General features: G+C 42.1%; 5 protein-coding genes across 6 annotated transcripts; 3 read left to right on the forward strand and 2 right to left on the reverse strand.

The window, feature by feature from the left end:
• Positions 1-11,062: 11,062 nt before the first annotated feature.
• LOC146668788 (E3 SUMO-protein ligase CBX4-like) lies at positions 11,063-17,599 on the forward strand. The gene is made up of 5 exons (XM_085410797.1): positions 11,063-11,368; positions 11,568-11,611; positions 12,143-12,208; positions 14,056-14,122; positions 15,603-17,599. The coding sequence occupies exons 1-5, from the start codon at positions 11,078-11,080 to the stop codon at positions 17,076-17,078; spliced, it is 1,944 nt and encodes a 647-aa protein (XP_085266923.1). The 5' UTR covers positions 11,063-11,077; the 3' UTR covers positions 17,079-17,599.
• A 7,480-nt stretch (positions 17,600-25,079) lies between these two features.
• Positions 25,080-28,859, forward strand: cbx8b (chromobox homolog 8b). The gene is made up of 5 exons (XM_085410798.1): positions 25,080-25,273; positions 25,404-25,447; positions 25,658-25,723; positions 25,839-25,905; positions 27,313-28,859. Exons 1-5 carry the CDS (start codon positions 25,205-25,207, stop codon positions 28,150-28,152), a joined length of 1,086 nt encoding a protein of 361 aa, XP_085266924.1. The 5' UTR covers positions 25,080-25,204; the 3' UTR covers positions 28,153-28,859.
• Positions 28,860-30,516: 1,657 nt separating this feature from the next.
• lg6h17orf67 (linkage group 6 C17orf67 homolog) lies at positions 30,517-34,852 on the reverse strand. Of its 2 annotated transcripts, none has more exons than XM_085410802.1 (4): positions 34,831-34,852; positions 32,815-32,915; positions 31,445-31,564; positions 30,517-30,719 (listed from the first exon to the last, which is right to left on the reverse strand). In XM_085410802.1, exons 1-3 carry the CDS (start codon positions 34,835-34,837, stop codon positions 31,448-31,450), a joined length of 225 nt encoding a protein of 74 aa, XP_085266928.1. In that variant the 5' UTR covers positions 34,838-34,852; the 3' UTR covers positions 30,517-30,719; positions 31,445-31,447. The 2 variants fall into 2 exon arrangements, with proteins under 2 accessions (XP_085266928.1, XP_085266927.1); XM_085410801.1 differs by lacking the exon at positions 34,831-34,852 and adding an exon at positions 34,030-34,808.
• Positions 34,853-37,131: 2,279 nt separating this feature from the next.
• Positions 37,132-48,171, forward strand: dgke (diacylglycerol kinase, epsilon). Its single transcript, XM_085410800.1, has 11 exons — positions 37,132-37,835; positions 38,302-38,461; positions 38,554-38,673; positions 38,778-38,921; positions 39,012-39,169; positions 40,167-40,215; positions 40,334-40,447; positions 40,605-40,676; positions 42,155-42,282; positions 42,396-42,507; positions 44,500-48,171. The coding sequence occupies exons 1-11, from the start codon at positions 37,384-37,386 to the stop codon at positions 44,719-44,721; spliced, it is 1,731 nt and encodes a 576-aa protein (XP_085266926.1). The 5' UTR covers positions 37,132-37,383; the 3' UTR covers positions 44,722-48,171.
• Positions 48,172-49,256: 1,085 nt separating this feature from the next.
• Positions 49,257-56,915, reverse strand: LOC146668792 (E3 ubiquitin/ISG15 ligase TRIM25-like). The gene is made up of 11 exons (XM_085410799.1): positions 56,846-56,915; positions 55,868-56,654; positions 55,107-55,202; positions 54,780-55,013; positions 54,501-54,669; positions 54,378-54,407; positions 54,175-54,240; positions 53,534-53,728; positions 50,994-51,104; positions 50,283-50,399; positions 49,257-50,008 (listed from the first exon to the last, which is right to left on the reverse strand). The coding sequence occupies exons 2-11, from the start codon at positions 56,630-56,632 to the stop codon at positions 49,860-49,862; spliced, it is 1,932 nt and encodes a 643-aa protein (XP_085266925.1). The 5' UTR covers positions 56,633-56,654; positions 56,846-56,915; the 3' UTR covers positions 49,257-49,859.
• Between the last annotated feature and the right edge of the window lie 4,033 nt (positions 56,916-60,948).

Genomic DNA, 60,948 nt, shown 5'->3' on the forward strand with positions numbered 1-60,948 from the left:
GATACATAGAAGTTTGATAGAGATCTGAGGAAAGAGATCAAGATCTTTTTTTGTTTTGTTAATTTCCTCACGCCACTTTTGAAGAATGTTTGGGAGATAGCATGACTTGATATGCTTTTTTTTATGCTAATAAAGCAAACAGGCATCTGGGAATGTTATTTTCCTGAAAGGGTGTAACTGTTTTGCAACATTTTTGTAGATTGTACCTGTTGAGAGTAACAGCCACATGTCAGATACCAAGGTTCTCAAGAACTCTACTGTCTCTGGCAGTCTCGATGTAGTCTCTTTCCCAGGTAAACGGTGCACAAAATTCACTTCTTCTATTGCTCCACGGTCCAGTTCTGATTCTCACATGCGAACTTCATCCACCTCTAAAACTCACCACAACGTCTGCAGCTCTGCAGCCTCTGTATGCAGGAAGCTGCAATGCTGTGTGTTTTCTGGCATCGCTCTTCTGTGGAACTGGACAGTCGTCACTCCCAGCATTCATCTGTGAGCCTTGGGCAGCCATGCCTCTGTTGCCAGTTCACTGGTTATCCTTTAATAGATATAATGAACACTGGGAAAATCCCACCACAAGATGTTTTCAAGGATGCGCTCACCCCGATTAGCAAACTATCAATACATTGGTCCTTGTCGTTAACTTCATCTGGTTTTAATGCGGTGGCTGACTGGCCACAAAAATCCTTTTTCATCTATTTCTGTTCAAATCTCTGACCTGGGTTATCCAGCTCCTCTTTGGATTGCTCCTCACCAACCAGGTCTCCTATTGCCTGGTTTGCTGAGTTTTTTTCCTGACTAGAGACATTTCTTGAAGGGGTTTTGAAAGAATCTTTCTTGCAAACAAACTTTTCAAACCATTATCCTTTTGACTTCCAGAGCTTTCAGAGATTGTGAAGTTACAGCAGTTTTTATACCTTCTAGAAGTCTTTTCTGTTGAGCTCCTCAAGTCTGTTCACTTTATACTACAGTCTGTCATCGATCTTCTGCAGGCGTGCAGCTCCAGTCTTCTCCATTATGGCCTCCAACCTGCCATTCTCCCTCTCTGGGAGAAGAAAGGCCTTCAGGGAGATTAACTTTATTTTTCCTCCTTACTTTTCTGACAGTTTCTTAAACTCTGCAACTGTTTCTGGTTCAAAGACAAAGGTCATTTTCCTGAAAGTTGCACATTTGTTCGTCTCTCTCACCTCTCGTAGCGTTTACGTCGTGCCTCCAACTTTGAAACTTTGAAAGCCTGAAGAGCTTTTTCTGACGAGAATTCCTTACTTTTGCTGTTCAGCGTTTATGTCCTCCATAGTTTTTCAACACTCCTGATCAGAAATATTCACATTATAAATAATTTAAAAGGTGAACCTAAAACAATAAAAGATCCTGAGAATTTAATTTGATGTTTGTTCGTATTAACTATTTCAAATATATATTATATTTTCTCAGTAATTAGTTCTTAGTTCCGAATTTGTTAAAAAAAAATGTCAGCAGCTAAGAAGGAAACAAAAATGAATTAAATGAAGTATAATTGTGAAAAAAACATGTACACATCGTAATGCAATTAAACCCATGATTGGTCCATTTTGGCTCACTACCCACTTAGGGGTGGGGATAGGTTAGGTTTTAAAAGCATGTTGTGCACATGCAGAAAGTACTCCGTTTGGGCTGGGGTACAGAGGCGGCCCAAAGCGAGGGAGCTCAAAGCGAGGAATCTTATTCACAAACAATGAGAAAGGTGGAGCATGAGGTGGAAAGGCAGATTTGGTGTGGTTGGAAGTTGAAACTTTTGATTTGCTAGTTCTTCTACATTCCAACACTCACCTGTGGAAATGAGATATGAGTGTTTCCACTGTTGGGTGGCTAGACTCGCCATTAAGGGTGCCAAAAGATGCCAGCTGAGGTGGTTTGAGTCTGGTCAGAGTGCTTGCTGGCTGCCTACCTTTGGAGGTTATCTAGGCGTGCAAGCTGGAGAGAAGATCTCATCTGGCCTGAGAGCACCTTAAAGCATCGGTCCTCAACCTTTTTTGCACCACGGATCAGTTTAATGTCCAACAATATTTTCACAGACCGGCCTTAAGGTGTCGAAGATAAATACAACAAAATAAAATGATACGACCAAGACAAAAACTGTGGTGTTTTGTAAATATAATAATAAACGCAAATTCACTGTGTAATTGTGTAATTTTGTTAGCAGCGTCCTCCTGAAATGTGCCAACAACATTGAGAGTAACATCCTCCTCTCTGCCCCTTAATGCTCTCTGGTCGCTATGGTAACGTGTAAATATTTCTTTAAAAATAAGACACACAACTACAACAAGGCAAAGATCCAGGGAAACCGAGTTAACGATAAAAACCCTGAAAACCATAAATTTCACACCCGAGTCTCAACTCTCGTGGCCCGGTACCAAACGACTCACGGGAACTCGGGAGAAGAGTTCACCAGACAGAAGATTTCGATTTACCAAAAAGGTTAAAATACCATTTAAAAAACAAAAACAAAAAAAGAGTTAAACCTAACACTACAGGTTGATAGCAACGATAAAAGGCACCACTCATGCCTTCCACAATGGAAAAAGCTAATTAAATGTTATTATTCATTGACAATACCTGAGAACTACCAGTAAAACAAGACAATCCACTGGTATGAGAGACAATGAAAACTGATATTTCTAGTTTTTATAGAGTTTCACTCAAGCGTGACGTTCACTTTGAGGCTATAAATTAGTCAGCGTCTTGTTATGGCATGCATTAGCTGTGTTTTGTTTGGCACTTCACTGTATCCTCATATGCTTTTATTTTCCCAGGATGCCTGCCAGGGCAGTCCAGCAAATTCCCTGCCCCATTCTGACTAAGCACATGTGTGTTTGTATTAAACATGCCCACGTCTGCTCCTCTCATGACCTGCTGACCAGATCATCAAATGAAACCATGTGTCCACTACAAGGCCAGGCTCCAGATGATTGCACTCAGCTGCTGTCCCCGTCCCTCCTCCAGCCTCCCCGCCAACTACACACATGTCGGCTCCGCCGCTCCCTGCCAAATACATAATTATCCCGCTTTCCATTGGCATCAGCGGCATCAGGTGGAAGTGTGAAAGACAAAGAACCAGCAGGATGCCACTACACATCTCCTAGGAGGCAGTTTAACAGTTCAACTTGCTCTTATTTTTTTTGGCAGCTTCTTGCTTTCATTTGTTATACGAGGACATAAGGAGGTACACTGGAGCTGATTAGTCATAAACTGCACACTGAAGTCAATATTCGCATTTATGGACTTTTGAGTGAGTCAGGCAGGATGGAAGATGAACTCTGGACTGACTGGAAAATTTAAAGATTTGATAAAAAAGTTTCAGGCCCATGTGATGTTTGCGGGAGGCTCAGCTCACGTCACTATCCGCGCAACATCCATTATGTACACTTTGCTGCTGTGAGTCACTCGGCACAGTGGTCACTGCTCATGACTGGTACTTGCCTTTGACGCACAAACACACACATCTTTATCAATTACATGTCTAGATGGGAGGCTGAGTCACTGCGATGCCGGAGCACATCTTTCCTGCTTCCACTCTAAAATGCACAGGAGAGGCTCACAGCTTGCGTCGTGGGCAGGTTGCCGCTGCTGACGTAAGCATGAGGTCTCTTTAGAAAGCCTGAGCAAAGCCTCTCAAGAGACTCATTTAAGCCCTGAGTCACGCTCACCTATTAGCTTCCACATCATTACAATCCAGATAAAAATAACTTGCATATCAGGACGGAGTCTTGAGTCTCTAATTACATGCCAGTGATTTATGCACGAGGCTCGATTTCTGCATCTCTGAATCCTTTTGAATTATGCTCAGAAGAAGAGACAACACGTGCGACTCCATGAATCCCGTCGAATTGACTCTGTCGCCTCAGCAGGTTAAAAACATTTGTCACACGCTAACACGCGCTGGGAAATCAGATTCTTTAGAAGAGGCTCTCAGGATTTCATTTCGCTTTCATACAGTAACTCCCACAGAGACAAATCTCTGAAGACAGGCGTTTATGACAGGGTTGCTGTTTCTCTCCATCTTTAAAATCACAGCACATCAATAAGTGGCTTTGACGCTCTTTATTAGAGTTTTTCCACTTTATTCTAGAAGAAAATAAAGTACTTTTTTACTGGGTTACATTTCTTTAAAAGCTATAATTAATTTTCATTTTAAAGGGACAGTTCACTCCAAAATCAAACGGTCATGTTTTTCCTCTCGCCTTGAGTGCTGCTTATCAATTTAGGTAGTGTGGTTTGCGCACTTCTGGAAATATCCACTGCAGAGTTGTCTCCCTCCTCTTGAATATCATGGATCTGACTGACACTCACTTTTTGGTGCTCAAAACTTTAAAACGAGCAGTGGTTTCTGGCACAACTTCAGCTACTTCTAAGGTGCATATTAGATGAGTACAAAGTCTGAAGAGGATAAGGTTCCAGCAAAACAATAAAGAGCAACTTTATTGTTTGACCAACATATTTTAGTCCAAAGAGCATCTGCCTTCCGTGGCTTTAATCCCGCAGAGGCATTAAGGACCACCTCATTTCTTATTTCTGCACCAAATGATGTTTTGCAGTAACTGTCTGAATATATGAGAAAATAAGAGATGTTACATTTTCTTAAGCCACCTTCTTTGCACAAGGATAATCCAGAATCCAACTCTGCTTGGAACAGTGTTCTCAACAAATACTCCTTTGCACCATACAACACCTCAGTGAAATCAGAGATGTCTGAAAAGACAAATTTCTGAAAGATGAAAATGATTATGAGAAGGACTACACCTCTCCAGCTAACACACAACCGGCATACAGTTTAGTTTAAAAACTCAAAGCACCAGTGCCTCTTTCTAGAAATCATCCTCCTGTATCCAGCTATTTTCTCCAAACTACACCCTACCAAGTGTATCATGCTGCAGAAGGAAGGGTCCATGCACACATCTGGAGACACTTGTGCAAAGAACTTCAAAATGCTCAAGAACACCCACTCTCTGGACTTCTGGTTTCATGGCGGGCGCTCGTGAGATGAATGAATGGGGCCATATGAGGCTAAAGGGTTCATTTTCAAAGGGGAAAAAAATAATAAATATAGCTCTACTTCTAGTTTTGAAGGGTTCAGTAAAATCTCTTTCTGTGAGCATTACAGATACCATGAGCTACTTTTTATGGCATGAAGTGAGCAGTATGCTGATAGCACTCAGCTTCACCAACACGTTTAAGCTTGTGCTGCGATTTAGCTGCACTTCTAATATCTCCTTTAGTAATCATTTGTAAGTGGGGCTCATCAAGAGAGCAGGTCAGTGTCAGCATGTATTACCTGAATGCCGGTATTTTATTTGCAAAGTCATCATCACTGTAAAAAGAACAAGAAAAAACAAACCAGAGATGTTGTTTTATATTATTTCAGATTTATCCTCAATACTGCTTTTGTCAAGGTTTAGCTGCCTTCAGTGAGGACTACCTGGGCCTGGGTTCCTGCTTGTAAAAACTGCTGTTTTACAATACAATACAACTTTATTTATATAGCACATTTAAAACCGAAGGTACACCAAACTGCTTCACAACAAGGTTAAAACATAAGATATAAGATAAAAGGCTATAACAGAGTACAAGCCCCCCCCCCCAAAAAAGTACCGGCAAAATAAGAAATAAGTTTTTTTCTTTTTTTCTTCATTTTTTAGTTGTGATTTCTGGGTAAAAACACGGCAGCTGGAATTTCCAAATCTACTTCTGGCACCCGGTCACCACTGGGCGAGAGCCATTTAGAGCTATTACATTCAATAGAAGGCAGACATGTCTATACCCGATATCTCCAAAACTGGGCAACTCACACTAAAACGACCAAGGTGAATAAAGAAACTCCAGGGGAAATATATGTAAATCTGACTTTTTGGGCTGAACTGGCCCTTTAACCTTTAGATGATTAAAAAAAAAAGACATGATGGGTTATTAAAATAAAGCATTAAACCAACAATTTTCTGGTTGGGCTCCCCAGAGTTTATACCAGTTCCACTAAACATTCCTGTCTCCTCTAAACGTCTTAGATGATTTCATTTCATGAAATCCAAAGCAGTAAAATATATTAATTAATTACTTCAGACTCAAACATCAAACACCTGAGTCGCTTAATGAATTAAAACTGTCAGACACGTGTCGAGTGATTTAAAATACTACAAAGTTAATGTGCTATATTTACAAAATTATACATCAAACCAAATGTGAAAGTCTCTTTGAAGAAATCTTTGTTAACATATTGTACGCGCTATATTTATTAGGGATTGAACCATCAGTGTGTCCATTCACGTTAAAACATTATGAATCATGCTTTCTTTGTCTCCCTCCCACCAGCCGTCGCTGCCTACCAAAGACGGTAGAACATGTCACGAGCGCAGGCTGAGAATGGCATTAAAACCTGTCTGTAGTGCAGCGCTGACTCGTTCATTTGATCTGTGTGGTGAGAAAAAAGAAGCTGCGGTGAATCCCAGCTGAAAAGGAAACGCGCAGTGAAATAGAGAGATGACAGACTGGGCTGTTCGGCTGTGGGCAACAACAAAACTGCAGCAGTTTGTACCAATAATGCAGATTTCATTATACTCAACGTGTGTTGGTTTAAACGGTTTGGTTTCAGGTAACAGTTTAAAAAACAGAAGTATTTTTAAACTTTGTGAAAATCTGCACAATTCAAAAGTCTGGAATCATTTGGTGAATGAAGTCTGTCATCCTTTCTTTTTCTATAGCCAGTCTCAGCAGAGTCTGACGTCTGCTGCTTTTCTCCTACATTAAAGAAACCTTTCAATTGATTAAATAATTGTAAAGCTTTTAGTTCCAAGGCAGCACTTTTCTTTATGTGCTTAATATGTACTTAAAGGATGTCAGCCGTGGTGGTTGGCTGACCTTTCACCAGAAAATATTTTGATTTAAGATTACGACTTATTTATGGAAACTCCAGAAAACCTGAATCTCCCCTCCAAGTTCTTTCTTCAGAAGTCAAACAAACAGTAGTCGATTTGAAACTACACATCTGGATCTCAGCTTTCCTTTCACTGCCGTTAATCAAATCTTTTCTTCTGGACTTTAACGTCACCTCATCCCTCCATCTCCTGTTTTTCCTCTGCTGTTATTGGATCTGCAGCACTGCGCTGTGATGCAGGCAGAGCGTCATGTCTTCCTACGTGGAAATGTCATCTTAATCAGATGTTCCCACTCAGAGAAAGAGCGTCATCAAATGCTGGGGATTGGAGGATTTTTGTAAATGAATATGAGCTTTCGTGTCCACCTGCCGATTCACCTGCTGAATACTTCAAACTTACATTGGTTTCATATAAATCATGCATGTAAGACACTTATGTGATGCATGAGGAAGAATTTTCTCTTTTTTTTTCTTTGTTTTTCACTTCTTGTAACAGTAATGTCACTTCTTCCCCTCCACTCACCCTGTCACTAATGAATCCAGTTATTATTTTACTTCAACCCCCCTCCACCGTGTGACACAAAGACTTGCAATCATGCGCTTTAGTTTTTTAGCAGAGGGGAAGTACTCCTTCTAACTCATAAAAACAAGCAGATTTACTTAAAGTTTGCATCTATTAAGACTGAACAAGCAGCTCATTACAGGTGGAGAAGAGTGAAGGGTTGGGCAGGAGTGGGTTTAAACGTTCTCCTTTCAAAACTAAACTTCAAAATGAGCTAATTTCTCTGTAATTTCCTGTGGATTTCTCCTGTTAGTGCGCTCCCTTCATCCTGTCCTCTCACAAGCACTGATTTCATAGATCTGACTGGCACATGCACGTCGGGCTTTTCCATCTAAAGGACTTTCCTGTCCACACACATACGAAGGAAGACAGAAACGTTTTTCTTTCTTTCTTTTTTTTTTGTTAATGGGAATGTGGCAGAAACTTCCAACATATCCCTGCAGCATCCTGATGCATTTATTAGATTTTTTTTAAACAGAAAGTTGGCATGAGGATGAATTTAGAAGGAGATCGAGACAAAAGCGAATCCAATCACGCGAGACCAGTTTGTTCTCTCTCTGCGTCACTTTTTTTTCTCAGGTGGTTTTAAAATAAAACGGAGCCCGGGCTGTGGGAGGAATTAACGCCGAAATATTAAATAAACTGCGCTCGTGCAGCTGGAGAGAAACGGGCTTATTTGCGCTAAACTGCCGACGACTGCGCTGGTTTTCGTTCCTGCCGTTGGCGAATTTTAAAAGCGCAAATGCAGCCGCGCGGTGCTGCTCAGGTAAAGTTTCCGAGATACCGTTAATAACCAACACGCACGTGCGCCATCACATTACACCCACCCCTGGAGCACGTGCCCATGTTCCCAAAACACGAGACAAAAAAAAAAAAAACGAAAAGAAAAAAATATGTAGTATATCAACACTTGGCGCCAGCAGCCTTTTTTGCTCGAAGACAAATATGATACCTAGATACGATATTTGATCTTCAGCAGGTTTTGACATCAAAAGGTTTGAAGTGCAGACAGGTGACACGTGCACGGCCGCGCGGACGCTTGGTAGAAGCTCTCTGGCGAGCACGTTATGGCACTGGCACCTTCACCTTCACCCCCAGATTCTAATTTGCGACCTCGGCTCTTCTGCTCATCCTTAATTCAGGAGTGACGCAGATGAATTAGCAGACCGCACGAGCGGCGCTGCACGTGTGCGAGCGCCGAGGCTGCTATGCAGCCCAGCACAGAGGGGCCGACTTGATGAGTATTGAATGTTTTGTACATATGAAAAGCTTTTTGGGGGGGAAACAGAGAAGTGCGAGTGCGCTGCGTTCGTTCGTTTCAGGCGATATTTCACTGCCGATTTGCGCCCATTGCCTTATAAGGAAAGACCGCCATGCCTGCCTGCAATAGGCCCAGCGCAGCAGCCTGCGGGAACTCTACACTTTAACCCTTTCGCTGCTGAATTTTATTTAGTCCTGCCGTCTGAAACAATGCGGCCGGGGCTGCAGTGACATTTTTACGCTTTTGTTTTCGAATAGATGTTTATGAAATGACTTCCTCCCTCAGATTCGGATTAAATGTAAAGAATAACAGTGAACAGAGAGCTGCGTGTGCCAACAGCGGGAAAGAACAGCACATGTTATTTGTAACCTCCCTCTGTGTCCGTCTAATTATATCAAAATCCTCAACCTTCCCTCAGGTGTAAATAAGCGCAACCATTTCTAGCACAAACCGTCGGCTTTGGTGCTGCAGGTCCGTGTGCCCCCCTCAGCTTCAGGCACGAGCTGGTTCAGGCTGTCCACAGGCTGTCCGTGCCAATAATGGAACCGGCTGGTGCCTGTCTTGTCGGGGCTCAGTCAGAAATAACCCCTCCGGAGTTAAAACTGAGGGCTAGAGTAAGAGGATGACCTACATCGGCTGCCACTCAACCAGGAGCTATCTTCTAACAACGCGAAAATCCACCAGAAAATCCCCGCGACACGCTGCCATGCGAAATGTCATCTCTTTGTGTGACCTTGACTCAGGGAAGATATGGAAATCTATTCATTGTAATGCGCATTGCAGCGTAGGGGCTCTGTTCGCAATTTAACTTTACACAGGGTCACGATTCATGCCGCATTATCCACACTACAGGGCTTCGGATGGGAATGTGTTTTTCCCGTTTCACTGGCATTTGCCGTAATAGAGAAGGCCTTGTTATGGTGGCGGTGATAAATCAATGTCAGACGGGCTCTGGCCTTGACTTTGGTTGGGCCTGTTGTGTATTTTCAGGTGGATGGTTTCCATTTTGAGGCATACAATCTTAAGTTAACCACCTCATCGTGTGGCCCTCATAAAACACATTTTGGATAGCGCTTTAGGTGCTATTAAGTGCGAAGGCGCAAAGTTAAGAAAAAATATCTCGTATAAACTCGGACTGTTGATGTGCTGTGACTGCAAATACAACATTAATTGCAAGGCCTTGCTCAGATGCTGAATTCAGGCAGCACATTCGGGCCATCACGTTTCAGGATAAAACACTCACCATTCATAGCAGTCTCTTCCAGTTAGATCTGGCTTCGCGTTCAGCGACAAGGGAGGGAGGTGAGGCGTTCAGGCTCTTGTTTTGGCTCGTAACCTTTACTACCCCAGTCACGTTGTGTAGTGCACTTGTTTTTCTGATAGGCGTGTCACCCTCACGTTAGTTCTTTAGTCACAAACAGTCTAATTTGATCTCACGTGTGCCAATAAAAGGGTGGGATAATAATCCACTTTTGTTTCAGTATAAGGAGACTATTGCTCACGAACAGATAATAATCAGGCTACATCTTAAAGATAAGTGGAATGTCAACAATGCGTCTTCTGACAGGTGTATCACAAAGGTTCTGCAAGAACGCGAAACCTTCATACATAAAGTTTTATATGTATATATATATTTAAATAATCACATAATCACAGCATTTCACTATTCGTGTTTCCAGCAGTTTATCAAAATATAAGAAAAAAACGTTGTAATTATATAAATGTTTGGTTTTTTTATTTAGAAAGCAAATCAAAGATGGTAAAGACATCACTGTATTTCTCTCACTTGGATGTAAAGCCATCCTATATGGTAGTTTGTACCGTATCTGTTCCCCAGAGCCACATATTGAACACCCTTGCTTTAGGTAGAAAGTTTATTATTATCTGTCAAGGTGATTTTCCGCCCAGACAAACAGAAGAGCAGGTGATTTCACACACTGGCATCTCCCCACAGTCAGACATGGAGGACTTAATGATATTAGAACTTCCTACCAACAGGCCGGAGAGGTACAAGCTTAGACACTGTCATGTAGGCAAAATTAGTGTCATATTTTTGTTTTTCTACAGGAAAAAAGTAAACGCCATTCATGTCTGGTTGGTGTTAATATCCTGGCACAATAAACTAGCCCACAACAAAATTTCAGCTACCAGATTTTGCCTTGGTTTTCATCCCTCGCCAAATTTCTCAAAGACATCCTCTACATCAGCCACTTACAGCTTTTTTCATGTTGTTTACGCGCCGTTGAAGTCGTGATTACACTTTTTACGACAGCCTCCGAATGCAGCACGGGAACAACCCCCGCCCCCAATAACCTCCCCCTCATGTAACGTCACACCAACGGCTATTTGCATGAAGTGTTTTCTGGCTGCAGCTCGAGCTCGGCTGCAGAGCGAGATCCTCAGAGGGGGAAAGCGAGGGAAGCGGTGCAGTGAAAATAGGAGGAGGGGGAGTCTTGTGTTTCACATCAGAGGAGCGGCGAGGAAAAACGGGCTGAAAGCAAGGATAAGGTGTCCGATAACAAAAGCAGAGAGGGGGGGGAAAGCAGAAGAGCGGCTTCTCTTGTATCGGAAAATGGAGCTACCCGCCGCGGGAGAGCACGTCTTTGCGGTGGAGAGCATCGAGAAGAAGCGCAGCAGAAAGGTTTGTCACAAGAGCACCGAAGGACATTTTTGCACACATGCACTTGGAAAGGAGGCTGATTTTTCTTTTTCACTTCTGCTTTCAGCGGAGCATATGTTGTTTTATTATTACTATTATTGTTATTCGATATTTTAAGATGACTGTGCAGCGCGGAGTAAAGTAACGTTACGCTCATTATCCCGTTTCTCCTCCTTCACAGGGACGGGTTGAGTATTTGGTCAAGTGGCGTGGATGGTCTCCAAGGTGAGTGCACTTGATAACAGAAATACACTCAACGAGGACGCCACATCCAAAACAGAAAGTGTGCGCAAGTGTAAATGCCTGCATTTTTCTGTGCGTGGGCGCGCGTACGGGGGGTTGCGCGTTCTTGCTCTGGGCACTCGGCGCGTTTATTGGCCCCGATGATGGATGTGGTTTCCCAATGTATGCAATCCCCAGTGTGCCAATTAGAGGAAGACATGTCTATAATTGAACACTATGTTTAAGAAATGCCACGTATCGAGATTTGTGTGGAGGCCGGACCGTTGTTTCCTCCCCCTATTACCGTGCGTAAAAGTTACCCATGATTTATTACACGTGTATCCACAGGGAGGACAAGCGTCTCAGCATGTTGTTTACATGCACGCCCACAATTATGACTCTAGGGAGATTTTATAAGTGATAGATTGAATTAGGTCCTGTCACCTGGGTATCTTCAGCCAGTGCCTGTTATGGTGAGCCGTTTTTGACTGGCCAGGGTGCACTCACTGCTCTCTGTCTCTCCTCTGTGGACAGATACAACACATGGGAACCAGAGGAGAACATCCTGGACCCAAGACTACTTGATGCGTTTCAAGACAGGTACATTTGATAAAGAAGCTTCACAAGCTGCTGAAAAACATGATAGAACAGGTTTTAATCCACTGTATCTTACATTTCCAGTTTTTGTCACAGCACATAAAATATCTGTCACCCATCCCCAGAGAGTAAAGCAGGTTCCCCTGTAAGTTTTAGAAGTGTAGAGAGTTTGGTTAACAGAAAAGCCTTAATGTTTGTCTTTAGATTAAACCCTGTGTCATCAGAGTTGGATCAGGGTTAAGCTCAGGTTAGGGTTATCAGATCAAACTGAACCACTTTGTTGCGCATCTACTTTTTGTTACCTGATAGTTATTTGAGTGTCGGCATCATGTTATCCTGCTAAAGTGCTACCTGCTGTCCTGCCATCCACTCACCAGATGACCAGTGTCATTTTCCACAGCATGACTGTATAAGTGAATGATGATTGTTCAAAGGTTGTTTGATCCCTTTACTTTTTTGCAGGTTAGACTTTTTTCCCCTGGATTTTCTGATGTGCACCACTTTTAAGAACACAAATACAGAGGACACGAGACACCAATCACCAGTTTTTATAGATGAATAACACTTAGTATTCAGCTAAAAGATCTCCATTAAAAATCAATGAAGTCTAGTACTAGGATCAGTCCACATCTACGAGACAGAGTTATGATGTCACTTTATACTTCTTTAGTTGTATAGGTGTACTGCTTATTTAAAGTATCTGCATCTTTCACATTGTTTAAATTGCTTATGGATTTGCATTTATACAGTTTCTAGTGCTATAAATCCAGCTTGCCTGCACACATGTTAAAGTCAGACTTTCTGATGGCACAAAAAAGCCTCAGCAGACAAATGTGAAAATAATTTAGTCACATTCTGCACATTACATCATCGTGCATGGTAGAGTTTAAATATCTGTCTGAAGGAACATGAAGCAAAGTGTATTTTGGAGTCGAGGGGAAGTTTACATTATGGTTCACATCTTTAAGTAATCGGCTCATGATGTGATGACGGTGCAAAAGCAAAGCAAGATTGAAGGAACTACATAGTATCTTAGTAAACGTATATATCAGAAAAATTCAAATATTACCCTTTAGCGTTGGCTACCTTGGTGACTTTAGCTGTTTGGCTAAATACTAAATACTCTCCTGAGTGGCTGACCAGGCTGCTCCGTGTGAAGGGCAGTGTAATTGAATTTCCTAAATGCATGCTGTGTTAAACTGTCACTGGCTTCTCTCTCAGTCTCCTTCAGCTTTTGCCTACAGCAACCTTTCAGGCGCAGGTCACACGTTAAAGCAAAACATCGACTTCACTCTACGGCTGTTTTCGCAATTATCTCTCGCTTGCTCCAAAGAGGAGGGATTTTATTGAAACTAATTGCGTGCCTCTCGGGGGAGCCAAATCGTCTGAATGCCAGGCTATGAAAATACACTGAGTCGTCATTGTAATTAGATGTGAGGGGGGGAGGGTGGGGGAGGAATCTGACATCACTCCTGTCTGCGGTATTGAATTACTGTCTTGGAGGGACTTGGATGGAGACTGAGGAAAGTCAGAGAGGGGTTGGCCCTTATCTTCCACCGTGGATAGAGTTTGTTTACTGGATTATGAGTGTTAGTATAAACTGACTGTTTAGCTTTTGTAGCAGCTGAGGATAAATGTACATTTGATCCTGTTTAAACAAAGGCGAGGACAGGTAAATATATGATGAACAAATAACAATGTATGCTCACCTTACATCAGGAAGTGTAACACATGCTCAGCGTTTTCTAATAGAGCATGAGGAGGACACCCATGACGTCGTGTTGCCATGCAACTGCAACTCATCTCTGTGTCATGGTTCACTGATTGGCTGGTCTATTCCTCTCCCGCAGGGAACGTCAAGAGCAGATGATGGGGTATCGCAAGAGAGGACCCAAGCCAAAACATCTTCTGGTCCAGGTAAGAAAAAATATATATAACAAGGAAACAGGACTTCAGTTTTTCTGTTTTTTATTAACCAGAACACCAGAAAGGCAGCAGCTCAAATAGCATTGTTTACACACAGCGCATTCACACACTGAAATATACTTCAAAACATGATTCTAAATGCTAATCTTGATTATCAGTAATGATGAATGATGCTTAAGTTTCATTTTTATTTGTACCTCTCTCTCTAAGGTCGGGAAATTTCAGAAAATATTAAAGAACATGTGAAATATGTCACGTTTCATCATGTGAAAATGATGAAACATGTCATGAAAGTTGTGATACTAAAAAAAAATAAAATAACGTTTTCGTCTCTAACATGGCTAAAGCTTTTGGTACCATTAAAGCCTACATTCCCCAAAATGCAACTCAAAGCTCCTTTTGTTAGACCCCGCCTGTTAAACGTTTGGGCTTCACACTCAAATTTTTTGGCTTTCAAGTTGTGATTATGAAAGCCATGCTAGATGAAGATGTTCCAAATAAATATGTGGTTAATATGTTTTTCTATTTTGTTTTTGTTCTTGTTGTTATTTATACATGAATAAAAGCATCTTTGTATAATATGCATAATTTCATGTCTGTAAGCCGCTTCACATTATCTTTTTAACGTGAAACTCGTGGGACACAGCAGATTAATATTGGCCACAGACATCTGTAAATGTATTTGGGTATCAGTCAAGTTGTTACAGATATTTGGCTGATATATCAGTATTCCCTATTTTAAACTGAGATGACCCATCATGGTTTACTCCACAGGGTTTTGTTTTACCTGTATGATGAGATAACAAAGCTTCATTTGTAAAAATTTAGGTGTTGGCTCATTTACGGAGTGAAAATTTGAATGAGCGAGGGACGTTATCTTCATTAAATTCTATAGGAATCTGTCTCCTGACCTAACAGTTGCAGTTAGGTGACTGCGATTGTACATTTAATGCATCAATCACTGGCCCAAAGGGCTAAGGGATCCCCTCGGAGGCATGTTTTTGTTCCTCTCAGGAGGGTGTTGGTGGTAACACATGGGATAAAGTCAATGCTGGGACACAAAGCAGCCAATGACATTCCTCCAAGCTGAGGTCACAGCCACGGGAGACACTTTGAAATGTCACTGTGATGGCCGGGCTGGTGGCTCAGAGAGCTGCAAGGGATCTGTAGGAGGGCTGTGTCAACATGGACCCAAGGCCTCTGAAATAAACCTTGTGCTCGTTTGGAGCCCCGTCACACATTCCAAGCACAGTGTCTTCATTGCAGCTCGTGGGCCCCATGAAAGCCTTTTTTTTGTACCCAAGGAAAGACACGTGTGTAGAAACTGGAGACTCTTAATCATTAATCAAATTCCCAGCTCAAAGGGATGCTCTTTATTTTAAATGCTCATTAAAACAACACAAATCATTTGATTCTTTATCGATGGGGCTTGGGCGTTTTTAATAATGCTGATTACTGTGTTTGCTCGCAGGTGCCTTCCTTTGCCAGGAGGTCCAGTATCCTGGCTGACCTACAAGAGGCGTCCCTGGATGAGGACAGCTGTCAGAACGCCAGTCCCATCCAGATGCTTCGTCCGCAGCCCCAGCATTACCAGCTGAACAGTAAGAAGCACCACCAGTACCAGCCGCTGTGCAGGGAGCGTGAGGCTGAGCAGCAGGCTAACGGCAAGAAGTTTTACTATCAGCTTAACAGCAAGAAGCATCATCACTACCAGCCAGACATTAAGGTGCACGAGCCCATATTTGCTAAACCCAAGATAGACGTCCAAGCTCCTGAGCTGGCTAACAAAGAGTATAACCTTCCTCCGGTGCTGCAGCAAAAGTGGGTTCGGGACAAGGACTCGGGCTGTCTGACCAAAGTGAAGGATATCACCATGGAGTTGAAGAAGCTTCCGGCAAACTTCAACGGACACAAAGAGCAAGAGAAGCCAAAACCTAAGGAGGACGCTTTACCACAGCCCAACGGTGTCAGCAGCAGCAAACTAAAGATTGTGAAGAACAAAAACAAGAATGGCCGGATTGTTATTGTCATGAGCAAGTACATGGAAAACGGGATGCAAGCAGCTAAAGTGAAAAACGGCGAGTGTGATGCTGCTGAAAAGCCACCGCAAGGCACCGACAATGGTGCGGAAAAGCACCTGGAAAAGATGAAGCTCGTCAAAAAGCTCGGCCTCATCAATGGATTTGCTAAAAGCCCCGTAGACAAAGCAACGTCTCTCAGTTCTGGATTTAATGGAAATTGCCCCAAAGAAAAGGAACCGTCCCTGAAAGCGGAGCTAACTGTGACAGAACAGGATAAACATGTTGAGGTCAGGGGTCAGGGCCAGCTTCCAGAGGATCAGCCTTTGCAATTGACAACCAAACCTAATCTGCTCTCCCGGCCTTTGAACAGGGGAGTCCCCTCATCACAGGACAAAAAAGAAGGCCAAGGTGGGTTTCAAGGGCTAAAGCGACACCTCTCTGACACAGATGGTGAGGAACGTGAGGGTAGTAAAAGGTTTTTGAGCTCCAGGAGCATAAGCGCTCCCAACACAGCATCATCACCTGTCCAAAGCATCAACATCGACCAAAATGGACACCACAGTCACCCCGGGCTGCAGGATTGTGGGTATGTGGACCAAGTGGAGCCCATTGACTTGAGTATTGTCAAGTCGAGGCCTAAAGCTCCAGTTCCCACGGCAGCCCAGCCTGAAACGCACACACAGCCCGAGGCGCTAACACACACAGAGGAGGAAAGACAAACAGAGGCTGACACACAAACAGAAACTCAGCTTGAAACACAACAACCTGCAGAAGTGGAGAACGCCGAGTCGCTGTCCGTTTCTAACCACGAACAGAAAAAGGAGGACACATTTCCCTCCTTCAAACCTTTCCTTGGGAATATAGTCATCACGGACATTACCACAAACTGCCTCACCGTTACGTTCAAGGAGTACATAGCAGCGTAACAATCTGGGTACCAGCTGTTCATCTGTATAAATGTACATGACATATATTTGTATTTTTGGATGCTTGAATGTACAAATCGACCCTTGATGTTGTTTTCATTTTGTATATTGGTAGTTCAGATAACAAGAGAAACTTTTTATTTGCATATTTCTTCTTATAAGCTAACGAGAAACTGTCTATTTGCATATTTCTTTCTTATAAGCTCAACCTGTTGTTATTTCTGGAGATTTTATAACATGCAGTATCTTCTTGAAACCTAAACTGCAAAATTAGATCGAGCAAATGAGGGGATGTAATTAAAGATGCACTTACTCGTGTAAATAAATACGCTTCACTTTTCTATGGATGTAACTCGTTTTATACAGTCAACCGTCTACATGTCAGATAATGTCAAACAAATGTAGGCTATATGGAGAATTTTGTTAGGAAGAAAATTATATTGAATCCTGGTAAATTACACTGTGTGTGTGTGTGTGTGTGTGTGTGTGTGTGTGTGTGTGTGTGTGTGTGTGTGTGTGTGTGTGTGTGTGTGTGTGTGTGTGCGAACAGATGGACAGATTTAAAGGATGCGTGCTGCTTGGACAGATTATGCCATTAGGCATGCTTAAACAAGCAAATAAAGAAAAATGAAGCGCCTTTTTGTCAATAAATATGATTTGCATTGTTAAAAAGGCTTTTAAATGGAAGATTATTCAAGCTCGATGTTTGCTTCTGTTCTGTTTTTTTAAGCCATGCCTCTCTGATGCCGAGCACCAGTCGCCTGTGACTCTGATAATTTATGTTTTGCAGCAGCACACTGACTGAACGTGGCTTCTTTTTCTTTTATTTGAATGACATCAGTCACAAATCTGCTAGTTGAGCTCTCTAATCTTACAGACTAATACCACCAGCTGGGTTCTCTGGATTCAACTTTTCATGTCTCTGTTCTTTGGCACCCTGACGTGTTCAGTGAAGGCAGTGCAGTTATTATGTATGGGATCCCAGAGGCTTGTCTTGACATAGTTTGCAGTGGAGCTGCAATTAGAAGTGTGTAAAAGCACTTTTCATAATCACTTCTGATCCCCTGTGTCTCTTCCTGCACTGCTGGAGGTGGATTGAGCTGCTCTGTGAGAACCTGGAGCACCGTGTGCTTTTGTGTGCAGAGGAAAAAATAATGGCTTCTTATGATGCATCATAATTTGCAATAATAAAATTGTTTGCAACTGAGTGTGTTTGATGTGTTTATTCTCCATGCTCCTATAGCAAAGGGGGGGTACCCTGGTACCCTTAATCACGTGATGCGACCTCGGCTTCCCTCAGAGAGCTGAATGTTTTAGCAGGAAGAGGACGGCTGCTGTTGTCTTAAAAGGTTGCCTCAGAAGAAGCTAAATCTGATCTTGGCTCTGTCTGTCTGTGTGTGTGCGTGCGTGTGGGCTGCAGGCCACAAGGATTACAGAGCCGGGGTGTATTTTCAGATGAGCATCCTACAATCCCACAGGCTGTTTTGGACCAGCATGTGTGCCATAGTGGAGCTCAAAGTCAGGCCTTTTCACTTGTGTATGTGCAAATTATTTTAACTCACATAAAAAACTGCTTTTTACAGAAGTTTGCAGTTTAATTCTGTCCTATATCAGCAACTGAGTTTAAAGTGAAACGATCACAGGCCTGAATTATGCAACAGTAAAAGAAAGACCTTAAATATTGAATATATTGAATCGCTGAATTCTTTGACTGAAAAACAAAACGTCTGTTTTGTGCTGAAATGAATGCTAAAGAAGTACGTTTGTAATTTAAAGCTCATAATTTTGACCTGAACAGCTGTTCGCGCCAGGTGTTTCTTTGATAAATCATGCTGCCACGCTGAGAGACTCAACAGGAGGCAACTGATTTCTTCGCTACAGGTTCAGCTTTAATGGCAGAGGCGGGGTATTATTTTCACGTTTCTTGTTTAATGCATGCATATAGTGAAGGAGCTGGTTCGTGCAGGTGAGCTCAGTCCTAAAGCTGCCCGAAACATTTTTGTCTTGCCACACGAATGCCTCATCTATCCGTCTGCTGTGAGGGGAAATGCGCGATATCCGTATTTTCCGACAATGTGTGTGCATAAATAATCTTTAGAAAAGCGATGAAATCTGACATTCCGACAACCGCAATGACAGAGATGGCAGCTCTCGACCATTTCCTCTGCTCCAACCCGCCAATAAAACTGCTTTCTGTGCGCATTAATATGAGCGTCGACAGAGAAAATGGCTGTCCTCTCCTCCTCCATGCGCGCTCTTCTCTTGCGTCTCTCCGAAACGCTGAGCAGCAGCCCGCAAATTATTACCGCGATGTTCCAGCTGAGGAGCTACAGCGGGAAATTCCCCGCAGGATCTAAGACCAAGTTACTTCCTTTGTAATGGCTGTTTGCGCTTATTCGTGTAAAGAATCTAATAAAAAAAAATGTGACAGACACCAAACAAGTTGGTTTCTTACTGCAATCATCTAAAGAAGAATTGCACAAAATGCTGCACGGAGGATTTGCGCTGTTTCTCTTCCTGATTTGTGTCAGGTTGAGCTGATTTTGCGTGTGAGTGATGAACAGATCCAGGGCTCGTCTCACAGAAGACACGTGCTTTTTGAATTGCCAAACTTTTATTCCGAGGGGAGTCTCGAGTGGGCCGGCACTTTCTCCACACACATCCTTAAGTGCAGATTTTGGACTGCGCCACACATCAGCGCAGTTACAAACCTCTTGACCCGCCTGCCCTTTTTAAATTTAGATCCGGTTTAAATGCTGTGAACTGGACAGAAATTTCCACGCGTGACAAAATTACTGACTGAACCCGACTGTTTTAGCTCTTTATGATGTGAACATTAGTTCCGTTTGTAAAATGGGGAAAAACATCCTCTCAGGTTTTGTCCCAAACCCACCAATGAGCCTGGTACAAATATTCCTCTGAAACTCTTTTTAAAGCTGCTCACATAAAGGAGTCTTTGTGTCGTTTTTACACAGAAAAAAAGTTGTTTGAAGGGGAAACGGGTAGGAATAGAAACTGGAGTGTAAATTGCACATAAAAACATTAGAGACTAATAGTTTCATTTACGCAGGCAGCCTGCTGGGATCCCCCTGCCTTTTCCAATGAACAAAGTGACTAAAGCTCCAGTCATCCAGCGGTGACTGGCAGATGAGCTCAGCCCTTGTGAAGACTGTGAACTCATGAAGACTCTGGTGGTGGTTTTTTGTTTTGTTTTTCGTGTCAACGTAACATAATTATCCACAGTGTTTTCCCTAAGTAGTGAATTGGAGCCCCGCGCCTCTGATTTCGGTCTATTCTCTGTTCTCTGATCATTTTCACCCTGCAGGCTGTACGAGCCCGGTTGGTTTGAAACCGGTTGAGCCTGCACGAAAATCAAGTTTTCATGAGACATGACGGGAATCCGTGAAAGGAATTCAGCTTTAAAATGAAGAGAACCATGAAGAATATTGACTACCTGCCATGGTACCTTATTGAACTAATGTTTTTTCTTCAACTGCCCATTAGTGCGATTACCTATGGGAAAAAGGAAATTAATAAAGGCTAAAAATTGGGTCTAATGTAAACGTTTAAATCCCCAGACAAGTGAAAAAAATGGGGGAAAGCTTTAATTGGGGCAGGATTCCTTCAATGCTTAAGCTCCACAGAACGGACTGAACTTGGTCAATTGGATGTCTGAAATGTCTGGTTATTATTGCGCTATTTTTCGTATTAGTCCCTTTGTGCTGTAGCCGGGGATTCCTGTTTTGTGCGCACACCGGGAACACGCGTCTTGCCCGGATACAAGCCAACCAATGGTGTTTTAATGGCGGCGGCACTGCTGCACTGCAGGCGCGCCGAGACCAATCGCATCCAGAGTCTGAGGTGCGCCCATCTTCTCTTTCTGTCTGCGCTCAGAAGAAAAAAAAAGCCGAAGCATGGATCAGAACCTGTAGCCTGGAATAATCACCGGGCCAGCTAAAGGCTTAATCCGAGCTTTGCTTCCTTTAAGAGGTTCTGATATGTCACTCACCGCAGCCTACAGATCCAGAGTAATGCTTTGGAGATTAGGGCATCTTTCAAATATTTAGTTTGGGTTTGGTGTTCGACCATTCCCTTTGGGTTTCACCTCCGGGGGAAATTATCTTACATAAATGGTAAATATTTCCCTCTGTGCGCGCAACACCAAATTACTGCTAGTCAATTTCTGTTCTGGCTCTTTCAGGTGATTTTGAGCCGGTTTTAATGAGTTTTATTCGAAGATCCTTTCGCTCAGAAACTGAGAAGAACAGAAAAAATGTTTAAATTTGGTTTATTAGAAATTTGGGGAATTTTAATGCGTCGTGGCATCTTCACTCAGCCTGTAGTCACACCTTTTTATTAGCAACAGTTTAGGAATTTAAAACGACAAATGCTCCGGATAGTTTTAAATTTCCCCGAAATTGTTGGTGCTCAGTCGATCTCTGCTCTTAATTATCCCGATGTGAGGCCTCCTCACCCCCGTGTGGTTTTCATGTTTTTGTTCCTCAGTCAGTGATCGTGGGCCTGCTGGACCTGCGCGCATGATTGAGATTTTAAACCAACCTCAGTTATTTGTTTTATTACGCTTAAAGCAATAAAGGCAGCATATTGTTTACCATGTACCTACATGTTTAGCTTTACATGATAGTGTTTATATTTTAAAGTGATGAAACGTGAAAAAGAAAAAGGAAAACGTGTTTTATTATTCAATAAATATAAATGAGGAATGTTATTAAATTGAACACATTATGTCGGTCTAAAAAAAATAATGTGTGTGTGTGTGTGTGTGTGTGTGTGTGTGTGTGTGTGTGTGTGTGTGTGTGTGTGTGTGTGGCAGAGACCTATACTGTAAAATGTAATTAGTTCTCAGAAAAAAAATTATGCAAACTTGTTGCCTTAGAAAAACTAAGTGCAGCTTACTTAAGATGAATTAGGGCATCTTATTCGTTGAGAGTATGCGAAGTTAAATTATGGATTTCTCTCACCCACTCACACACGCACGCACACACAGAATATATTGTTAGTGAAGGCATCATCCTCCTGCTCCTCACGGAGTGCTTGTTCTTGAATTTGTCTTCTCCGCATTTGTAGTTTGCACCAGGGCCTTGCCAGGCTCCTCGAGAAAATCCTTTGCTCTGGAGCTTTCCTGTGTTCCAGTGTGACTTTGGATATATCCAGATGATGAAAGCATTTCACGCTGGGATGTCTAAGATGTTGAAACATATCACAAGTATACCGTAGGGTTCTCATTTTGCAGCTGTAGCCATTCACCAGCTTGCCCATGTCGTCCAGCCGTCCCTCTGTGGGATTATAATCCATGATGATTTCCGGTATTTGATGCTCCTGCTCAAACACTCTCACACCCTTGTGCGGCAGATTTTTCTCCTTTTTTATGTAGGACACTAGGAGGTCTGGGCTGTGAACGCACACCTGGAAGAGCTGAAAGATTTGTGTCTGGGCCGTGTTCAGGACGGTCCACCTTTGTCTGCTTCCTCTTTAGAGGCTCCGATCACAGTTTGTGTGACATAAAAACGCCATTGCATGTTGCATAATTTCCCTGTAAACAGATGCAAGTTGCATTTAAATGCATTTGATGACTTAGCATCACAAGCAGCCCTGCAGAGCTTCCTGATAAATGGCACCAATGCTCGTCCCAGAGGAATTCTGTGAACTCCCGTTAGAATCCGAAACCCCAGCAAGGAGTGCACGGGAGTGGATTTGGGCCATCTCTCTCATCCCTCTCTAAAAACGCTTCTTCCCTCTAAATCAATGTACCTCAGAGTGATTGAATGAATCCGGCACAGCCAGAAAAGGTTAAAGGGAAGACTGGATATCCAGCACTTGAGGAAATGACATCGGTGCTGCATTTTTACACTGTCAGCTCTGCGGGGTGTTTCTTTCTTTGGTGCAGGGAGACCATTTTCTTCAGATCCGTATTTTATCCCTTGCTGGCTGCTGATTGGCTGGCTGCTAATTGGCCGGTCCCGCGGTGTGCTGCTGAGCAGGGGTCCTGGGGCAGACTCGTTTTGGAAGGGGCTAGAGGTCAGTTTCATCCTCTTCTTCAAGCTCACCACAGCCAGAGTTTGAATGGATAGATGTAATGTTACGTTTCTGAAACATTGTCAAGCTTCTCTGTCTTCGAAAATCATATCTCTCTTGTGGTTACCCTAGCGTTACATAAATGACTCCTAAAAGAATATTTGGGAGTGGTGCTCAAGGACGAAATAAATAAAATAAATAAAATGTGTATGTGAAAGAATTTACATCAGTTTTGTGCTTGAACATATTTAACAGTAAATGATCGCAGGTAAGTTTAACCTGACCTGCTGCTAAGACGTAATAGATTTAGATGATGAGTCATGAGTCTGAGGCATTTTTGAAAATTTTTAATTTATTTAAAAATATTCCAACCCAAGAGGAATTAAATGCATAATTAATAACCAGATTGTATGGCCATCTTTTTTTTTAGTTACTTACTCATTCGCTTCCCTTTATCGCCGCTGTCCTTGTGTTGGAATTCATTTCATCTCATTTTTAACTGACGAAGAAAGATCAGCCAGTCTCAGCAAAGATGTTCAAATGATTCAGCCAAGACTAACCGCTCTTTATATATATATATATATATATATATATATATATATATATATATATATATATATATATATATATATATATATGAACGTAGTTATTCTTACTATTTCAACCTAATAAAATCGAATCTAAAAAATGAGCAAGTAAAAAATTATAAATATAAAAACAGTCTAATGAAAAAAAAATAATGATAATAATAATAATAATAATGTTTTTAAATACATTTTTATTTTATAATTTCTTTATCATTACACTGATACCAAAGTAAATGCATAAATAATCGAATTTATTTAATTTGTTGTTTGTTTTTTTGCGGGTAACATAAATGTGGCACTGTATGGGAAAACAGGGATCGGATTTATGAGCGGAAGGGCGCCTCACTGTGAGAAAGGAAAAGTGAAAACTGCGGTTTAACTTTGACCTTTTTGTTTGATGTGCGTTAAAAACAAGGGGCCTCGCAGGAGCTTATCCATAATTTCCGATTATCTGGGCTGAGAAATCTCATTATCGGGAAAAATTAAACAAAAATTCAAAGATGGCTGTGTTTCATAATTCAAAGAAACAAATCACAACCCCCCGTTTCACTGAAGAGACCAATCAGATGCCTTTAAACCTCACACAGCGAGAAGCTTTCCCAGATCTCTTCCTGGAAAATTCGTCTTATTACTGCTTATCTTTGGGCCGTGACAGCTGTTTTCCTAACGTCTGATGAATCAGTGTCACTGAAAGGTTCAGTTTAATCGCTGAGATCCAATGGACTGACCTCTTACCAAAACACAAATTTATTTTATAACATTACAGGCATGTATTTGATTTAAATGTATCACCCACTTTGCATTTATTTCAAACAACAGAGCGCCGGCGTGTGATATGCGGTAAATCAGACGGCTGAATATAATTACAATATTTTCTCTTTAAGGTGAACGCGCAGAGAATAATTAGATAAAATCACGTGAACGGACCGGGCAGATATGTAGCACTTGGCCTGACGCAGGGAGGACGTGGAGGCGATCGTTTGGTGTTTATGGAATAACAAAAAATAACCTCCGCTTCATCAGCTGATGAATACGCTGCTGTAGCGACCAAACGCAAATGGGGGAAACTACCTACGCGCTGGCGCGCAATTCAGGCGCCCTCGTTATTTCCTACTCTCTCTCTATTTGCCTGACAAGGCTGGCGTGTCCGCATAACGAGACCGCGTGCATTTTTGCGCACATAACTTGCGCGAAATGATTCACTCGCCGCGCGGGGAAAAAAGCCACCATTTCCCCCTCCCCGAAGAATTCGCAGAGGCGCAAGCTCCTCCTCTCCACTTAGCAACCAGAGCACGTAGCAACGGTTCGACCAATGGGTGCTCGCCTAAAGGTTCCACCGACTGCGGTTCCTTAGCAACGCTGTGAAAAAACTGCGCTGACGTCCATTCTGTTCGGGAGTATTATGGTCTGTCGGGAATTCAGAGTGGCTGGGACTGGAGAAAAATATCTGCTCTGCTAGCGTTAGCGTCCACCCAGCTAACGGGAGGTAGCACTGGGGTAAACATGGAGCTTTCTGCCGTCGGGGAGAGGGTGTTCGCTGCCGAGTCTATCATCAAACGCAGAATCAGGAAGGTAGGCGGGAGATGTAACGTGCTCTTTTCTCCCAGAATGCTGAATAAGACCACCGCCGCCGCACTCTCATACTACTGTTAACCCTTGCGAGCTAACCAAGTCCTGTCTGTTTGTTTCTGATGGCATGCAGGGTCGCATTGAATACCTCGTGAAATGGAAGGGGTGGTCTCCCAAGTAAGTCCCGCTACACTGAGCCTCATTATGTTTTCACCCCGCGGCTGCCCTGCCCGCACTGTCTCGGCTGTGGCTGTCGTTAGCACAGCACATCACAGCTAGCGAGACAGCGGGATTAAAACTGAGCACGGTGGAGATTTTTAGCTCGCAGGCTAGCGCCGTGTGTCAGTCTCCGCTCCCTCTGTCTAACTCTGCGTTTTTAATTCGCAGATACAGCACTTGGGAACCGGAGGAAAATATTCTGGACTCCCGCCTGTTCGCCGCTTTTGAACAGAGGTAAGATGTCTGTGTGGCCTTTCTGGGCAGAGCCAGTGAGTGTTCGGTAACTGTACGCTGTCCTCGGTGCACTTTGCTCCCGTGACACTCAAAATGGGTGTCTGGTTTTTCACAGGGAGCGTGAAAGGGAGCTCTACGGGCCCAAAAAGAGAGGACCAAAACCCAAGACGTTTCTGCTTAAGGTAAAGCTGGCAGCTTGCTTTATTTTTTTATTGCGTGTCTCTAATAAAGCCCCAACAAACCCTTCCTGCGCTCTCTTCACTTCTGTAGATTGTGGCTTCTTAATTTTTTTCTTTGAGTGCATTAGTGAATGAGCAGGTTAAATATGCTAATTATGCATAATTAGGACAGCCTACCCATGAATGGGAGTGTATTCAGTTTGTTTATTGCCTAATGGGGATGTATTGACATGCTAAAACGGGCTTTGACTACCTAAAGACAGGGGTGTCAAACAAGCGGCCCCATAGGGCCAGAAGCACATCGCAAAAGGTGTCCCATCAGGGGGGCTTTTTTCAACTGGGGAAATTGAACTGTTAATTTTGTGGTGATACCAGGCATTAGAATATATATGATAAAATAATTTCTAGGTCCTGACAAATGGGTTGACCCAGAGAGTTTGGCATGTATCTGGTTATTTCTGCTTCTCTAAATGAAGAGAAAAATCAGATATTATGCAGCTGTTTTAATGGACTATAGCTTACATAAGGACTCTTTGTGTCCTGTTAAATAAAATGTGTTTAACAAACAGCCAGGCTGTTTTTCCATCTTCTTCTTTTTTTTACACGCTCTGGGTCTGTTGTCTCTTTATTAAAGCCACTTTTAAAGCAAAAATGGAAAAGCTCCAGGTGGCATGTAATAAATTAGAATTCAGGAATGTTTAAGTTCTCCAATTTTGTAGATCAGTAATAAAAAAAAATCTCACTTGAATTTTAATGTACAAATTTATTTGCCTCTAAAATATAGTTGTAAGAACTATAAAACTACTCTACTTTAAAGGACATGAGGTGTTTTTCTTTTCTTGAACACATGCCGTTTATGCATTTGTTGTCCCTGTTGTGTAATTTATAAATAGATTAAAAAATATAAAACAAATAGTTTATATACTGAAATGGATATGTGTCTGAAATAAATTATTTAATTAAAATTTTATGATTACATGTTACTTTCCAATGAGCCGAGGAAAACATCACGGCCTGATGCTTCATCTGTTCAGAGCGGTGAACCGTGAAAATTGCTTAATGAGCGGCAGTTTGTCTTGAACAAAATGCCAGAGTCTCCACTGACAGGGCTCGTTTAAAGGGGATTGGTAGAAGTTGAGTAATAAACATGGTGCCCTGAAACTAGTTATTGCTGTGAATTATTGATGTAAGATTAATATCCACTCTTTCGATAGTTAGTTTATTAGCAGTCCAATATGACAGGTGTAGGTAGAAGCAATCAATAGGCTGTTTAAATTACATTTTACAAATTAATAGAAAAAGCAGACGATAAAAGAATGAATGAATCCCTTTTAACTGATTCAGTTTGATGTTCGCTATGAAAAATGGTGTCATTTTCTTAAAATACTAATTTCAAAAATTTTCTGATAGGCTCAGGCAAAGGTGAAGTCCAAGTCCTATGACTTCAGGAGCGAAGCAGTCCGAGGAATGCGCGTCACCTACCCAACTCCAGAACCGATTGCCACCCCCAGGGCCAGAGAGGGCCTGAGAGCTGTCGTGCCCACCATCTTCCCACCGAGTACCGTCAACCGTGGAGAAAGCGTACGCGTCCGACCGCCTGAACTGAGCCCTCGTGAGCACCAGCAGTCTTTGCTTCATACTAGTTCAGAAGACCTCATCCACATACCTAAAAAGAGAGGTCCCAAGCCTAAGCCGCGGTTTAATGAGGTCTTCTCTGAGCACCATAAAAGGAGAGGGGAGGAGCAGGAGAGCCACGGCCCTCACAAACTGGCTAAGCTCCAGGGGGGCGAAGACATGAGGCTGGTCAAACTGGCCCACAGACATCCAGAGAACCACGGCCACAGCCATAAACATCATTACCACCACCATCACCACCACCATCACCACACACAGCGCTCTGGGGAGAGCTCCTACAAACAGCTGTACTCAGACCGCGGCCTGCATCCTCACAGAACAGACATGGACACTCACAGAATAAAGGACGTCTCCGCCTACCTGGTACCTGCACACTTCAAGCACCACTCCAAAATGAGTCTGAGTCGTCCCGCCGAGCTCCCCCAAATGGAAAAGCCTTATTTTCTGGACAGGCCGTCCCCAACGCGGCTCGACAACGATTTGGACGAAGTGACGTGGAGGCCGTCTCTCGGCAACGTGGAGAAGGTCCTGGTGACAGACGTGACCACCAACTTCCTGACGGTCACCATCAAGGAGAGCAGCACTTCTAAAGGCTTCTTCAAGGACAAAAGATGACTGACTGATGCTCTGTTTTCTGACTTTCAGCAGATCTGAAGTTTATAGGACATGGTGGGATTATCAAGCAACGCAGATTTTGTATGTAATGTAAAAAGGCAAATAACATAATGTGCATATGTGTATATAATATAAAGCTGGACATCTATTTAATGTATTGACCAAATCAAATGAAGTCCCTTTCACATTGTGCAATGGTTAACATGAGTTGCATGTTTCCTTTGCAGCGAGTGGCTACTTTCTGTACAGACCTTGTGACTTTTACTATTTTGCATTTAAAACTAACAAGAATGTATTTTTTCCACGTTTCTTCCCACCTGAGCTGTGCAGCGAGGATATTTAATTCAGGTTGTGGTCTGAATAATTCTCTTTATTTGAACTGATTTGACTGAAAGGTTTCGCTTGATTTCAAATCCTGGAATAATATTTAAAAATTAACTCAAGCACTTTGAATTTAAAAGTATTAGAAAAAATCTTTATGTTGTCTTCAAAGACCGAGTTTGCCTCGGAGATTTCTAAAACCTAAAGTAAATTAACAAATTCAACACACTCTCTGAAGTTTTCCCAAAGTTAATATAACATTTTCCATTAACATAGTTCCTATATTTTACATTTTCATAGAAAAACGATCATACAGCTTTGTTGTAACTGACAAAAAAGAGGTTGTTGTCAAACTGCTTTTTAGACGCTTTTCAATAAATCATTTGAATTTCTCATTTCTTTGTGTTGTTTTTAAACCATCGTCAGCCCTCCGGGTTCCGCTTAGATCCATCAATTAGACCCGACAAACGACTTAACCGCCGGGCTTAGTTTTATATTCCCCACATATAATAATATCTCTCGATTTCAACGCGTTGTTTAATATTTATTTATTTATTGAAATTTCTGCAAAGTTGCGCCAAAAGTTAAAGGCCTCGGGCTCATCACCCAGCCCGGCTCGCACAGTCCTGCGAGAGGCCTACATGATTCTCCCTCCAGAGTTGCAACAGCACAAATTTCTCCCCCCTCTGGTCAATAAAAGTCCGTGAATCTGCTTTCATTGTTTAATTTTTGTATGCGTCGTGACTCTACATGGCTGCATGACCGCTTAGTTTTATTATTAAAAAAAGAAAAAGAAAACGATTGAAATGACCAAATGCAGCCAGTCATTCCAATAATTATTCCATTTTTATTCAAGGTATATTTAAAAGCAAACACGTTTTTAATGTTTTTGATTGATTTCATGATATTTTCTGTGTATGCGATTGCGCCAGGACAGGCCTCAGACAACAGCCTCAGAGTGCGGTGAAAAATGAGAAACGGGTAAATTGTTCCGCATGCAGGTGCACACATTTCACAGCAATATAAAGCGGGGCTCTGCTTTATTCATCCGCGACACAGGCCTACTCACATGTGGACCGATCGCGGGTTCTACGGCGTTCATACTGTACAGATTGGAGCGCTTCAATCACCGCACGTGTGTGGCGTAAAATCAGGAGCGACGCGGTCAGACAGGAAAACGGGTGAGGTCATTAACAATCAATTTTATCGGTTTTTAGAATAAAATAATAATAAAACATACATATGTCGCCTATAAAAATATGACAAAAACAAACCCTCTTTAGCTTCATTCGTAATTTCTGTACGTAAACAGACTGGGGGGCGAATACAGCAGGCCTGTATATGTCCTCCACATGATGCGGGTGGTGCAGTGGCTGATGTGGGTTCAAACTTTCTGAACGACTGTCTGTGGAGTTTGTGTTCTCTCAAAGCCCGAGGACATGCGCGTTAGGTTAACTGGTCATTCTGAGGTGTCACAGTGGTGACCTGTTCACGGCGTGCGCCTCCCTTCGCCCTGCGTCAGGTGAACGATGGTGCACTTTCAACGTTTGCTTGTGTTCGATTTTCTGTCAGCTACAAGTGTGGACTGCCGTCTTGCGCGCGCACGTTTTGTCCCACATTTAGTTTTATGCATCTGGTCAGCCAGTTTATCCAAGTTTGAAATCCGGTAATTATCACACAAATATACTTTATCAGAACAGCAAAATCCTTCGTGTTTGTTTCATTTCCCCAAAAACGAAATAAAATGTTTCTTAGAGCTTTTGTAAAGCAAAGCGTGAGGACGGGGGGAAAGGTGTGTGAAGGGGGCGTTTAGACGCACGAACACGGCTAAGGAAAAAACATTCTGGCCTGCCTCCGCTTCAAGGTGTTAAGCAGAGAAAAAAACGCCATCTAATATGCAAATAACTTGAGGCGCTAAAACTTTTATGTCACTGAAACCAGAATCCAGTCGACTGTCTTCAGAAAAAAGGAAATGATTAAGATCTGCATGCAGGTCTGCAGTCTCGCTCTTATTCAAACAAATAAATACAACTTTATTGGAGCTTATGATTTATTTTATTTTATTCTATTCATTAACAAATTTCAGTCTGTGCAGCTACAGAAATAAAGGCGTAAAGGAGCAAATTACAAAGAATTCACTCTAGAAATAATACAACACATGCATATTTTGGTCATTAGATTGAAAGATAATGAGAAAAGAGACTCCAGCTTCAGTCCATGGTCAGTCAGTCACAGCAGGCCTTTTACTGCAGAGAGAGAAAACAAATTCAGATTAAAAACAAGTTTGTCAGTGTAGTTAAAAAAAAAAAAATTCTATATCCCCTTAAATCCATATGTACTGTGAAGTGAGGCACAAATCAGTCTTAATATTCATATTAACATCTAATATTCAGGTATAGTTTTAGATTCAAGCAGGCCACCAAACTTGGTTTACTATCTTTATGACCAAACCACATGGACATCACTTCACCCTTAACTGAAACTTTATCACAGGGAACTCAGATCCTCTTTCATGTCAAAGTGACACTTTGGCGTTATCACAATTTAACTCAGAACTGGCGAATAAGCCTGATTTTGTCATTCTTAACCACTGATAGTGAGCCAGTTTGACTTTTGAAAAGAGTTAAGCAAGAAAACTAATAGTGTTCAAAGAAAAGAGCCCTGGCTGTGAGATATTTTCTCACAGCTTTCTGAGGTTTCCTGTTGTGCCAAACAGTCTTGATAAAATCGCAAAAAAACAGGAAGAGCACTAACACAACAGCAGAGACAAACTTCCAATACAGAAACAAGTCATTCAGTTCAAAAGAGACAAGGGCTTTAGCCATCAGGGAATAAAAGGTGTCTAAAAAGGTGACTGAGATGAAAACTGAGGGGTCTGTTGCTGTGTAGATGCACTGTGCTGTAGTCACTCATGAATAGTTTGCAGTTGGGGTTAGAAGTGAAAGTTGAGACTTCGGGCGACTTTTGCCACCTTTTAAACCGGGTGTCCATAGTTTCTGTCGCAGCGTGGGTAGCAGTGAGGGTTCAGCCAGTGCTCCAAGTTGGTCTCCCGGGCCCTCAGATCCAGAGCCTGCATGTGGAGCAGATGCTCCTGCAGGGAGAAGATTGACATCATTGAATAAGACGAACCAAAAGACAGATGAGTGCACACTGAAAGAAACAACGAAAGAAAAATGCTGGAGCTCATTTTGCAAACTGAAACACAGCACAACATAAAATGACAGAGATGAGTAAACCGAGGGTGATATCACGTGTCCTGTACAGAGCTGGGGGATGTAATAAAAGCAGTGCACATGCTTTCAGAGAGATTACTTTAAGAAGCTCAGGTACTGACAGGAACCGACAAGCTCAGAGTCTCAGCTGTAACCTGTAAATTAGATTAGGTGACTCGGACCTTTGTGTCCGTGCTCTCTTTGTCCCACAGAGAAAGGGTCAAAGGTTTTTGTTGTTTTTCTTTTACAGGTACCATATGTATTAAATAATATGTAATGACACAGTTTATTATAAATATACACATAGAATATATTCTGAAAAATGATCCTAGGTAAAATTCCCTTTAATTATACAATAGATGGAATTATATTGTATTTATTTGTTATATTTTATTTAATTTTCATTTGTTTGTTTTTTTACCTTATTTTAATTTTTTTTAACATATATATTTTTCTTGTCCCACTTGACCTTTTTTGACCTTATTTTAATTTTGCATGTGATTTAACGCAGGAAGAGTCACTAAATTACACTAAACAAACAAAGACTAATAAAATGAGGTGAACTCAAAAGTATTTGCAATGTACAAAAATTCTAAAAATTCATTCATAAAAACACTCACAAAGCTTTAACGCTTACCATCTCTAAGCAGACTATAAACAATAATAATAATAAATGTTTTATAAAATATTGTAACACGCTTTAAATGTTCTCTGAAGGTCTATGAATGTTTTAAAAATACTGCCTTTGCAAAGCTCCTCACCTGAGTCAGTGCTGACTGGTCTAGAAACAAAGTGATAAGACAGATTTGCTTATGCTTTTATATCTTCAACTTAAAACTGTTTAACCCGCATAAATGTGATTAAACACTATAACTAAAAGCTTTAAAACACACACAGAATGAATTCATTATATGGACGAGTGACATGAGCAGGACTCAAATTTACCAGAAAAACCAAAATTTAAATTGCTTGCAGCACTTACACTGTGTTGCAATGTTCGGCTTTTATCCTGCTGACAAACAGGACAGCACAAACTGTGGCAACAGAGCTGAAGAGGTTCAATACTCTTGGTTAAATCTGTGCTTTTTCCAATATACTAACTGTGCTCTTTGCTCTGAGTGGACCTTACCCTCATTGGCTCATCGGGGTAGCCAGCCTTCATTGGCCGGTCCTGCCTCTTGGTACGGAGCAGCTGCTTAGCTACGCTCTCCTTGATTATGGGGTTTGCATCTAAAGGGAAAAAAATGTAAAGATAAGAGTTTGGAAGTAAACGTTTACTTACGTTGACTTCTTTCGGTGCTGTAGAAGAAGGTTTAGCAGGTTAGGATAAGACTGTTTTGCTCTTGCCTTGTAGATGTGAGTCAGTGTTTGTGTTTTGGCAGCTTTCTCTGTTTTTGCTTATTCTTAGACTCAGGAACTAAAACTGCCTGCTTTGAATTTAACCTCTGCCTGAGATATTTTGTTTGTGACATCTGTTTTCTTGGCAGCTAAGTTGTGGTTAATAAGAATAGCATTCCTCTCACTGAAAGCTGTACTCAGGCCCATAAATAAAACTCTCACACTATTTGCTGCTCGTGAGCTGTGGCTGGCCCGATCTATTTAGCTAGTGTCTATGTGAGGCTGTTTATTCCCCAGTGGCAGGCACACACACACACACACACACACACACACACACACACACACACACACACACACACACACACACACACACACACACACCAGTGAGGGCTCTCTGTCTCCCTCTCTCTCTAAGCCCGGGCCTGCATTAGGAAGCAGGGTATTTGGTGGAAGGTAACAAAGTGCCCATTCAGCCCCCTCGCTCCCCAGGGAGTCGAGCCCATGCAGCATGTGACCCCAGCAGGCTTTCTGTTCCTCTCCTGCCACAGGGAGCTGCTGTGAAACTCTGTCAACACAGGCCTGAGCTGCTGGTGCTGCCTGGAGCCTCAGAGAAACGTGGCAAAAATACTCACGGTGTACGTCCACCTGTGGATTGCCACAAAAATAAACCATCCTGATGACATGAAAGTCTTCTGGCTTAAATCAGGCCAAAAGTCAATTGTTATAAAATACAACAGTGTTTCAAAAAGATTGGGCTAAAAATACAAATAAAGATCTTCTGCACATCTATGTAAATATTTCTACCACAACAAAAGGAAGGTGCAGCAAACTACCCTTAAAATAACCTATTCTTACCACAATGGTATGCATTACTCTTCAACGTCTAAGGATATAACTACACCAGCTCCCTCACAATTGCAAAAAACAAGACGCAGAGCACCTGAAAAGGTGTTCTGATGTGACAGGTCACTGTCCTCCATGCGTCAATTCCCTGAGAATTTCCTACCTGTGTAAATGGTCAGCAGGACCACGCAAAGCAAAAACACCACCAGCTTCTTCATCTTTTTCTTTTTCGCCCTTTTCCTGCCTGAGCCCTCTCAACTCTGAGGTCCTGACCAGAGTCCAGAGGGGGTGAAAAGAGGAGATCCTCCTCCTCCTCTGCTTCCTCCTTGACTCTGGCCACAACACACTGCCTCAGACTACCAAGGTTTCAAATAAACTGTAAATATTAGTGACACATTAGCACATGTAAAGATATATAGTTTACCAATTAATGCTTTAAAGGTGAACAGTTCCTGTGAATAACTAACTAATTTACAGCTCCTTATTTTTATTATTGTACCCTAACAGTGTCGTTTTGCATGATTGAGTGTTAAAAATTATCCATATTATCGTATGCTGAGCTTTTTGTAGACCCCATCAGTTCCTCCTCTTTCTGAAACAAGCTGCTTTAGATCCTCCCCCTTTAAGACAAATTTGTTATGATCAGTTGATCCATGTAAACAGAAGATTTGCACGCCAGCTGGGCGGAGCTTCTGTATCCTCTCAGTGACATCATATAGAGCAAAAAGTAGAAAAAGCAGTCTGAAACCACCAAATACCTGTAGAGATGAGGCACGTCAGCTGTATGGGACAAACAAGATCCAGGCTATAAACAAAAGCAAAACAATCCTACCAGTGGCTGCTCTGAAAGACAGCACAGAGGCACTAATCACGGCAGCACAGGAACAAGCTCTGAGCACAAGATCATAGAGGCTGGGGTCTAGCTCACAGATACAGACAGACAAACTGGTGATGGCTAACCAACCGGACATAGTAGTAGTGCACAAGCAGAGGAAAACGACCATAGCAGAAGTACCAAGGACGGAGAGAGAGCTGGAGAAGATGTGGAGGGTGAAGGCAACAGTGGTCCCAGTGGTAATCGGAGTGCTCAGTGCAGTGACCCCCAAGCTGGGCTAGTGGCTTCAGCAGATCCCAGGAACAACATCCGAGCTCTCTGTCCAGAAGAACGCAGTCCTAGGAACAGCAAAGATGTAAAAACAAGGAAAAGCAGAATAAGTCTATTTCAATGTATTAAACGTAGGTGTTAGGTTAGGTTGCAGGTAAAAGTCTGTCCACTAGATGGTGCTGCAAGCATAGTCATATGCATAGTTATAGTCTTGTTTTTAGATGCTCTTATATTTTTATGTCATACCAGCTGTGCACCCCATTCATAATGTAATATTTACATGTATCCGTCTGTTAACTACGTTTTATTTTCCCCTTTCTTTCTGCCTTTTTTCTTACAAAAAAAAATGTTTGTAAGACAACATTATTAAATAAACGCGTTTTTTTTAAAAGAATATTCCACACAAAGTACACTGAAACGTCACTTTGCTTGACCTGTGAATAGAGTCTGTACTGTGTGGCGCAGCAGGCGAGTCAGAGGAAATAACCACGATGACCGGACATGTGAAAGACGGCATCATGGGAAGTGGAGGATCCGCTGTTTCTACCGTCTAACCCATTTGGAGACCAGTCGGCATGTTCTGCCTTTTTCTCGTTCAGTTTTTCCACTTTGCATTTCTAATTTTTACTCTCCAAAACACCAGTGATATGACTGAATAGTCACTAATTAAGGTGAAGTAGCAGTCTAGCCGTTCTCAGCAGGGTTGTTATTCATTATCCTTTGTCACACACATTCGGACGGTGTTCCATGTTAAGTTACCCCTGCAGCTTAACCTTATACGATGTCTGCGCTAAATAAAAAATCTGAATCACAGCAAAGTTAAGAGTTTTTTTTTTTAAATTTCATTTAAAAAAAAAAACTGCCACAAAGAAAAGGAAGTGCAATTGCAGCAAATATGGGAAATCTCTAGAAACTGGATTGAGCCGATTGAATGTGATTCTCGCAGAATTATGGATCAGGGTTTCCTATTTTCTTTTCTTTCTTTTTTTTTGTTAAATCAGTTATTTGAGTTTCACGGGTGCGCCCGTAGCATACAAACAGATGCATCCTAACGAAACTCAATAAACCAGCAGCTAAAATACAGTTATGAACAATGTTAAACGTTATTCTCAGAGAGAAATAAATCGATTCTGTCCCCGAAATCCAACTTTTGTGTTAGTTTCAAATATCTCTGAGCATCACGGGTAAAGTGTCCCACACTCTCTCTCCCCTGCCTACATTTAGTTTGCTGAAGTCTGGTCATCCTAATCTAACCCTTAATATTTATTTAGCTGCTGTACAGGAGTGCCTCCGGTGACGTTCGATGGAATACGTCATTGTGCGTCATTGTTACCATTTCCTCGCGACTCCCTTTGCACGTTTAACTTAATGCACGTGTCCTAATAACCACGTGGACTTATTACGGCCTCATAATGTCACTGCTCTGATTAATTCCCGGGACCCAGAGAGCTTTCTGTTCTCTCGACGCGATTATCTAATGCGCTCTGCGCTCGCAAGGCGCATGCGTGCTGATAACCAGCTGCTAGCAAGCCGGGGCAGCTGAATCAGAGATGAAATTTGAATTGTGAGATGTCGACTTTCAGTTACTTCCGTGTTCGCTCACATTCCAACGGAAACGGAAAATAGTCTCACCCCTCAGGGATCCCAGTTCCTCTTAAAGTACTGTTAACCTTATAATGCCAAACACAGCTGACCAAGAGCATGAGGATGGCCAGTGGTGAAATGAAACACAATACATTTACTGAGTGAACAGGTCATCAGCCTCACAGGGCAAACACCGACGACCACTAACACTCACCTTCACACCTACGACCAATTTTAGAACCACCAGTGAACCTAACCCCACTAACTGCATGTCTTTGGACTGTGGAAGGAAGCCGGAGAGAACCCACACAGACACGGGGAGAACTCCACACAGAGATGCTGGATTCAAACCCAGGACCTTCTTGCAACAGTGCTAACCACGAAAACCACCCTGCTTCCTTAAATATGATAAATACTTCTATAATATAAAACTTTAAACATTTTACAAATATTGTAGGCCTACATTGTGCTTCGTGCCATCTATTATAAGCGTTTAGTTTGCTGAATCATTATTACTGAAATTACCCAGCAGTATGTAAGTCATGACGTTTTTTCCTCCGTGGGTTGATCATCTTGTCATGTGAAAACTCTCTGCTGATGCTCTATCAGGAGGTGGCTCGTGGTTTTAACGTCATATCTCTGTCCTCTTGTTTACACCTTCCTATACAAGAAAATATATTTTAGCTGGATTCAGAACCAGCTTCCGGCTAGTGTTTGTGATCATGAGCGTCGCGTGGAGCTGTGGAGCGTGTCCGGTCTCCTTTAGGTGCCGTTTATCTGCCTTCTACTGATTTCCGCTCGTTAGCGTCTCGCCACGGTCCCGCAGCGATGTGCGGAAAAGGGGACGAGGCGCAGGACGACTGCGGCTCCCGGGAGGAGTGGACTCTACTGTTCTGGACCTCCGTGGCCGTCGTGGTTCCGGTCATCATCACGCTGTGGTGCAGCGCACAACGCTCCAAGAGGAAATCGCACATGAAGGATTTCTTTCGCAAGAGCAAGCACGGCTGGCACTACACCGACCTGTTCAACAAGCCCACCTACTGCTGCGTGTGCTCCCAGCACATCCTGCAAGGCGCTTTCTGCGACTGCTGCGGCGTGTGCGCCGACGAGCAGTGCCTGCGCCGGGCCGACCGCAGCCTGTCCTGCAAGGAGATCATGGCCCCCTCCAGCCCCGAAGGAGCCATGGAGCATCGCTGGGTCCGCGGAAATGTGCCTCTGGCCAGTTACTGTGCTGTATGCAAGCAGCAGTGTGGGACCCAGCCGAAGCTCTGCGACATCAGGTAGCGTAGCTGGACGAGAACCGCTGAAGGGATGCAACAGATGTGCAGCCGTGTTTCTGCAACCAAAAGCCTCTTTTTACACCCACGAGTTAAAAGAAAAATGATCAAGTTTCCTGAGTTAGAGCTGGATGATAAAAGACCTCACTCTTTACTGTGGTTATTTAGTCTTTTTTATATTTGTAGATTGGTTTTTAATCACATCGATATATTCTTCTTTAGAATTTTAAATCTGGGTTTTCTCACGACTCAACATGACTTTAGGGTTTACATGTAATAACGGAACCACCTCTAATGTGCTCCTGCTGCTGTTCAACATAGCAAATTTCAATCTTAAAAGACCCCACCTCAGCATGACACTCATCCCCCGCTTTGTGAGCAGTTCAGGGTCTTCTTTTCATTGGCAGTATTTCTTTTTATGTGCTTCATCACCTTTCTTATAGTTTCGCTCCCCCTGCTCCTCCTTCAGGTGTGTGTGGTGCCAGACCACAGTGCACGATGACTGCATGGAGAGCTTGACGGATGGAGACGTGTGCGACTTGGGCGAGTTCCACAACCTCATCATCCCCCCTCACTACCTCTACCGTGTCAACAAGCTGCGCCGCAGGCACCCCGACGAGTACAGCAAGGTGTTGAAGTCACGACTGGCCTTGTCATAGTGCTCCTACGTCGGGTGCTCCGGAGATGTTTTAAAAATGCGTTTTCTGCTTGTATCTTGTAGCTCGGCTCTTCCTGTGGCAGCGGCTGGACTCCAGTGTTGGTCTTGGCTAACACGCGTAGTGGGAACAACATGGGGGAGGTGCTGCTGGGGGAGTTTCGCACCCTCCTCAACCCGGTGCAGGTCAGCTTGCAGCTCGCCTGCATCTTTTGTCTCAGTGAGAGCAAACTTTGTCATTGCTCTTTTTCAGATCCTGGAACTAATCTTGTTTTCTGCTTCACCTCCAGGTGTTTGACTTATCTCAGCTGACTCCTTCCAAAGCCCTCCAGCTGTGCACCCTCCTCCCCCCCGGCAGTGTCCAGGTGCTGGTGTGTGGAGGTGATGGCACAGTGGGATGGGTGCTCGATGCCATCGATGCTATGAAGCTAAAGGTGAGACGTCTCTGCGCTCAAGAAAAAAGAGCGATCTTTCTTTTACACATTACTTCTTCGCTTTGACACTTTTCTACTTTCTTTTGTCAGGGCCAGGACCAGTTCATCCCCAGGGTGACCATCCTGCCTCTGGGGACAGGAAATGACCTCTCTAACACTTTAGGCTGGGGAGCTGGCTATGCTGGAGAGATCCCCGTGGAGCAGGTTCTCCGTAACATCCTCGATGCTGAAGTGGTGAAAATGGACAGGTGAGCGGTGTTGATACTGATGACAGGTACTCCTCAGGATCAGTCAGAAATGCCTGAACAGACTGATCAGGTTCACCAGTCTTTTTAAAACTGTAGTCTCTTAGGTATTTGGGGAATTAAAACACCCTGTGTCCTGTGTCTTTGGCGACTATATCTATACAAAAGCGGTCAGATGTGTCTTCTAGTTGACGGCTAGTGTTTACATTTTCTTTCTATATTAGGAAATTAATTGGTGAGTCACTTTGACCATTGTCGATCATCAACATCATGATCATCCACTAGCTAACCCCTAAGATGTACCCTACTTTATTGTCCTTTTTGAGTTGAATAGGATCCATACCTTTAACCATAACCATGAACTCATCAGGAAAGTATTTACTAAGGTCATAAATCAAGGGGTACAGCGTTTGTTATTCTCGTAGAAAACTTAAACCTCGGTTTCTGGCACAATTTAGCCTCCTTCCAGAGGTACTTGGGTGAGAGGGTAAAGTACGAAAAGGTCAGAACTCCAGCAACCGTTGCTGAATATGAAAAAACTTTACTGGGTAACATGTTTCAGCTTGGGGCCTTCTGTAGGGTCGTCATCAGGTGGCTGTAGCTCATGTTCAGTCAGTGGTGTGGGCTTGTAGTCATTTACACTGCAAATCAGATGTGGTCAAATGCGTCTCAGTTGACCTCGAGAAGTGGTTTGAGTGGCTGGGTCACATTGTGTCCTCATGGTTGTTTACATTGGATTTAATGTTTTCCACTTGTGATCTGATGTCACAAGCTGCACTTTCAAAAGCATGTGAATTACAAATGAAAAGGACATTTATGTTTTATCATTTACGCTTAAAAATTTAGAGCTGTGTAATGTTATTACAGTCAGCATGAGTACTGAGACGTGAGGAAATGTAAATAGTCCAAATAGAAATAAAACTTTGATTCCTGAAATCCAACGTTTTGACCCGTTTGTGTTTGTTTTCATTCCGCTAAACACCTTCATGATTATTTTCAGATGGAAAGTTCAGGTAGCATCAAAAGGCGTCTACTTTCGTAAACCAAAGGTGAGTTTTTTCTCTCTGTGCTGATTGATGAACACCGATGTCTTTCGTGACATGTCAATGCCAGACCCGCGGAAGCACTCAGCTGTACTATAAAGCAGACGCTGGATTTCCTCCTCAGGTTCTGTCCATGAACAACTACTTCTCTGTGGGGCCCGACGCTCTGATGGCGCTCAGTTTCCATGCACACCGTGAGAAAACGCCCTCCTTCTTCTCCAGCCGCATCATCAACAAGGTCCGTAATTTGAATAAACAAAGCAGGCTCAGGGTTTAAATATGAATGCAAAAACCTCTTAATCCTGTAACTGTTTTTGTTATTTTTGTTGTTTTTTTGTAGAGACATAAAGATGCAGCTTCATTTTGTAGTAATGAGTACTTTCCTCTTCCCACAGGCTGTGTACTTCCTGTATGGCACCAGAGATTGTTTAGTGCAGGAATGTAAAGATCTGGATAAGAGGATCGAGGTACGGTGGACTTGTGCACGTGATGAAGCATTATGCAAATTTTGTTTTAAGCTCATAAAGAGAATCCGAGTCACTGTAAGTCACTGCCATATCAAGCTTTCTCTATAAATGTGAATTGGTTGTCCTGTGACTTCAGCAGGGGGCAGAGAAACCAGTGTCTCATCTAGAGATGGACCGATCCGATATTACGTATCGGTCCGATACTGACGTAAATTACTGGATCGGATATCGGAGAGAAATAAAAAAATGTAATCCGATCCATTAAATATCAAAAAAGCACCTCACAAAACTTGCGACATGGCGTAACTCGGCTCATAACCGTAGCATGTCGGAGCAGTGTGCTCACGTGATAGAGCGGCTGTGTGTATTTGTTTTTTGTTTTTTTTGCTGGGAGTTTGCAACCCTGTTAGTTAGGTTGCTTAATATTTCTGCTAAGGACTCTTTAAAATACCAGAATAGGGAGGATAGAGCAGGTTTAAATTTATTAGATTGATCAGTTTTGCTGAACTATGAAATATTTTGGGTGCAGTTGTGTTTTTTTTACATACAGGTATAACAGAATAGTTTTAGTGTTGTTGTTTATTTAAACTTGAGTATGATCTTATACAAAATGCAGCAATATATATAAAAAAAACTGTTTTATTGATTAAAAAACACGATATCGGATTCATATCGGTATCGGCAGATATCCAAATTAAAATTAAAACAGCGTCTGTATATAAGCCGACTGGTCCCAGTGTTGCCAAGTCGGTCCAAAAGCTTCTGATGAGACATGAAAAGAAAGTTCCAAAATACAAACATGTGAATTTACTTTAGAAATAATTATCTTCACACAGGATTTGAATCCTTCAGTCCTCTGCTCACTTGCGATTAGTCAGAGTCTCCTGTCACAGAGCCCAAAGACGCTGTGCAGTAATCCAGTTCTTTATCAGATCCCGTACAGTTTGCTGAATGGGTGTTTAGATGTTTTTGGTGCTGTTATGTAGCCAAGCTTTAATAAAAATTCACACTTGTCTTGATTACACTTTAATGAAAGTGCAAAGGTTAAAAAAACAACCTGACAGCTTTTCAATTATAGGTTTCAACATTTCGGAATCAAGAAGTGTTAATTACTCAGCTTTGCAGGTGTAAAGATGTTTATTTTAACTTTAGTAAGAGCCTTGTTTCCAGTGCTGCCAGTAATAATGCTAATCTAATTAATTTGTTTATTTAATGTGTAAAAACAAATTAGATATTTTATAGTCTGCACTGTCTCATTTTTCTTACCTGGTTGATGTTTTCTATGTTTTGATCAACGTTTTCAGACATATTTGCCCATTTTGAGGTGGTTTTACTGACAAATGTCTTGATCAGTGTGTATCGTAGCTACAGCTGTTTAATATAAGACATTGTAAGAGAGATCCTTATTAAAAAATGTTTTTATAACACATAAAGATTTGTGAAACATTTATGTGTGTTTGCATGTGTTCCTGCCACAGCTGGAACTGGATGGGGAAAGGGTGAAGCTTCCCAGTTTGGAGGGCATCATAGTCTGTAACATCGGCTACTGGGGCGGAGGCTGCAGGCTGTGGGAGGGTATGGGAGATGAACCGTGCCCCCCTACCCGGTAGGTCATTTAAGAGCATATTGGTCAGGAAAATATAAACGGTCCATCTGGCACCGACTGCTTCAGGTTACCGGTACTATGGAAAGTAAACATGCTATTTCCTGTCTCTGCAGGCTGGATGATGGCCTGTTGGAGGTGGTGGGTGTATTTGGCTCCTTCCACTGTGCGCAGATCCAGGTCAAGCTGGCCAACCCTGTACGGCTGGGACAGGCTCACACTGTCAGAGTAAGGCTTCCTGTTTACCTCATTTACTGGCCACGCAGAACGACAGTAATTACTTTTCACTGCCATTCGCCTCAATCCAATCTAATTGTGACTAGTCTGATTAGGCTTTTGTTACTGAGCTCCTGCATGTGTCCATTTACCCTCGATTGATTTCACCTTCATTCATTCTCCTTTTACATTGTGACATAAAGAGCGTTCATTAAAAAATTCACTGTTAATTAAGGCCTTCACACACCAAGCATGTAGTGAAAAAGCGATGCGTTATTGCAGAATAGATACCCTGATGCATGCTTTTGAACATATTTCATGATATCAGGGAGTGAGTTGAGAATAATTAATCTTGTGCATTTTTTGTAACACAGGAAATATTCGCACAGATTTTACACACCTGGTGTGTAAAGCCTTAAGATTACAGCAGCTACTTTCAAACATCATTTTGTAAAAACTATAAATGCACACACCTGCGTGTGGATTTGCCTTTGCTGCCAGAGCGTACCCACAACAACAAACTCATTTTACTGTTATTTGAATACCTCACATATTTAACTACATAAATATTGTAACTGTGGTGATATTTTGTACGCAGGCAAAAAAAAGTCCAATGTCCAAAACTTTTACGGTTTATTTATCCAGTTTGGCAAGCAACAAACAAAGATCCATTTTATGTTGTTTCCTGCTGCTTCTCCAGCTCTGGAAAAAACCACAGGCCCACCCCAGTGCATGCTGGTCCTATACTAGTCCTTTTACTTACAGAAAATGTCCTTACAGTTCTTCCTGTCTGACTTACAAAGATACAAAACAAAAAATTAAGCAATTATTAACCTAAAAATAAACCTTGTAAATAACCCAAGATAAAAAGTAAACCAAGAACAAAAAAAAAAGGAAAAAAAGAATAAATGGCTCCAGCACTGCACAGATTTTACACGCCTGCTGTGTAAAGCCTTAAGATTACAGCAGCTACTTTCAAACATCATTTTGTAAAAACTGCAAAGGCGCACCTGCGTGTGGATTTGACTTTGCTTCCAGAGTGCACCCACAACAACAAACTCATTTTACTGGTATTTGAATATCTCACATATTTAACTAAATACATTTTAAAAGCATCGCTGCTAACTGAGGGTGTAGGTAATGGAGGAACAGAGTTATAGATGAGAAGAAAAATAATCTATATCAGTAACATTTTTTGTTTTGTTTGCTCTCACAGGCTTCAATCAGAAGAATTAGAAATAAAGCTTAAAATACTGCTATTAATGGCCAAATCCAGTGTTTGCCTAAGCTTGCTCTGAAGCCCCCTGGTGGACTCTGAAGGTACTTTAGGGTGGCACTTACACATACCTTCCAAAAAAAAATAAAAATAAGAGAATACATATAAAATCTTTCATATAAAAAATAAATACTGATTTAAAAAACAGGCTGTTAATGGCGAGGAAAGCTTTAAACTGGACTGTTGCCAATCTGATCTGAAATAAAGTTGTTAAAGGAAAAAAAACACAACAAATAAAAAAGAACAAAGATGAAAGTTACTGATTTTAGTCTCACGTTGAGTTGTTATTATTAAAGGTAATAAAGTAAACCTTTTCTGAGCTACACATTTGTATTATTGGATTCTACTGGAGTAGCTTTGCATTAATCACAGTTCAAAATAAGTCTTATTTATCTTATACATGTCTCCCTATAAGTCAACTTTCTTCTGATTGGCTGTCTCTCCTAAACAGAAGGTTTGTACATCTGTGTTCACATCTGGAGCTGTGTGCCTGTGTGCTATATATGGTCATCTACAGAGCCAATAGTAGAAAAAAAACCTGAAACAGTGATCACTTTTATATACATAGATTTAAAAATTTGGTCGTGTTTAGCATGAGCACCCACTGTTGCACCAGTATGTATACTTGATCGCTATTTAGACTGTGAATGATTGGCCTAAGCTAACCTATAGGCCTATGTATGATTTAGCTAACATTTTTTCATTGTGCGCTGCTCTTCCATCTCCAGCTGGTTCTGAAGAGCTCCACGATGCCCATGCAGGTGGATGGAGAGCCGTGGGCGCAGGGTCCCTGCACCATCACCATCACCCATAAGACCCAGGCTTTTATGCTGTACCACAGCGCAGAGCAGACGGACGATGATGACGATGAAACCAGCGCCTCTGAGACGGAGAGCCCAACTCCTCACGACTCACCCAGGGCGGCGGGGCCGGCGTCTGCTCGAGCGTGACCCGCCGCAAACATCGTGTGACGTGAAGCTCTTGTTATCCTCGTTACTTATTTCTGCCTAGTTTGCATTATTCCCTCCTTTGCATTAGTCTTCCTCCTCCGAGGTCTTTGTAGTCACATCGTGATGATTAGAACAGACGTTTTAATTTAGAATCTTTTCAGAGAGCTCACAGACGGAGAAAGATTAGTTTGTTACTGAGCTGGCGTGAATTGTTTCTTCGGTCTTTTATCTACACACTCCCCTTTTAACTCAGAGCTCAGGCAGTCTCTCCTTGGACAGATTGCTCTTTAATTGCACTGATCCTCCGTGCCATAGATAATCTATAGACGACGATACTGTATTTATTACTCTGTATTTACAATTGAATTCTCCGTGCTGCCCTGCAGGTATCGGTGAGCCATTCTAACAGGTTGCCCAGGTTTAACCGACCCCTAAAAGCCATGTTTAAATCAACAGCAGGTGATGACGTTGTGTTTGTTGAGAGAACAGCAGGTTGCGCTGTCTGGTTGATGCTTTATTTCCCACAAATTTTGTATTCCACAAAAAGCACAAAAAGTGAAAGACCTGCGTTTGCTGGCAGGCCCCAGTGGCTCATGTGTCAAATGTGTTATCGTCTTTGAGGATCCTCATCATCACACTGCTGGCAGGTTTTTAGTCACACAGGCTTTGAAATGTGTGGACTCGATGGGGCATGGACTCTGATAAAACCGCAGTGTGTTATCAATCAGCAGACATCAGTGTTTACGTTAAAGTGCACTGCCATTTGCCAAACTGTTAAATTATAATACGTTAAAGTGTATAAACTATGGTTGACATTCCTGTATGAGCTACAGGAAATAGCCAGAGTTGCTGAGGCCTGTTTGGGAAGTACTGCCAAGTAGACGTAGTTTAGTGGGTCCATTTTGCCTTCATTTTGAACCGTTGTTTTTCCTCTGTTTTGCTCCTGTTTACATATTTTGTGTTGCACTTTTTGGCATTTACACTGATAAGTACCTTAAACTGCCCAGGATGTTGACCTTTGATGTTACTGCCGATCGTCGTAATAGCTGCTGTTGAGATTATGCTCCCATTAACCCAAAAGTCACCACAAGGTGGCCCACTTAAGACAGTATTTCTGTAGACAGGATAATAGAGTGGTCTTCATATATATTAGGATCATTACACGCATGTACGTATCCATGTAATGTTCAGGTGAAATACTAATTCCTGTTTATTCTGTACTCAGCAGAATTTCTGCAGGAGGACTTTTGTGTTTCTGTGTTTTGCTGTTTGAGGTGGTCTGCTGCTCGGAGTCATATCAGGAATGTCTGTAGTTGTTAGTTTGTGCTTCGTTTTGAACCCGGAGCTGCTCCGAAGGCTGAACAGGGATACGAGTCTTGCCGCGCGATGCCTACTGCTTTCAAAATATGCACCTCCCTGGCAGTTAACCAAACCGCATGGTTTCATCGCCCTCTATTTGTTTGGCGAATGTTGTCGCTCAAGGACACCTGCTTGAACTTTTACCTTGTCATCCATGTTTACCAGAGCTGTCTGTGTTGCACTGAATTCTGCTTAAATGTGACAGGGTTTTAAAGCCACTAGGTCCTTAGCCACGCTAGCATCATGCTTCTAGTATATTTATAGAGAAAACACCCTGCTTTTTGTAGGAGTCACTACAGTTTTGTAGAGAAAGTCATCTCCAATGAATCCTAATGTTTGGTTGATTTAGAGCACTTCAGATCATGATGTGATACTCAAAACAGTAAAACTAAGTGTCTGTCTCAGGCTCAGCTACAGTTTTCAAACTCTAAACACAACCTGAGAAATGTTAGCATGATGCTAATTCGATATATACTTTTGTTTATAGAGAATTAGCATAATTAACATAGCAGGAACAACATGCCAACATCCTTGCTTGGAGCTGAATACAGCTGCAGTGGGTGTCATGGCTGCATCAGATACACATATTTTCAATTAAAATTTAATAAACGTGAATTAGACTGCTGATTCCACCAGCGTTTCTGTAACTTTAGCTCAATCTTACCAAACATATAAAATATGGACATTGGTACTGTCATGTCACCTAAATTTTAGCATTTGGACTTTTTGGTTATTTTGAGCCAGAAGTCGCCATATTTGTATGAGAGGGTGAAGTGCCACATTTTTAGCTTGATTACCAAGTTCTGTGTGTAAATACTGTTACATTTAATCATTAATTATTATTAGTATTATTATTATCATTGTCTTGCTCTCTTCCACAGCAGTTCTTTGTCCTGTCTTCCCCCCCCCCCCATACACCTAGCTGCTCGCTGCAGGTTTCTTCCTGTTAAAAAGGAGTTTTTCCTTCCCACTGTTGTCGTGCTTGCTCATAGGGGGTCGACTCAGTTTTCTCTGTACACTTTAGGATCTTTACTGTTGAATCTATAGTACTTTGTTTTGAAGCGACTGCTATCTAGATTTGGTTCTACATAAATAAAATTGAATTAAATTATTAATTAAATATGAGTGCAACATGCAAAAAACAGCCCTTATTATGACATGCTTTTTAAAAATTATTATTATTGTTATTTATTTACAAATTAAAAAATATATAATTAAGTTATAAAAAGTGAAACACAACCTTCTTGGATGGACTGTAGCAGCAAGCTAAGTTATATGTAAGATAACTGCAGTGAAAAGATTACATGCTCAGTGTAACTACATTTTCCATCGCATTAATCCGATTATCTGAGGTAAAGTCTAGAAGACAGCGATTGTTTACAGCCGTCTGTGTTGACATCCACCTGTTACAGCGCTAACAAAGCAAACTATAAGCCTTAATAAAATTCACCCGCTGCACAGCTGTTATGAAACCCTCCACATTTTTTCTATCAAGCTGTGAACGTGTTTTCTTCTGCGGCAAAGCTGGACACTCGAACACGGCACTCTCGTTTGAATAGAGCCTCAAGTGGTCACTCAAGGAACTGCACTCCCTGTGATGCTAGCGCGGCTAATGAACTTGTTTGGGAGATATGACTGTGACATTAATTGTTGTTTTGAATTCTGCCAAGTCATAGCTTATAGTTTATTATTTATGAAGACACAGAACAGTATTTATTTAGAGTCTAAGGAAAATTGAGTGAAGCTGTGCAGCTGTCCATCACTGGGATTAGATTACTAGAGCTCAGCTCTTGCATTTGAAATTCAATTGTTACATTTCACTGTTGCTGTTGATATTACTTAGTTATTGCATATTTGAATATAGCTATTTCTTTTTGACATGGGTAAAATTATAATAATTATAAAGAGTGAGAGACATCTGCAGAAAACACAAAAATCACAAATTTTTATTACAAGATGACTCCATTAGAAAAACAACAGAAAAACTTTAAACACAGAAACGCCATCTGAGGGGGGGGAAAGCTTTTATCAAACAATCATGTCAAACAAAGCTGTTTACAAAAAGAATCGTAGCGAGGGTTTGATGGGTTACTACTACTACTACAGGTGAGAGAAACTCATTTTGATTGAAATGAATGTAATGAAGCGATCTTTTGAATTTGATGACATTCCCATAAATATTTTCATATATAAACCAATCGTGTTTGTCTCTTTATTCACTTTTATATAGACATCTGAAAAGCAGCAGCCATGATCTCTGGTCAAAGATTACAACAGCAGCTACATACACACTAACAAACATGACACATGATGTTTGAATTCGTTAATCATTGACCAGTTTTGCAAACACTGATAAAGAGACAGTTTGAAACAGCAGCTACAACACTTACACTGTGTTTTGTGCTGACCTTTATTCACGTAATATTCATCTTGGATCCTTTTAATCATCAAATCATTATTTAAAAAGGAAACATTGGGTGTCATTTTTAAGGTTCTGATGTAAAAGGAGAGGATCCCAAACTCTTTAAGAAAAACAAAACTGATGGTCTCCACCAAGGCCAAAATCAAGTATTAATGTAAGTGTTAATCACACATCATCCAAGACTAAACAAAGCTGTAATAAAAATAATAATAATAATAATAATAATGATGATGATGATGATGATGATGATGATTGCACAGCACTTTTAAAGACAGAGTTAAAAGAGCGGTGTGGAACAGTTCAAAGAACCTGACCAGAAATCGGAGGCTAACTGCTCCAATAAGGTCTCAGCAGGTCTGTAATTCTACTACTACTACTAATAATACTAATACATTTTATTTGAAAGTACCTTTCAGAAGACTCAAGGACACTGTACACAGCAGAAAATTAGAAAGCAAGCATAAAAGCAGACAATTTACAAAATCATAAAACAGGGTTAAAATAGCAGAATGGAAAAGGTTACGTGGGATAAGCTATTTTGAACAGGTGAGTTTTGAGTCTAGACTTAAAAAGAGAAAAGGAAGTGACATTTCTTATGTCAGGAGGAAGGGAATTCCAAAGTCAAGGAGTAGAGCAGCTGAAAGCCCTGATGGTGGCAAGATGAGGGGAGGGGACAGAGAGAGAAAGAGAAGAAGAGGATCTAAGACACCGAGATCGAAAGTTGATCTGAACCAAATCAGAGAGATATGGAGGGGAGAGATGATGAACAGCCTCACATTTATACAAAAGTATTTTAAAACTGATGCGATATTTGACCGGGAGCCAATGAAGCCGCTGTAGGACGGGGGTGATGTGGTGAATAGAAGGGGTCCTGGTGATAATACGGGCAGCAGAGTTCTGGACATGTTGGAGTAAGACCAAAAAGAAGTGAATTACAGTAGTCAATCCGCGAAGTAACAAGGCTATGAACAAGAATGGCAGTGGCATGGTGGCATGTGGAGTGAGACAGTTGCACAGTTGGAAATATGCAGACTGTGTGACATTATTGATGTGTGAATTCAAAGATCAAGTTAGTTAAGTATGAGTGGAGTTGTGTGCCAACTACCTTATCTAATACAGGAAAGAGACTGGCTTTCTAGAGCTTTAAATGTTGTTAATAAATTTTAAATTAGAATCCGATAGATGGTAAATGGTCTGTATTTGTATAGTGCTTTACTTGGTCCTGAGGACCCCAAAGCGCTTTACACTATACACAATCATCCACCCACTCACACACTGGTGATGGCAAGCTACAGATAAGATATATACACAAATCTCATAATGCATTCAGGCTTCAGATTAAAATCAAATATTGGTTCTACTTCTTCTGATTTCTATGAGGACGTGAGTGTTGTGTTCCTGAAGAAGCATGGCCTTTGGGTTTATCTTTCTTGGTGAAATCAGATCCTTTCCCGGATCCTGAAGACTTATGCCCTCCAGCAGCGCTGTGCGGCCTCCTGTCTGGATCTGAAGTAAAACATAGTAGTTAGTCAGTTGTCTTTAATGTAGGATGCGCACCACTTGCTAAACAAATCAACAAACAAATAACACTCCTACACAGTTTTTATGTACAAAATACAATAATCCCTTAAAACTATACACCGCGCACAGAGTGAGGTTTGTACCCAGAGAGCTTCTTGTTGTATGTGTCCTGTTTATTTAATCAGTGGAATCGTGTTGTTATTCATCATCTGATTGGCAGGCTGACATTTTTTATAACACGTGAGGATTTGATTCATACTTGATTTCTCAGAAGAAGCATGGCCTTTGGGTTTATCTTTCTTGGTGAAATCAGATCCTTTCCCAGATCCTGAAGACTTATGCCCTCCAGCAGCGCTGTGCGGCCTCCTGTCTGGATCTGAAGGAAAACACAGTAGTTAGTAATTTGTCTTTAATGTAGGATGAGCGACACTTGCTAAACTAATCTGATTTAAATTTATTAAATATCAAAAAGTAGAGAAACCCATGGTCAGATCAACAAGCTGGAACCTTTTCTGGAAGCATTTTTGTTTTAAATATCACAATATAGTTTGCACACAGTTTGTCACATTTGACCTCTCACCTCACTTCTACATTTCACATCTGCCTTCCTTTCAAGTTGACTGCAAAATGTGCTTTAATTTAAAAAGAAATACTGAAAAAAAAAAATACTGTCAAGAGAAACAGAATGAGCTGATGATTTATGCTGCGGTACACAATTATATAAGCCCACGTTTTACATGGCCAGTTATTTACAAATGAATACATATTAGCCATTAGCTCCTATATAGTTCTTAAGTACAAAATGGAATAATCCCTCAAAAGTAAACACTGCCCAGAGAGTGAGGTTTGCACTCAGAGGGCTTCTTGTTATGTGTACTGTTTATTTAATCAGTGGAATAGTGTTGTTATTGATCATTTGACTGGCAGTCTGACATTTTTTATAACACATGAGGATGTGAGTGCTTCATACTTGATTTCTCAGAAGGAGGATGGCCTTTTGGTTTATCTTTCTTGGTGAAATCAGATCCTTTCCCGGCTGGTTTACCTCCTCCAGGAGCACTGTGCGGCTTTCTGTCTTGATCTAAAGGAAAATATGCAAAACGTCTTCCACAGTTAGTCGGTTGTCGTTAACACAGGAGATGTGCAACGCGTCCACTAATCTGAACTGTACACAGGCATACTGAATTACATTTTGTCAGTTTTAAAATGAACAGTGTGAATGCTAGAATTACTATAAATGTTTGATTTGTGAAGTTGCTTTTAAAGGCACATTTACAAACCCAACATACAACATCTGCTCAATGAGAAGCTGTTTTTATTGGAAAGGTTCCAGAACTTTGGTTACTGCTGCTGTTAACTTCACTGTTGAGGACTGCTGCAGACACGCACGGCACACTGAACTGTAATGTACACAGTGGTCGCAGACGCTGCAATTCCTCGCGCCTCCAGCTGAGCCGCTGTCTCCATCGACAGGGAGGTAAGCATGGCAGGAGGCGTTGGATCCGGGGAAGGATATCTGCATATGTATGTATGTGTGTGTGTGTGTGTGTCCAGAGTTCAGCTGAGACAGTGTCCTTCGCCCTGCCAGGCTAAGTAAACAGTCTTCCAGCCAACCCCGGTGGCCTTGCGTAGGATAGGAAGAACAGTCTGTTATCAGGGTGTTTTTGTTCAGATCCAGCCTTGAGACCACAGCTGGCGCTGAAGTGGTAGCCGCATGAAATAATGGTGGTTTTTACTTTAGTGCAAACAACTCATTGGAATTTCAAAGCTGTTCTAACAGTCCAACACTGGTCTCTCAATCTCCCGTTGGAGAGCCGTGAGCTTCTCCATGATGTTGTCATTCTTGCGCTCAAAGAGCAGATTCTGAGAACTCACAACCGCTGTGAGCTTCTCAAGGATGTAATCCAATTTTCGCTCAGAGGTCTTATTCTGAGCGTTCACGGCAGCCTCAAGCTTCTCCAAGATCTTATCCGTGCTGCGCTCAATGAGCCCATTTTAAGAACGCATGACTCATCCCATCATTTCAATCACAGCGGGCAGCCTTGTGGGGGTTTGAACAGCCGATTCCGCTTTCTTTAATCTTCGATAAGCCAGGGCCAAGCCAGCTCCGATCAGCAAAAACCCTGTTATCATGGTTCCGAAAAGGTAGATAACTTCAATGTCCTCGATCGACAGTCCCGCCAGGCACACGACCCTCCAGTTATGCCACCCGTCCATCGTGTATCCAGCAGGGAAAGTCCCTCCAGGACACTCAGACTCACCTGAGCTCAGGCTTCTCGTTGAGAAGAGGGTGTCAATTTCATTCAGGGACCAGTTGATCAAATCCATAATTCCTCTTTTTTTTATGAGGACTTATCACTGTTATCAATGGTGTGCTTTTTATTGCAGTTAATCAATTGAGTGTTCTTAAACTTTGGGTCCAAACATTCATTTGGATATTATTTTGACGTGCGCCAACCAACCTAAACATTTCAGAGTAAGCACTCCTCATCATGGCAACAGCACTCCCCATCAGCAGTGGTCTCCCCCACCAGGAAGATTTGCCACACCTTTAAAACTGCTTAGGAGCAGATTGAAGAACATAATAAAGTTCAGCCCATCGACTTAAACTCCAAACTCCACAGACCAAAATCCAGCTGAGCATCTGCATGAACAAGCTGAATCTTTCCAGACGCCACAGCAAACACAAATGTGTCAGAGCTGCTTTTGCACCACAATGAGGATCTACACAATACTGGCTTTAATGTTACGGTCGATCAGTTTATGACCTCAATCTTAATAATGACTGCCAGGAATGAAGACAACACTTTGGCACAAGGCTCGTTTTGACATGTGTCTTTTATACTTTGAAAGTTTAAATAATTTATGATGGGTTTACTGGTTATGGGAGGACTCGGCCTCAAAGTGTGCCTAATAGCTTGTAAAAGTGCCTAGCTGCATTCTATTACTGCCAAACCATGAAGGACATCTACAAATGTCCGTAAGCTTCTGGGTGAGTATGGGCGATGAAGTAAGGTCATTTTAGAACCAATCCCTGTCTAGGTCTTCACACACCTTCTTCACATGTTTAACTGACTGCGCGATCATGGTTGTCTTTCAGAACAGAGACATGCCCAGTGGTAAGTTGTTAAAACACTAAATGCACTATCAGATTGATCGAGTTTGCCTCAAGCACACTGACTTTTAGTAGATGTGATTTCATATCAAGCTGAAATAAAACAAAGGTGTTCCTTCAATGTGTGTAACAAGTCATATCCTGGATAAATCTTATACTGTTTATTAAAAAAATGGGGCTTCATCTTGCTTCTGTCTTTCATTATTTATAAGCTGGCTTGCAAAGGGTAGGTATTATGTGTCATTGAATTTTTAATTAGCTGTTAGGGCACCAATTAATTAACACATTGTCCCGTTTGTGGTGATTGGAGACTAAGCTGTTTACACAGACATATATGATTTTTGTCATTACAGACGTGTGTGTGTGTAAGAGAGAGATTTTAGGTTGTATCTTACTTGTGTTTTGTTGGGCATAAAATCGAGGTTGCCCAAAATGTTGCAATCGAGGTTGGGCCTGTGGATAATGGGGTGGATTCCATCTTTGCTGTGGTCTAATAAAAACGGGGATGGGAACCGGCTGGTAGTACGGCTGGATGGGTGGACTGCTCAGTGGACTTTGGAACGAGGGGTTGCTTCTCTGCTGAGGCGCTGCTGAGTAATGAAACAGTGAAATGAGAACGCACTCTGAACATCTTTATCACACTGTAAAGAATCACGTGTCACAAAGTGCTTGTAATGTTTTAAATAGTTTTCACGTATGTGCTTGAGGAAGGAAATTAACGATATTACAATATGATTTGCAGTATTTTAAATAAAAATGTAATATACGTTTTTTTACACAGTGTGCCTTCTCTTGCAAATACACTCAAATAACAAGTGCAGGGAGGTGTAGTCAGTAATTATAGCTGTACAACAAGACCACGTTATCGTACGTGTATTATTAACATGAGATCGTCTTTAAAATTATAGTTACAGTGAATACCTGTATCACACTAGGAGATAGTCATATTGGCAGATGTTTTCAGATACTCTTTCAGTTCACATGTTACTGTATTCAAATATCATCCTATAATAACTCCTCGCTGATATAAACTTACCAGAATTTGGCTGGGATTCACTACCTCCAGCACTTTCTGGTCTGGAGACAGGAGCTGCTGTTTCACCTGTTAAAAACAAAGGTTACATTTAAAGAGTGCTTCCCAAAATACTTCCCAAGAAATAGTCACCACTGAAGAAGAATAAATTCATGAGCATTTAACAGAAAATCCTCAACAGTATTTTCCACAAGACAGAAACTCACCAGAATCCCCAAATGCACCAGTGTTAAGATCTGCATCAGAACGTGAAAATGATTGGCTTCGTTAATCTTTTAGAATATTAATCCAAATTTAAATTTTCTGCTAATGCGTGCCTGCACACAGACCTGCTTTAAAGAATGGTAATCTGGCCTCAACTGGCTGTTTAAGCATCTCCATCAGAGTCTCCCTCAGGGCTGCAGCAAAGCTCTGCGTCGCTATCACCTTCTTGGAGTCCAGATTGATTCGAGGCACGTGAGGCTCAAACTTTACAACTTTGGGCAACACAACTGAAGCCTGTGGGGGGCAAAAGAAAGGTTTTTATTTAAACTTCCTAATTATTTAACTTAACCACGCCCATTCTATCTTATTCTTTAGTTTAAGTTTTCCACGGGTGTTCGTCTCACCTGTAGAAAAGCCGAGGTTTGGGATTGACTCAGCAGCCTGTTGATATCTTCTCTGGCTTTTCCCATCCTATTATAGTTTTCGTCGAACTTCTTTGTGAGATCCCGAAGTTTCATCTGACCGAGCTCCAGCTCACGGTCCACCTCAGTTTGGGCCTCGCGTTCATCTTGAGCCAAGATGTCCCTCATCTGCTGATAGACAGCTGCGAGTGCCGTCTTTCTTTTGTTTGCTCCATCCTGGAACAGTGACAATAAGATATGACAACAGTGAGTTTTTCATAGTTACTGCCAGCACATTTACTTTGTCTCTGTATGACATGTGGAAATTACCTTCAGCATACTCTGCATGTTGTTCATTTGAAACACAACATTTTCAGTCTTCTCCATTTTCTCATTCAGCAAACCCAACTTGTCTCTGAGGTCAGACTATAAGAACAGACACAGAACAGCTTAAGTGCACAAATTCCATACAGACACTGCTCAGAGGGCCTGGAGAACTTTGCAAGTAATGCTTTGACTGCATGTCCACCATCTGCATTATTCCATTATTTCATTTTTCCACTACATCTTACATGCGGAAATATTTTGAATTGTTAAACTTTATTTATAATGAGGTCATTCTTATCTGTTTCTAGTGTTGCCTTGACTAGAGATGTGTGGGCCAAAGTCACTGAATCAGATATTGTGGAAAAAGAAGTGTAATACAACCTGATCCATCAGCCTAAAGCAGTGGTGTTAAATATACAGCCTGAGATCAAAGCAGACACAGCTCAATGCCTGGCATACAACACTAAGAAAAACTTGTTAAAGCAAGGAAGACTTGAACTTGGCTGTCATTTACAAACAGTTGTACACAAGGGTCCCTTTTCAGGTATGAACCCACTTCCATCTTTTTTATACAGATGGAATGTTTCCTCTCCAGGAAGTCAGCTGACTGTCATCTTTGTTTAAAGATATACACACCAACATATTGATTTATAATATTACAAATTAAATAAGTTAAAACATGTATGAATTAAGGAGAAACAGTTAACTCTGTACATAAGTCAGTGTTTAATACAGTATAATCGTCAATGTGAATGCAAACACACCTCCTTCAGGTTCCTCTGCTCCTCCGGAGTTAAGAAGGAGCATCCTTTGTGGATATGCTGGAGGCAGAAGCTGCAAATCAGACGGTCATGCTGGCTGCAGAAGAACTCCATCAGCTTGTGGTGGTCGGAGCAGATGCGCTCCGACAGGTCTCCGACAGGCTCGCTCAGCTCGTGGAGATGGAAGACGGGGTTTTCCCGGTGAGGGCGCAGGTGCTCCTCACAGTAAGACGCCATGCAGGTGAGGCAGGTCTTCGATGCTTCTGCTTCCATGCAGGTATCACAGCGGATGACATCGTCTTTCTCCGCTTCGCTCTCTTCTTCGCTTTCTTCTTCTCTCTCCTCTTCGCTCACTTCTTCGCTCTCCTCTTCGCTCGCTTCTTCGCTCTCCCCTTCGCTCGCTTCTTCGCTCTCCTCTCCTCTCTCCTCTTCGCTCTCATAGCCTCTCTCCTCTTCGCTCTCATAGCCTCTCTCCTCTTCGCTCTCCTCTTCATTCGGGTTGTCTTCGCTCTTGCTCGATCTCAATTTAAAGGTCTCCACGACGGCGATGAGGACCGTGTTTTTCTTCAGCTCGGGTTTGGTGTCGAACACGGTTCGACACTGAGGGCAGCTGTACGAGTCCTCCCAGCTGGCGAGCAGGCAGTCCTGGCAGAAGTTGTGTCCGCAGGGGATGGTCACCGGACAGTCAAAGGTGCTCAGACAGATGCTGCAGGTCAGCTCATCCTCCAGACTCATGATAGAAAACTGAGACTCGTCCACTTCGGCCATGATGGGACTGATGCGAATGAAGCTGCGAGGCACAAACAAAACTTATCATTACATCAGATAATCAACGAAGGCCAACCCCTCCTGCACCAAAACTCAGAACAGCCATTTTACTGCAGTAAAGTTCATGACGTTGCACATAAATAACCAATAACAAAGAATCCACGCGGAGCTGCTGTCTGCAAAACAAAACACTGCAGACCGCTTTATACTCACAGGCCTCTGCTGCGCGTGATGAAAACTAGAGTTTCTTCTGGCTATAGAAAAAACAGTCTTCCTGCTTGCGTAACAGGACTCGTGATACAGGTTCCACCCTCCGAGCGCACGTCAGAGCCAAATAATTTTTTTTATGAACACATTCTGATTCTCGCTGTGAGAAATAAATGAGTTATTTCTCATCCCTTTTTACACATTCAAAACATTTTTTTAAATGGAAAACGGTGAAAAAGTCTGTTCGAAGAGAGTCGTGTGCCCGCTTTAACCTAAAACGTACCTGCTCCTTATGCCACCTGTCCTTCTGAAAAGAAAGACATGTTTTTTTCTTGTCTTTTTTTTTTTTTACTAGTAATCACTGGTGAATTCAGAAGACATCTTTTTTAAACTAGAATAAATGAATTGTAGCAATAATTTACCAAATACACTTACTTACACTCTGATCCACAAGTATTTGGACAGTTACAGAGGTTGTGTGACTTTACCGCTGTATACAACTATAGTGGATTTTAAATGAAAAATAAATCAAGCTGTGACTGAAGTTTTGAATTTCAGGTTAAATTCAGGGGGTTAATCAGAATATTACATTATCTGTTTAGAAATTACAGTAATTTTTTATGCATAGTTCTCCATGTTCAGAGACTCAAAAGTCCCTGGATAATTAACTTGACCAAGAACCAAGAACACTCTTGATTGTATCACTGTCGAGGTCTGCAATCACGAGATGCCTTCATAAATGTAAATCCAGACGGTTTAGAACAAGATGAAAACCACTAGTTACACTAGGAAACTGGAACAACAGGTTAGGAAAAGTATGAAGAAGGGGAGACACAGCTCATGATCTGAAACAGACGACATCATCCGTCAAACATGGTGGAGGCAACATTATGGCACAGGCCTGTACGACTGTCAGTGGAGCTGGCTCGCTGTTAATAATGTGACTGCTGATAGAAGCCACAAGATGAATTGTGAGGTATACGGAGTTATACTCCCTGCTCAGATTCAGCCAAATGTTGTAAAAAGGAGTGGACTCTTTACACTGCAAATAGATAATAACCCAAAACATATGGGAAAAGCAACATTTGGTTATGCCTAGCTGAGTGCTGGCAGGCACTGACTGCAAATGATTTTCTTCCAAACATTAAAAAGCAATCTTGATGTTGTAAAGGCTCACCTTTCAGCACATTCACTTCACCAGATGCACCTTGTTTCTTTTCCTCACCTTTGATTGGGTGTGGTGCTTGGCCTTAATTGCACTCACCTGTCACTCGTTATATAAGGACTGCACTCACCTACCCCTCACTCTTTCTTCACTCCCACATGGGGCGGCAGCTGAGGTGAGTTTCTCTTTGAGTCTCCTGAGTTCATGTATCATTTTGAGTTACTTAAATCGTACTTTATGTCCTTTTTAGAGAGAGCAGTCCATGTGTGTCTTTCTTTCCTTCCTTCTTTGCCTTATTGATTTGGAGAATAAAAGGAAAACCCTGAGAATAATTAGATGACTGCTTATTCTTATTCTAACCGGATGAGCCCATGATGCTGATTGCTTAAGCCCTGAACCTTCCTTCCTTCAAAACATGGTCCTCCGAGCCGGAGTGGTATTAGCGTCATGGATTCAAAGCAGCCATTGACTGAAGGTTTGAGAAGATCCATTCGTGATAGTCGACCTCCTGCCTACCTGCAGCAGTATGACGTTCAGTATCCTGGAGCTAGAAGAGCTACATGTGAGACAGAGAGTCAAACAGAATGCCAACATAGTGACAAAGACACACATGGGCTGCAGGATCCTGTCGGAGAGTCAGAAAGACAACCAGAGACATCCCCTGCTCCTTTACCCACCAATCAAGATGAGGTGATGAGGGAACTCCTGATGACAATGAGGGAGATTAGGCAATTCATGATTCAGTTATCTCCTCCCCATTCTCACAGTTCCTCCAGATCTTCAATTCACACTGTCTCTGATGAAAGCAAATCCTCTGTTTGCGGTTTACAAGCCATTCCCCAAACACATCAGCAACATGAGCAGTTCCCAGTGATTGATCCAGCAACATGTCAATCACACTCTCAGCCCCCCCAGGTTAGCCGTCACTCTGGTGCAGTTCTGGCTGCTAGCCCTTCTTTCCCTAATTCAACAATATTAGATGCTGCAGTTCCTTCAAGTGGTTTGCCTAGACCAGTTTTTCCTACACCAGATGAGACTCCTTTTAATTTCCTGGCCACACCACTGCAAGGTCCCCACCAGATTTCATGTGTTCAACCTGCTGTTCCTCTAGATGAAGACCCTGCTCAACCTCTCGTTTGCATTCCGGAACCAAGGCAGCACCCTCCTGTAAAGCAGCAACCAGCTACATCTGATGGTTTGCATGCACAAAACCCTTCAGTACCCATTACTGCTAGTTCTAGTCACCCTGTTAGCACTAGAACACATGTGTATAAACTTGAGGGTCCTTCTTTCCCAGACCTTACCAGAGAAGATGAAATCCAGTATAGGCTGTTACGAATGGCCCTTACTAACCTGCTTGACCCTCATGACACAGAGCATTTCAAATATCATGTCCTTCTTGATCATCTGAAAGTAGACCAAGCTAAACGGTTAGCTATTTCCTTTTCCTATGCTCCTGACCCATACACTCAAGCCATCAAAGCTCTTGATGAGCGTTATGGGCAACCAAGACAGCTAGCATTGAAAGAGCTACGGAATATACTGGAGCTTCCTCCTATCAGAGCAGGTGATGGTCGGACTCTGGATAATTTTGCTCTTCGTGTACAAGCTTTAGTTGGTTTGCTTAGCACTATGGGTGATCAAGGACGGACAGAACTAAATTGTGGCTCCCATGTCGATCGCCTACTTGAAAAGTTGCCCGCAGAGCATTCCAGTCGCTTCAAACGGCATATTTACAGGGAACAAGGAGATACGATGTATGACTTACCTTTGTTCTCATCCTGGTTGCAAATTGAATTCAAGTGTCAACCAAGAAAGGACAGTCCTGTTTCATCCTTTAACCAGCCACGACCTGCCCATAAGTACACCTCTCCACTCACAACAATATTACATGGGACAAATGCATCCGATCCTGTACAGGCAGCACAACCCATCATAATGACTAAGGCAAGATGTGCATATTGCTGCTCACCTGAACACCACATTAGCAAGTGCCCCGAGTTCATTAACAAGACAAAGGATGAGAAAATAAACTGGATAAGGAGAAACAAACGGTGCTGGCGTTGTGCTAGAACTCATCAGGCTGCGAAGTGTGATCTGAGGAAAGCATGTGCCACCTGCATGGAAAGACATCTACAGATCCCATGTGAGGTGAATCAGAGACCTAGAACTGAAACTAATCCTGTAGTGAGGACACTGTACTTTGATAGACCTAGCGATCGCCCTAGTGTCCTTTTAAAGGTTGTGAAAGTGCTCCTGCGTAATGGCAAAAGAACCCTGGAAACATATGCAATACTTGACGATGGCTCCCAACGTACCATGCTTCTGACATCTGCAGCTAAGCATCTCCACCTAACTGGGAAAGCTGAAAAATTATCACTCAGAACTGTCCATCAAGAAGTTGAAACCATTCAAGGTTCTTGTGTAAGTTTCCAGATTTCTCCCATCGCACATCCAGAGAAAACTTACACAATTAACAATGCCTTCGCTACAAGTCACTTAGCACTTTCAGACCACACCTACCCCGTATCCTCTCTTCAACGGAGATACAAGCATCTTCAAGGTATCCCATTAACCTTCATTAACAAAGCAGTTCCACTACTGCTCATAGGCTCTGATCATACCCACCTTATTACGCCTATTGCACCAGTTAGACATGGACCATTTGGATCTCCTGCAGCAGTCAAAACCCACTTAGGATGGACACTCCAAGGTCCAATCACAGACTTCCAACCCCAGAGCAGTTCCACGCATGCCCAATGTTTATTCACATCTTCCAGTTCAGGTTCAGGAGAACCGCTCCAGCACATCCTTGTGTCCGCTGATGGCTCTGAATTCATTCAGCCACCTCATACTCTACCATCAGCAGTACCTATGTCGTCACCGGCAGTGCCACTATCACCAGTTCCACCGCCTGTGGCTGCCATTCCGCCAGTGGTCAGGG

This window comes from Rhamphochromis longiceps, linkage group LG6 (assembly GCF_057381845.1).
Source record: "Rhamphochromis longiceps isolate RC_006_pf linkage group LG6, R_longiceps_female_GT1.1, whole genome shotgun sequence".
In the NCBI taxonomy this organism is placed as follows: domain Eukaryota; kingdom Metazoa; phylum Chordata; class Actinopteri; order Cichliformes; family Cichlidae; genus Rhamphochromis; species Rhamphochromis longiceps.

Excerpts from the sequence above, each read along its gene's own strand:
- lg6h17orf67 (XM_085410801.1), bottom strand. The coding sequence starts at position 34,084 with ATGAAGAAGCTGGTGGTGTTTTTGCTTTGCGTGGTCCTGCTGACCATT. Across the intron at positions 32,916-34,029 it reads CCTGCTGACCATTTACACAG|ATGCAAACCCCATAATCAAG; the intron begins GTAGGAAATTCT and ends TTTTCCCTTTAG. Across the intron at positions 31,565-32,814 it reads ACCCCGATGAGCCAATGAGG|GAGCATCTGCTCCACATGCA; the intron begins GTAAGGTCCACT and ends TTCTCCCTGCAG.
- LOC146668792 (XM_085410799.1), bottom strand. The coding sequence starts at position 56,632 with ATGGCCGAAGTGGACGAGTCTCAGTTTTCTATCATGAGTCTGGAGGAT. Across the intron at positions 51,105-53,533 it reads TTATGCCCAACAAAACACAA|ATCAAGACAGAAAGCCGCAC; the intron begins GTAAGATACAAC and ends ATTTTCCTTTAG. Across the intron at positions 50,009-50,282 it reads TGCTTCTTCTGAGAAATCAA|ATCCAGACAGGAGGCCGCAC; the intron begins GTATGAATCAAA and ends GTTTTACTTCAG.
- cbx8b (XM_085410798.1), top strand. The coding sequence starts at position 25,205 with ATGGAGCTTTCTGCCGTCGGGGAGAGGGTGTTCGCTGCCGAGTCTATC. Across the intron at positions 25,724-25,838 it reads TTCGCCGCTTTTGAACAGAG|GGAGCGTGAAAGGGAGCTCT; the intron begins GTAAGATGTCTG and ends GGTTTTTCACAG. Across the intron at positions 25,906-27,312 it reads CCAAGACGTTTCTGCTTAAG|GCTCAGGCAAAGGTGAAGTC; the intron begins GTAAAGCTGGCA and ends ATTTTCTGATAG.
- LOC146668788 (XM_085410797.1), top strand. The coding sequence starts at position 11,078 with ATGAAGTGTTTTCTGGCTGCAGCTCGAGCTCGGCTGCAGAGCGAGATC. Across the intron at positions 11,369-11,567 it reads AGAAGAAGCGCAGCAGAAAG|GGACGGGTTGAGTATTTGGT; the intron begins GTTTGTCACAAG and ends CCTCCTTCACAG. Across the intron at positions 11,612-12,142 it reads TGGCGTGGATGGTCTCCAAG|ATACAACACATGGGAACCAG; the intron begins GTGAGTGCACTT and ends CTCTGTGGACAG.
- dgke (XM_085410800.1), top strand. The coding sequence starts at position 37,384 with ATGTGCGGAAAAGGGGACGAGGCGCAGGACGACTGCGGCTCCCGGGAG. Across the intron at positions 40,677-42,154 it reads ATCTGGATAAGAGGATCGAG|CTGGAACTGGATGGGGAAAG; the intron begins GTACGGTGGACT and ends TTCCTGCCACAG. Across the intron at positions 42,283-42,395 it reads GAACCGTGCCCCCCTACCCG|GCTGGATGATGGCCTGTTGG; the intron begins GTAGGTCATTTA and ends CTGTCTCTGCAG.